Here is a 72,089-nt window from a genome sequence, read left to right as displayed (position 1 = left end):
TTCCATGTGGTGTTCTACCATTTCCCTATGGATGTCTCAGTTTCCTCATCTGTAAAATGGATAGTATCTACCTCTCTGAGCTGTTGGGATGATTAAATGAGATAATGACTGTGAAGTATTTAGTATAGTACCTGGAAAAGGTGACCATTCGTAAAATGGTCCCTGGTGCTGCTGCTATCGTTGGTCTCTCTGGGCTGATGATGTAAGTAAAACTACATCTAGAGCCGATGGGGACCCCAAAGAATGGAGAAAATAAGACCTCCTTAGACACCTTTGCTGATTTGTCGCAGTTTCTCTACAAAAGGGTAGAAGAACTTGGGGGCTCCCTTCCATCTAGACTTGGAAGCCTCCCAGGCAGGGCTGGAGTATCTGTTGGTTCTTTCAAGGCCCTGCATTTGCAGTCTGCCATGTTAGCCTTTACTGTTTTATGTCTCGCAAATTGAAAGAAAAAATGTTGTAAGCTGGGCATTTGTTCTTTGAGCAGTTTTAGGTAGGATAGCGTTAGGGGGAAGTACACAGATATGTATTTCCAAGCAACTAACTTGCTTATGAAAAATGGCTATAAGCAAACCTGGAAATGCAGCGCATTTGCCCATTTAAAATGGGGAACTGATTTTGATTCAGCATGGCAAACACTACATTGTTGTCCAGTTATGGATAAGACTAGAAATTGTGCATCTAAAAATAGACCCAACGTTTTTTGGATGTTTACTATATATATCCTAGCTAAATATGAAAGTTTTCTTTCCCTCCAAGTCGTTAAATATGTAGAGAGGCTGAGATAGAGGAGTTTCACGTCTAATTGATGTGACAGTCTCTATCTCAAGAGGCGTTTAATGCTGATAGATCAAGAGCACATTTCTTTCAATGTTCTCAGCAGATCCAACAACTGGCTTTCTTCCTTAAAAATGCCTGACATCCAAAGCTAAAGTCCTAAAGGCCAAAGGCTGATGTGGATGCCTTGTTTCGTAACAAGGCATGAAACAGAACCCTTTTCATGGTCTTCCCTGAGTTCCCTGCCTCCGCTCAGGATAGATCTTTAGCTCTTTCCATCAGAGGTTAAAGTGGGGGGTGTTTCTCTTCTGCCAACTGTGCCTCTGGGTTTCATGCCTTTACCCTATTTCTCTTGTTACTTAGAACCCCTCCAGTCTACCCCATTCTTTGTGGCTCAGAGTCATTTGGAAGCCATGGTTCAACCTCCCTGTGTCAGGAGAGACTTGGGAGGTTATAGCCTCCTGAAGCTCCTTTCACTGGGCATCAGATCCGGTGCTTTCCTAATAAGGATGTATTCGGAGGCCATAGAGATATTTGGATGTGTGGTGGTGTTTTGGGTCATCTTCAGTGACAGAAGGTCAGGGATGCCCAGCCTCCTGGAGTACATGGACCGCCCACACAATGAAGGGCCCTCCCAATGCCAAGAGCATCCATGTTGCTTCTAGACTCTTCAAGATTCTTTCTAAGTCATTCTTCTTGCAGTCAAGGGCCTCTCGTTCCTATCTAAGACTGACCTGTAAGGCTACTGGCCCTTCTTTTTAAAAGATTCCCTTAGCCCCACTTCCACCAGCGGCCAAGGGTGAGCTCTCTGCATGGTAGCATTAACTCTGTGTGTAATCCCAGCGTCCAGTTTGGGCAAAATCCAACTATAACTCCTGACTTCTTGCTGATGACATTATTCATGGATACAGCATAAAAACGGGACTGAGGATGAATGTCTGACTATATTATCTGTGCCCGAAGTTCCTCTTGCTGGTGCTGTTCCCTCTATGGCCCCAGCCCCACTACTTGACCAGCTGCTTTTCTCTTGCTTCTCCCTGCTTGCCCTGTTGGTCTGGCACCCTTTTCTCTACCAGTGGAGACATTTTCTACCTAGACTCCAAATCTGCTATTGTGGGTTTGGGTGAGAAATGCTCCCCTAGTGTGGTTATCATTGATGGCAGGATTACAGATGGTTTTTATTTTCTCCTAGTTATATGATTCTAATTTCATTTTTTAACAGTGGGCACACTTAGTCTTATATGCTCTCCCCTTTGTCTTCTTTATTCAATTATATAAGGAAAATATGAATACCTTCCAGTTTTTGGAAAAAAATCAAACAACACAGAGGTATTTAGAGTAGAAGGCAACCATCAATTTCTCCTCTCCAGAATTTGTTATCAGTTTGATGTGTATCATTCTAGAACTTTCCTGTGCGTTTACCTATAAATATATGCATACAGCAGTTATAAACTTTAAAAAAAAAAAAGAAGGTTAACAAACGGTTATTTCTGGGCAGCCATGTGGTCCACCATCTTGATTAGTCTCCATCATAATCTGTCTACCCTGAGATTCCTTTTCATATTCCTCTTATGCCTTCTCAGGGCCCAATTGCCCTTCTGGTAACCGTAATGTTGACCAGCCTCCATCCTTCTGCAAAGCCACTGCTTCTCCCTAAATTCTTCTTAGCTTTTCACAAACTCACAATGTTGCTATATCAGCACATTTGAGTGATCTTTACTTGCTCATGTCACTATCAGATTCCTCTCTAAGGAAGGGGTCAAGAGTCAGGTGTTAAAATATTAGACAGTAACATACAGGTGGCTGCCATCTTCCTCTGAGTGTCTCAGAATTATGCATCATATATATTTAAATTTTGCATTTCATCATATATTCTCTGTAGGGTGAAACCTCAATCTTAACAAGTTTTAGGGGAGACGAAAGGCATTTTTACCACTTTTTACAATTTACAAATAATAAAACTATATGGTCAGTTTTTCATCCGCAGGGCAGACTTTGTCCCCTCAGACACATAGTTGAACATCTGATATGTGGAAAAATCCAACTGAGAAGCAACAGCTAAAAATAGAATTCAGAAAAGCAATGAGTCATGGCCTAAATGAACAAATACATTAAACAATATATTAAATAGAACAAACTCGCCAAAGGAGCATTGAGGCTGGCTTAAGGTAATCTTCCCCATCTTAGAATGAGGATGTTAGAGGGGCTCAGGGATATAGGGGATCAAGAACACTTTTTAGATAACTTTATTATTTGCATTTTTTTTCCTCTTAAAGATGTGATCTGCTCGCCTCCCCTCAAACACACACCCTTATTTTAGTCCTAAAATAAAGATTGATTCAAACTGATTTTTTTTTTATCCCTTAAATGGCTGTAAACCTATCTCAGAAGTAGATAAACAATGTGGCTCTGTAGGCTTAGCAGGACAGTAACATCTATGCTAATCCCTGATCAGCCAGGTGCTTGCCCCCTGGATGACCTTGAGGTGAGACCAGCCTCCCTGCTCTTCCTATTCTCCAGTTGCTTCTGGAGACAGTAACATTAGCATGCTCTTCTGCCCTCCTGGGCTGTGAGGTAGGCTAACAAATGAAAACATGGGAAAGCCTTTTGCAAAAAGGAAGCCCTTGGTGACACAGGCATGATTAAAAGAGACAAGTCAGCTCAGACAGGAAGCTCTAAATCCTGACTCTGGCCCCATCCCCAGTCACAACGCAATTACCCCAAGCCGGGTATCAGGCTCTATGCTTACACCTGGGGGGAAGACAAAGATGAAACAAACTGGGCAGACGGGACTAAACCATGTGATAGACAACAGTACTGGGAAATAATCAGTGTCACCACCAAGTGTCAAAGAATAGAATTTCTGTACTTGGAGTTTAAAATATGTCCTGTGCCAGATTTTCCACCTCTGTGCCTTCCCCTGTGCCTTCTCAGGACTGCAGCTCTTGTTCTTAAGGTAGCATTTGATTCTAGCCCACTTGGTATTGCTTATTTGTTTCAAATACATGTGTCTTCTCCACTGGAATGCTAACTCCTTGTGGGAGAGAGTCACACACTTCTCTTGATATCTAACAATTCGTGTATTTATAACGATCCTTCTCTCCCTCTCTTTTTTTTTTTTTTACCTCTTTGAAATGTAATGTGTATACCATACATTCTCTCATTTATAGTATACAATTCAATTTTTAGTATATATTTAGTTGGTATATTCACAGAGTTGTGAAGCTATCACCCCAACCAGTTTTGGAAACACTATACCCTTTAGCTTTTAATCCCCAGTCTTCCCAGCCCTAGCAACCACTCATCTAATTTCTGTCTCTGTGGATTTGCCGATTTTGAACATTTCATATAATTGGACCCATACAATATGTGGTCCTTTGTGTCTGACTTCTTTCATTTATAATGTTTTCAAGGTTCATCCATGTTATAGCATGTACCAATATTTCATTCTTTATTATAGCTGAATAATATTTCATTGCGTGGATATACCATATTTTATTTTTTCATTCACTAGGTGATGGACATTTGGATTATTTTCACTTTGGGGCTATTACTGATAGTGCTGCCATAAACATTAATGTGCAAGTCTTTGTGTAGATACATATATTAATTTCTCTTGGGTATATAGCTATGAGTGGAATTGCTGGTCCAATAGTAAGTCTATTGTTAGGAGGAACTGTCAGACTATTTTTCAAAGTGGCTGCGTCATTTTACACACCCATCAGCTATATACGAGTGTTCTGATTTCTCCACGTTCGTGCCAACAATTGTTATCATCTGACATTTTGATTCTAGTCATCCTAGTGGGTGTTAAGTAGTATCTTGTGGTTTTGATTTAAATATCCCTGATGGCTAAGGATGTTGAGCATCTTTTCATGTGCTTAAAGGCCATATGTACATTTTCTTTGGAGGAATGTCTTTTCAAATCCTTAGCCCATTTATCTTTGTTTTTTATCTTTTGTTGTTTATCTTTTTGTTATTGAGTTGTAAGACTTCTTTCTATATTCTATAATACAAGTCCCTTATCAAATACATGTTTTGCATATATTTTCTCCCATTCTGTGGTTTGTCTTTTCCCTTTTTGATAGTGTCCTTTGAAGCTCAAAAGTTTTTAATTTTGATGACACCCAATTTATCTATTTTGTTGTTGTTCTTGTATGTGTTTATGATGTCATAAGACTCCATTTTCAAATTCAAGGTAATAGAGATTTACCCTTATGTTGTCTCCTAAGAGTTTTATAGTTTTAGCTCTTACATTAAGATCTTTGATCTATTTTGATTTAATTTTTGTATATGGTTGTAATCTCTGAACACATGACTGCTAATTCCCCATTTATTATACAATTGAAAGAAAGTTCAAGCTGAGCTGTATCATTTATCATTCATTCAAAGAGTACTTATTGAGAGCCTACTATGTGCCAGGTACTTAGGACCCAAGAATGGGCAATACACAGTTGAACCTTGCTCTTACTCAGTCCTTAACGTAGTGGGAGAGACAGATAGTGGCAAGGAGCAAGTGTTACAAAGAGGACATACAAGGTGGTTTAAAAAAGTTCAGCCTGGGTGCTTGATCCAGTCTGGAAAGCCAGGGAAGGCAGTGATCTGAGGGAAAGAAAAAGGAGATAGGCAAGTGTGGGGTGAAGGATGGAAGGAATACTCTTGTCAGAAGAAATGGTACCGAGTGTGAGAGAGGAGCATGGGAAGAGAGAAAATTAGAGGTAGGCAGGGACAGAAAGAACAAGACCCTTTATGAAACACTTCATATATGCCAAGTGTTGTAAGCTCCTTTGTATGTTGTATTTTTTCATAGCGTTCCCATTCCAACCCTGGGAAATAAAGTCAGTATGCATTTCTTGAATGAGGAAACCAGAACTCAGAGTCGTTCGATGACTGGAAGGCCTACCCAGTTAGCAAGTGGCAGAGCTGGGACACAAACCCCGGGCTGGGTAAGTCTACATCCTGCTCTTATGGATCTGCTACCCCGCCTCTGCTCAGGACTGGAGTCATCCTGGCAAGAAACCTCTGAGGTTTAGATTCAGGAAAGAATGGCCTTCATTGATATATTTTAGTAAAGAACCCTTTAAGAACTGGTCTGGAAGAAAAAGACTAGAGCACATACATGTGACAGTGGGAAATGTGAAAGTGGGAAAATGCCAGGTTCCTTACAGTTCATTAGGAAAAGCCTAGTCACCCTTGTTGTCGGGAATTCAAGCTTAATGGTCACTCCTATGCATAGATGACACATTCTAAGACAAGGCCCTTCAGAGTCTCATGGCCTGGGTATTTCTCTTGAGGTGTTTGATGTGAGATAATTCTTTGCTTACTCCAAGGACTTAAAAAACTGGACCACGACATTGAAGCACCTCATAATGGTTCTTGCCTTGACCAGAGTGGCTGATATTCCACTGGTTAAAGAAACCAATAAATTAATTGTACTCTGCTGTTCAAAGTTACCTTAGCCTTTTAAAGGCAGGATTGCCAGTGTGGATATGTGAATCTGAACTCTGCAGGAGCCTGGAGAGACTGATACAGCAGGAAACTCTAGACTCAGATGAAATTTCCCACCTGATTACCCAGAAGCAAGCAGGCTGGTGTGGCTGTACAGCCGTAGTGGCAGCCAAATGCCCTCCTTCTCTGCAAGTTGTAGGCTTTTAGCTTTCGGATTCTGTCCAGCTGGAAGCTCAGGCAGGGATGATAAAGCAGAGCTATAGCAAAGCTTTATGAAAAGCAATCTGTTAAAAGCAGACAGGGAACGTTGTTTGTCTTAGACTACAATGCTTCTTGAAGTTTCGGTGCTTCTCTCCCCCTACCCTGAGCCAGCTTTTCTCTGCTTATCTGTGAGTTTGAAAATGAGACTAGGGATAAACTGGCCTCAGCAATGAGCTTTTGCTCTTCAAGTGTGTAACTGAGTGCAAGGACACTTGCTGCTCATGTAACTGGGCCTCGCCAACTCATTCCTTTATTCAAGCTCTTACTCTCATCTCTTATTCTATTTGCATTACAGAAGCAGTGCCACAATCTCAAAATGCCAACAAAGCCCAGGACAGTTCCATAAATGATTGAAATGGGCTGCGACTTAGGCAAAAGGGAGCAGTAGAAACTGAAAAACAAAATCTCCAGGGAAACTAGAGATTCTTTCTCTATAAGGGGCAGCAGCTACTGAGCCCCAGCTCATTGTTTGCTTGCAAAAATTGGGCCACTGTTGGCAGATCTTATCACTTTTTCAAGGAAATCAGAAATCCTCAATTTTATTGGACATTTCTGCATTATAAGGTCACATGGGGATCAGGCAGGTTGAGGGGCAGGATCCAGCTTCATACACTGCCAATTTGCAGCCTCTGTAAAATAGCACGGGCCTTAAAAACACAAGCTCAGGATTCAGTGAACTCAATTTGTATTCTGCGCTAAGTGTAGACCTTGAGTAAATTATCTAATCTTTTTTATCATTATCATCAATTAAGAGTTTATCTATTGAGATATTTGGGGAATTAAATGTGCTTCAAACAATGCCTAACCTATAGTAAACTCTCCATAAAGATTATCTCCTTTTTACGTTGATTTCCTTTGAAAAGACAATCCTCCATTCTTGAAGAGCAGGTTTGCAAAGCCTCCTCTGCTGAAAACTGCCCAGCAACAGGCCCTGTTGGGAGTGGTGGAGAGCGGAGCAGCCACTTGCTTTCCTGCAGCTCATCGGAGGCCAGAAACCCAGCCCCTCCCCCACCGGGCATGCCCAGAAACTATAGATTCTGCTTTAATTACCAGCAATTAAGCCAGCTTCAGCCTGCAGTACAGGAGGAGGCCCTGCACATTGGCCTCCTGAGGCCCTTATAGGAACACGACTCAGCCCTTCCTCCACCCCCAACTGTTTATTTAGTCACTGCCACCCACCCCATACAAACCTCTCTGCTGTCAGAAACAGCCTGAGCCAGGGAAATCAGAAGACCTGGGCAAGGATCCTCCCTGAGCTGCACTCTAAACCCCCACATCCAAACGGGAGTTCTCCAGGGCAAACCGTAGCTTACAAGATTCTCTTTGGATTGCATAGTGAGAGCTGGAGGCCCTGTCTCTGTCAGCACATTGTCTTCATTTGGTATAATACATTTGTAAGAGACAATTATTTTCTTAAAACCAGGAAGGAACGAATGTGTTCACTCTAGTGAAAAAGAAAATTGAGAAGAAAAATAAAAGACCTAGTATGGGAGAAAGGCAGAGTAGCAATGGTAAATGTATCTTATTAGAGGAAGACCATCTTCATAAAAGTTGAGTGAGTCAGTTTGTGTGGGGAGGGATATAGAAGAAGACTGGCAACCCAGACAGTTCCTGGCCATGCCATCCTGGTCTTAGCTGACACCTGTGCAGACGTTAAATAGCATATTGGTGAAAATCTCAGGACTCAGGCTTGGAGATAAATGCTTTCTGGACTCAGAGTGCTCTTAGACATAGGCAGGTAGGGGTGCTTGAATAAAGGAGGCTGGTTTTTCCCTTCCCTTGGAGCCCTGCATTTCTGACTCAGGCTGAAACAGCTTAGAAAAGTCCTCTTTACTAGCTTTTGTTTGCGGTGTGGGTCTCAAGGCTGCTCTTCCTAGCCTCCAGGGAGACTAAGCTTGTAGCCCACACCTGCTCAGGGCTCTGGGGCCCTGAGGCCAGATGAAGTTGGTGCTCAGGGCAGCTGAGCTGCCTCCATCTGTGACCCAAGGTTACAATGAGCTTCTGGGAGGGTGAGGCGGGAACCTCCATGCTCTCCACTGCACAGATGGCTTTGTTCTATTTACAGATCAGGAGTCAGTGGCATTTTGCAATTCCCTCATTCAGTAGTTATTAGCGTCTGTCATCCCAGTTAAAAAACACAGACTTAATTAGAATTGAACAAAGTTTTAAAATGAAGATTTTGCAAAGTAGCTTCCTCGCATATGTAAATCTTAAGGTATGCCTGAGTCTACCTAGATAATTCAGGCAAGGGAAGCTCTCCTCACCTTAACCACTGTGAATATCTATCTCGGCAGGTTCTTGTCCTTTCTTTTCTTTTGTCAAAATTTACCAGATTATAGCACAAGCTCTTATTTCACTAAACATCTGCACAACTTGTCACTGGGTGCTTTCCCCCTCTGCTCTTTATCCTCTCGTGTGACCTTGCTAATTGTATTCTACCAAACAGCAGATCCACAGCTTCCTTGAGCATAAGGTCACAAAAGTAGCATGTAAGCGCACACCAAGTTCGTTCAAGTCCTACTCTTTCAGAAATCAGGAGACATCAGTTAGAAGCTTAGTAAAATTAATAGAAAGTAGGGGGCATTTGCAGAGATCTGGGAAGCTCTGGTGACACCAACCAGCAATTCCATTACTGCTATAAAGCCCATACTGGGAATGTCAAGTGTAAACTCATTGCATAGGAAAATTCCTGCACAAATCAAAACATGTTTCTGAGCAAGCTTTTTTACTGGTGTAGTAAACGGGGGTCACATGATGAGAGAAAATTTAACCAGTAGAATGCTCCATCAAAAATGTTAAGAGCAATCCCATAGGAATACCCCACTCTCATTTTATCCTATCCCAGGTTACAATGGGTCTTGGATCTCTGCTACTTAGGACAGATGGGCTTGCTTTCTGTTTCCTCACTTGCAGAATTAAGGGGTTGGACTAGATACTCCCTGAAATCCTTTCTGGCTGTAATATCCTGAAGCCTGATGCATCTTTTCTTTACTTATTCTCTAACCTCCCCACATCACCCCATCTCTACTTCATGTGATTGCACAAGCTCTGTAGCATCACCTCCAAGGAGGATGAGTCATTCAGTTGAGAGAGCCTTATCCCTTGACCATCGGTATTTCAGCACCACGGAGAGTGATGCCTGCACTAAAATACCGCACCCCACTTTACCTTCCCTTTGAGGTGATATGACTGTTTCACAGTATGCACACACATACAGTGATATTAGGTCCTGCTCAAGTATATATATATTATATATATGTCGTATATACATATTATATATATTATATAATATAATTATATATTGCATATATGCAATTATAAATATTATATAATATATAACGTATGTTAGATAATGTATAATGTTTTACGTACACTTATATAACTTATATATATTATATTCAAGAAAAACCCCTCACAGAAATGAAGCCACTTAAATAGATACATCCAACTCTATTTGCTCCCTTAGCCTTATCTCAGTTATTGCGTTTAGGCAGAAACATTTTTTTTGTGTAGCCAAGCCCCTATGCCACTATAGACTATTAGAAGCCTGTAGGTGTTTCCTCCCAATGTAGGAAACTCTTCTTCAGTATCAGTGATGGGTGATTATCAGGCTTCTTCCTGATTATCTCCAGGCACAGAAGGCTTGGTACTTCATTGGGGATTATAAAAACTCTATTAGAGAGGTCTTTTGGGGGGGGGGTGCCTGCATGGCTCAGTTGGTTAAGCATCTGGCTCTTGGTTTTGGTTTGGGTCATGATCTCAGTTTGTGAGTTCAAGCCCCTCATCAGGCTCCATGCTGACAGTGAAGAGCTTGCTTAGGATTCTCTCTCTCTCTCCCTCTCTTTCTGCCCACCTTAACCCTCTTGCAGCCTGTTCTTCATGAAACACCCCTTTAAAAGGAGAAATCCCTTAAACGTCTAAGTCGTACTCATGTCCCTTCACTGCTTTATACCCTCAACTGGTTTGCCATTTTTCTCAAAGTAAAAGTTATATTCCTTTTAATCATCTAAAGGGTCTTTGATGATTTGCCTCTTACCACATCATCCATCTCTGACTTAATCTCCTACCACTCTCTCTTTCACTCATTCTGCTCTACCCACTTTAGCCTTTTTTTTTCCTGTCCCTTGAACCCCAAGCATGCTCCTGCATCAGGTGCCTTGCATTTGCTGTTTTCTGTCACTAAGGAATGCTCTTCTTTGCCCCAAATGCCACTTTAATATTAAGGTCTTTCCTAATCATCCTATTTAAGGCCCCACATACTCCCTGTCCCTATTTTACTCTTAGGCAGTGACTGGAAAAGGCTGGTAAATGTTCAACAACCTATGGGTCGGTGGGGGGGGGGGAGTCCTGATTTATAGCCTTGGCTGATTTCTATGATACAAATATAAATTTATTTCTAAAAGATAACTTATTTATTACCCTTCCACTGTGGCAAACTTGAAGCTACCAGTGTAAAGTCACCAAAGGCGAAGTTCAGAAAGGCTAGCAACTGACTGTCTTCATCTGTTACAAGCCAGTTCACAATACTTCAGGTAAAGGAGGGTGCAGCACACTCCTAGGGCTAAGTGCGATGGTGGCCATAGGTTGATTCAGGAGAACTCCAGACGAAAGAAAAACTCATGGGGAAGGAATTTTGCTAGAGTAATAGGGAACATTGACCTTCACTTCTGTGTTTCACACTGCTTTTGGAACACCTAAACCTGGGTATTCTAACCAATCCTTGAATGCCATATCTTAAAAACCAAACCCTTGCCTACCCTCCCAAATCAATATTTGTTGGTTTTTTCTGCTTCTGTTCAGAGTACCACAATTCTCCCCATCTTTGACTTCTTGGTTTTTTTTGTTTTTCTACACATGCATTCCCAGTGGTGCTGACCCTCCAGGATGATAGGATTATTATGTCCTGAGATAATTTACTTATATAGTCCATGAGGATATAGGAATGCTCGTAGTTAGCTGCCTTTATCAGGAACTGTCCATTGCTCTTTTCTTTGGCCTGCCTGGGAGCAGACTCTGGAAGCCACTGAGTCCATGTCATCCCTAACAAGTGCAGTTGGACGGCTCTGCCTTTGCAGGACCATCTAACAGGGTCACCAAGACCCCACTACAGTTGTTCCCATGAAGCCAACTCATTGATTCCCTAGATATTCATAGCCTGTAGGTTAAGAGTTATGGACCAAATCATCTCTAAAGTCTTCTCCCAGTTCTAATACAGTGTGATTTAGTTTAATTCTTTTATGTTCCCCCAAGTTTAGTCATCCTCTGGTTATCTTTCAGGGAGACGAACAAACTGACTGAGAGAGACAGAGATACAGAGACGTGCTGAGAGAGAGAGAGAGAGAGAGAGAGAGAGAGAAAGAGAAAGGAGAAATTCTTCTGACTTAATTGGTCCCCTCTAGCCAAATAATGGCTCATAATTATCAAATTAATAAAGTGTTTTTTGTTATTCATAATGTGCTCACAAACAAATGGATATGAGCTTATAAATTATGTTTCATTGAAGGGTATGACTAATAAGTTAATATACAAGAGCTGAAAAGAAATTTTAATATTGAAACTTTTTTCTATAATTCAGAATGTTTACTTGCTTTAATCTAATACAAATAAAAAACAGCCCCAAATAAGATGTTCAGTTTCATTTTTAAAAAGAGAAATGAGGTATTGCAGGTTTTTTTGTGTTGCTGTTGCTGTTGAGAGAGAGAGAGAGTTGGAGGGAGGGGCAGAGAGAGAGAGAGAGAGAGAGAGAGAGAGAGAGAATGAGAATCTTAAGCAGGCTTCACTCTCAGTGCAGAGCCTGACACGGGGCTCGATCTGATGACCCTGGGGTCATGACTTGAGCAGAAGTCAAGAGTCAGATGCTCAACTGAGCCACCCAAGTGCTCCTGTTACAGTTATTTTTAAGCACTGGTTTTGGACTTACTTTTCACATTGCAGTTTTGAAGATATAAATATATTACAAAACTCAGTAATTTTGTTGAGATTTTTTTTTTTAACTTCTATAAACTAGCTCCTTTACAACCTTCATGTAGACTTCCCCATTATCCTCTGCTACAGAAAGACAATTCGGGATTTTTTTTTCTCAAAAAAAATTTTTTTAATGTTTATTTTTGAGAGACAGAGACAGAGAGAGAGACAGAGTATGAGCAGGGGAGAGGCAGAAAGAGAAGGAAACACGGAATCTGAAGCAGGCTCCAGGCTCTGAGCTGTCAGCACAGAGCCTGATGCGGGCTGGAACTCATGAACCATGAGATCAGGACCTGAGCCCAAGTCTGACACTTAACCGACTGAGCCACCCAGGCAACCCCAGGATTTATTAAAAAAAAAAAAAAAAGAAGAAGAAGAAGAAGAGGAAGAATCATTCAAACAGTCACAGACCCAGTGACAAGCAGCTACTGGTCATTTACTTCTCAGTTATGGGAAACTGCAAGGCAAAAATACCTGATGCTCTCTGCTCCCTATTGTCACCCAGCTGACTTCCATAGGTTAGTGGGAAACATTGCCACTGACACTGACACACCGGCTTGTTTTAGGGGGCAGATTGAACACACCTGCTATGTGCCAGGCACTTGAAAAGCAATTGGAATATGGAAGTGAATATGAGAAATGCAAACATAGGCCCTGATCTCATGGAGTTCCCATGTGATAAAAGAGTGCATAAGTGTGGGTGAGACAAGATCAGATACAGAAACTCTGAGTCTAGTGAAAAGCACTCTTTTACCTCTCCCTTGTGGACAGCTCCCAGCCCCTCCATATGTGGGGCACTTGTGGAGAATTGAGACAGTGTGCTACATTCCACAGTAGGGAGTTTCCAGCAACAACATATGTGATCCTCTCCTTTTTTTCCTTTTCAATATCCCAATGGCTAAAAATCTTGTCAACTCCCAATATAATATTATGTCTTTACCTTACAAAAAAGTTGTAGGAGACCCAAGTATTTTATGATTGGCCAATGGGAAAAGAAAAAAGCTCTCACTCCTGGCTTGTGTAGAGAATAGAAATATATTTGGTTTTTCTTCTCACCCTGATCAAGATAGTCTCTGTGTATGATCTTTGTTTTTGGAGCAGTAACAATGCTCAGTTGATTGGACAAAGGAATACTACAAACATCAGTTTGAGTCTGCCAAAGAATGGATGCCAAGATGGGACTAGATGTGCAAAAGATTTCCTGGACTCGGGAGAACAGGAAAGGCAAGGAGAGCTTTAAGACTGCAATAGAGATCTAATACCTGTAAGAGGAGGGTGAGCAAAGGAAGATTGGGTTAGAAGAGTCTCAGATTACAGTAATGTTTCAAGCCTATGGAGAACCTTGGCACAGAGTTACCCTGCGACAAGTCCTATCTGTCAGAGTGTTCCTGCCTTAGTACCCTCGCCATGGTGGCTGGGAGCAGGTAGGGGTAAGCACAGCCTTGGCATGAGTGTAGAAGTGGGTCTGGAGGGGCAGCAGCTGGGTCAGTCTCCCATAGGAGGAGATCTGGGTGGTACATTTGCATGGCTGCAGAGTATACCACTGTGGACATTGAGGAAGTCTTTCCTGCACCAAGCCTCCATTTCTATTGCTGCAGCCTCTGTCCTAGGCATAGCCTTAGTTGTTTCTGGGAAGCAGTCTCCTTTGGACATTTCAGCAGTAATCCTGGGTCACATGTGATGCCTCTCAGAAGCACAGATTCCCCTCTCTTCTCCACACTCATATTAGACTTCTGCAATTTTTTTTTTATTTTTTTGTTTATAACCATGTTTCCTGATACTCTGAGTGGAATGGAAATGCCAATTGCAATGCATTGCTACCCTGGTGTTGTCTGATCACTAATGTAAAGTTAGTTCTGTGATGAAGTCCTTCGGGTAAAGAGGGTGTCTAGATGACTGAATAAGCCACACACAGAACAACATTCAGTCAAGTGGCATTTGTTCACAGAATCTACCCTCTCCTTGCTTCATGTTTGGTAAAGGATTTATTTTGAAAACACTTTCCCCAGAGGAACAAGTACAACTTTTATCTGATACCACCTCAGCCAGATCAGAGATACTAGAGCCTGGAATTAAAAAAGCTAAAACAACCCATTGTTCTTAGATGAGCTTATATAGATGGACTGCTCAGCCCCGGTTAGTTCCAACGTAACTTTATTTGTACTTGGTTTTAGCTTTGCTTAGATTGCCTTGTAGAGAGAAAGGTGTCCTGCATTAGTCCTGGCTGTGGTCAAACATGCTACAAATGTCTGGATCTTCTTTGAAGCATGATAATAGCGAGTTAGAGTCAGGCTGTAGAAGTCAGAGTTGGGCTCCACACTGTAATGGTAGCTTTCACATCGATCATGGGCAGTTTTCTAGAAAACAATTATGAAAGGATAGTCATGGGAGCATATAAACAATTAGCGATCACTCAAATATTCAGTTTATCAATCAGTAAGTTATTCAAAAATTACTTATTTTGTCTCCAGCGTTATCAAAATAAACATGGTTTCTATCTTATTGGCTCTAATAAGGGAGAGAGACAATAATACAAGCAAGTCTTCCAACCTAAGTAACCTCAATGCCTTTGCCACATCGCTAGTCCAGGCAAATATGCTATGCGTGCATTTAACTAAGTATTTAACAAAGGGCCTTAGGACTTTCTTGAAGGCAAAATGGAATGATGTGGGCTGGGTAATAGTATAGTCTCATTTTATACTTGGGTCCAAAAAATGAACTGTTCAACAACAGAAATGAGGACGTGCAAGCCAAGAGATTTCTTGGACGAGACTTGGAGGGTCTGAGAAAGAAAAGCCACCATGACTCAGCACTCATCTATGACAGTCCAAATCTGCTGTATCTGGAGTCTCTAGTACAGAGGGTTCACAGCACACTGGAGGTGCTGCAGCCAGGGACACAGTGGTCTAGGGGCATCGGCAAGGGCCTCCTACCAGTGACTCCATTAGGTGTGGTCTGATGCACAACTGTAGACTTCTTAAGTCACCATCTAAGTAGAGAGTTCTTATCAAAACACAGCACAAAGTATTTTTTTATTATAGTTTTTTGGCAGAATGCCAACAGGGAGAGGTCACAGGATATGATTAGCAACAACAAACTGGATTGGCAACAACAAACAAGATCTCATAAATAAATTATTATAATTAACAATTAAATTAGGTCCAAATGTTTTTATTTTATTCAGAACAAAAATAAGAAAAGTATTGAGCTAGGTAATATTGAGGGGTTACTTATGTGCCTGGAGCTATGCTAAGATTTAATATACCCTGGTTCCTTTAAGACTCGTCACTAGCAGTCAATGGTCTCGTGCTATTCTCCCCATTTCACAAGGAAGACAGTGAGTCTTGACCAAAGCTAACAAGCAGTAAGTCATACTTTGAATCCAGGTTTGCCTAGCTCCAGAGCTTACTCTTGATGTTACTAAAGAATACTGCCTCTTGCAAGTAACATTTTTCTTCTTATAAATGATGTGAAAACCACCCACTTTTTAGACATGGCAAGTGTGTTTTAATCGAATATTTCCATAGTATAGAAAACATTGTCATATATTTCCATCAGGTAAAACATCAAGTCTATCTTTTTTGTTTGTTTGCTTTTAGCACAATAGGAGAAATTCTGCTTTCAAAGCTACATTCCAGAGAAGAAATGACAAGCAGCACCTCCATATTTAGTGATAGTCTGATATTCTTGTTAAAAAGGAAACAGCAGGCCCAAAATGGGGTCCCTTGTAGTAAGTCCCATGTCAGAAACCAAGACTTGATATCTAAACTAACTGCAGTTTCAACCTCTTTCAGGAATATAACCATTAACCAGTCACCCTGGAATTACCTGGTCAGCCTTAGTGAAGTAATCAGTCTACCTGATACACCCTTTCTATTCCCTTTATGAGGGTAATCTTGCCTGAAACAATGCATTCACTTGTATTTAATTTATTTTTTATTTTTATTATTGAAGCATAGTTGACATACAATGTTATATTAGTTTCAGGTGTACAATGTCGTGATTTGACATTTCTATATATTACTCACTGCTCATCATAAGTGTAGTCCCCATCTGTCCACCATAGAACGCTATCACAATATTGACCATATTCCCCATGTTGTACATTTCATTTCTGTGACTTACTTACTTTACAACTGGAAGTTTATACCTCTTAATCCCCTTCACCTATTTCACCCATCCTCCTGCCCCCCATCCCTTCTGGCAATTATTTTTTATACTATGAATCTGTTTCTGTTTTTTTGTTTGTTTCTTTTGTTTTTTAGAGTCTACATATAAGTGAAATCATATGGTATTTGCCTTTCCCTCTCTGACTGACTTCACTTAGCATAATACCCTCTAGGTCCTTCTATGTTGTCACAAATGGCAAGATCTTATACAATCCAGGAATTGTACTGCTGTGTTTGTACCCAAAGAAAATCAAAACACTAATTTGAAAACATATATGCACCCCGATGTTTACTGCAGTATTATTTACAGTAGCCAAAATATGGAAGCAACCCAAGTGTCCATTGATAGGCGAATGGATAAAAAGGATGTGGTATATATATATATATATATAATGGACTGTTACTCAGCCATAAAAAAATAATGAAACATTGTGTTTTTTGCTAATTTCCTTTCTCCATTTTCTGACTTTAAAAACCCTTCCTTTCCTACAGCTCAGAATTTACTGATATTTGCTAGATGGGATTCTGCCCAATTCATAAATTGTTGAATAAAGCCAAATTGATCTTTAAATGTACTCAGTTGAAATTTTGCTTTTTAGCACTCAAATAAACTAACAAGTTTATTTATTTTGAGAGAGGGAGGGAAGGAGGGAGGGAGGGAGGGAGAGAGAGAGAGAGAGAGAGAGAGAGAGAGAGAGAGAGAGAATCCCAAGCAGACTCCACACTGTTCGCACAGAGCCCAATGTGGGACTTGAACCAGACACTTAACCAACTGAACCACCAGGCACTCCTGCTTTTTAACACTCTTAATGTAGTTTTCTCTAAAAACCATTAATTACCTCATATGGCATATTTCAGTCTCCTTTTTTTTTTTTTTAAGAAATCCAAGTCCACAATTATTTATCTTTCCTCCCTTTCCTTTCCTTTTTCCTTTCCTTTCTTTTCTCAGAATCTGATCCATGGTAAGTGATTTTTGTGGTATATATGTTCAGTATACAAGAGATTGTTGTGGTCCATCACTGATATTCTCTCGGTAGTCTCCATCCCTGAATCATTTTGCTTGGGGGAGACCATATGTCTAGCTTCACTCTATGGATCTTGATTCCCTTAAACCAGTTATAATAATCCTTCCCTTTTGTCAGATACCCACTTTGCCTCTCTCCCTTGCAGCTAGTGGGGGCCATGGATCCAGTCTTCATCAATGAGATGGGTGAAGTCTGTGTTAAGGGAGTTTTAAGAAAGATTTTATTTTCAGATAATATAACAGACACAAGAAGAAAAGCTTACTGGAGCCATGCCTTGTCTCACGTCTACTTCTTATGTGAACATATTGCCTGGAAAGGCAACCTCCATCTTGTGACCTTGAGGCAACATGCTGAAAACAACTGAGAAGAAAGCTAGAAAGGCCTGATTCCTTGAAAGCTGAACCAAGCCTGCCATTGCCTACCTCCTGACTACTCATGAGGTAAGAAAAACAATTTTTTAATTGGATAAGCCAGTGCTAACCAAATTTCCTATTTTTTGGTATTAAAAGTTTTCCTAACTACTACATATCACAAATGAACATGTTAAATTTGTAAGACCAGGTATCCCAATGACTCATGTCAATGCAATATTTGCTTGGTCAGTACTGTCAAGATTAAAAGTCACATGCTCTTGCTTTGGTGATTTCTTAATATTCTTGGATATGACCGGCCACTTACAAAAGGTTGGTAGAAATAACTCTATAATATGCTTGTTGTTTTTCATGTGTATTCAGTCTGAAATACACTGTAGAAGAAAATCTGTCGGTATTGATTTTTCCTCCAAGGATTACCCACAAACATCTGAATTTGCCCGAATTGGAAGACTGACCTAGCAAGCCCCTCTCTTTCCACTTCATTCCATCCCCGTGGCTACAGCTGGGAGCCTGGGTGAGCCTGCTGATTACTGTAGGCAGCGGTTTTCACTAAAGGAGTGTTCATTAAAGGAATCCAGACATGCTCAGAAATACAATTCCGGAAGGTTGCAGTTTAGTAGTAAACTTGAAGCAACCAAAAAGAATGCTTGTGAGTTCTCAATAATTGTTTAATTAAAGCCGCCATGATCCAGCCCCAGAGCTGTCTGGAAGAGAATGGGTGGGAGATGCAGACTGAGGATGAAGAAAGCACAAGGACACAGGCTGCCTCCTTTCTGGCCAGTGAGGAGGGCGTCTAGCCATTCCGCAGTGAAAAGGGACGTGAAGTTAACATCACAGCTGAATTACTCGTTACTTGCTATTAGACATAATTATGCTTTGTAAACTCTTAAGCAAAACTACATTCACTTCTTTTTTATAATATAGGGTTAGTAATTTCAATTAATCATCGTTTCACCTTTGTAAGCTTTTAAAAGAAAAAGACCCTTCAGGGTAGTATCTGGAATGGGAGGACCCAAATGATGATTTTAGCCAAACTTCTCATCCCTAGAGGGAGCCTCATTAGGTGAACAGAAATCCCCTTTTATTTCCCCCACCCCACTTAATGGCCTAATGTTTATAAAGCACTTCATAGAGTCTACTGATAGTAAACACCACAGATAATAGCTCTTCTCTCCCAGCCCTTACAAAGTTGTTTCTCAGCACTGCGTATATTTTCCATGAACAATGGTCACTGTCACTAATGAGAAGGGTGATATTCACACCATGTACGTCTTTGTTAGCTCATACCTTAAAATGGGCAGCATACTGTAAGAGAGACAAAAACAAAATTTGTCCAGCTGAGAATGAAAATTCACATCTTCTGAGGAATGGCTGATGTGCTGGGGATGTTTAGTGTGGACTACTGGAATCTTAGGAAAAATGTGTTTGAAGGTGTAACCCTATAAAAGGCTGTCATGTTGCAGAGGGCTTTTACTTCTTCTGTCTGGGCCCCAAAGGATGGAAATAGGATCAATGAGTGGAAGGAGTACATAAATTATTTTTTAGTCTTCCTCCTTCAGTAATGTGGTTCTCAGGATTCCTGGGCTAACTTGAGGGAGTACTGACATTGTTGGCTTGAAAATTTAGGAGACATGGAAACCAGCCCATATCTTTGTTCTGACCCAAATCAGACCACAAAGATTTCACCAAGATTTTGTGAGCTACACAACTGAAATTTGTTCACAGTCCTGCCCCCTTCCACACTGTGATCTGTAACAGAAGATTCAGGAGATGTCTAATCCTAGTTTGTCCAGCTCTGCCTCAGCTCTTGACAGCCACGGATTGATAACAGTATCATGAGGCTCAGTGCTATGCTGTGAAGAAGCAAAAAAACCAAATATTAGATATGCTTGGTCTGGTTCCTAGGAGAAGGGGTCTGCTGGAGATAATAATGTTGTTTTAAAGCAATTTATTGGGGGGAAATTAAAAGAAATAAGAAAGCCATGCAAATAGGAGGCTATTCATAGCAATTCAAAACCACTTGCCTTGAAGAAATGATCTCAGCTGAGGGAATGTGAAAATTCTCCTCCATTCTGAGTTATTCTCCATCTTTTCCATTAATACCAGGCCTGCATGATAACAATGTTATTTTCTGACGCTCTGCATACTTCCTCTCCTACTAGAAGGCACTCTTGTTTCTGCTTCACTGCTAGGTGTTCTTCATCCTTGAAACCTAGAAATCCCCAACACCCGTCATCCTACCAGGGCCCCTCTGGGCTGAGAGGAACAGTATTAAGCTTGCAATGAGAGAAGAAGAGGTAGTGCTCTTGTGAGGACAGCGTAGTGATGGAGAAGGTGATTCCTCTTCCTGATGTCTGGCCCACCTGAGACGCTAGGAGGCCGGCTTTTCTTCTATGTTACCAGTATCTGAGCTCAGCTCTGGTTTCCTGAAAAGATAAACAGTGAAACCTCTCCCTTAAGGGAAAGTCAGGGAATTATTTAACGTCATAATGAACCTAAGCTCATACCTAGAATCCTTGAACACTTAAGAAGAACAAGAATAAGAAGGGAGACTATAGTCAGTAATTTTTAAAATAGCTTTATTGAGGCATAAGTTTCATTCCATAAAATCACACAAATTAAATCTTCAATGATTTTCAGTAAGGTTGCAGAGTTTGCACCCATCACCATAGTCGAATTTCATGTCATTTCCTTCACGCTCAAAAGAAATCTTGTGTCCATTTTACTTTCACTCCCCATTCTCACCCCAGCCCTAGGCAACTTCCAATCTCCTTTCTGTCTCTGTGAGTTTGCCTCTTCTTGACATATAAATGCAGTCATACAGTCTGTGTTCTTTTGCTCTGACTTCTTTCATAAAATTTTTGAAGTTCACCCATGTTGTATCATGTGCCAGTACTTCATTCCTTTTTATTGCCAAATAATATTCCATTGTGTGGGTACACCACATTTGTTTGTCTGTTCATTGGTTGATGGACATTTAGTCTGTTTCTACTTTTTTGCCTGTTGTGAATAATAGTGCTATGAACATTCATGTAGAACAATCTTTTTAAGGGTTTGTCTCAAATCTCATCCTATCTCTTCTCTCCAACAGACTAAAAAAGTGTCAGGAAGGTCCAGAGTCTTCCATCTGAGAGCCACTATTTGAACCTATTTTCCTTCATGTCTGCCCCCGTCCGTTCTTTGGCAACAGCATCCAGTACCACACTACTTGCTATTCTCCAGAAGTCTTTGCAGAATCCACCAACATACCTATTTAAAAATATCATATTTCAGGCCACATCTCAACTCTCAGAATGTTCTAATCAACTTCCTTTCATTCTGTCCTACAATCTCCAACCAACCCCCTTGACCCCAGTCTCATGAGGCATAGTATAAAGGTCAATTTTCAGGACATGGAGACATAATATTTTTAGATGCAAAAAATCAGATTCCAGATAGGGACAGCCAGTACATAAAACCAGCCACATCTCTAACAGACCTTGAGCTAACTAAATACCTTGGATTATCCCAACACTGATGGTTGGGAGTAGAAGATTCAATTCTACTTTAGAAGGGAAAGAAAAATCATTCATTTAAGCTTGAAATAGGTTTAAAACTGAGCAATGTTTCTATTAAAATGGTGTAAAAATTCCCCTTGTATTCAGATCTCAGAATATACAGCATATAATCACTCCTTGTATTTCCTACAAAGTAAGATTTCCATTTATTCTAATGAAGACCTAGTTCATGATGTCCAATAGGTAAACTTCATGTCCTTGATGCTTCAGGAAATTGGACTCTAATAGCTAAAGGAAAGACTGATTTTTTTTTTTTATCTCTAGCCTTGGCAGGTACATGTATGCATACACAAAAAGCATTAAAGTTCCTCAGAATGAGCATAAATACTGACCTTTTTTCTTAAGATCCTTAAAGTTCTCTAAACGAAACAATCCCTTCACCTATAGCCTCAAAGATCATTCTTCCGGGTTCCTATCTACGTGTAAAAGGAAGAGGTTATACACATTAATAGGGCTCGAAAAGTTGAGGAAAAGCCTGCACACAAGCCCCAAGCCTGATCTCGTCCCAGGTCCAGTAGTCAGTGGGTATATTCTAGGAGGCGAATTTCCTAGCTTTCTACAGATTTCCATCTCCAGTAGTCAGTGGGAATATTCTTGGAGGTGAGTTTCCCAGCAATTCTCCAGAGCCTAGTCCCTCCCATCAAGAAGGGTGTGGTGTGAGGTGGCGTGGCTCAGCCAGCTAAATGTCCAACTCTTGATTTTAGCTCAGGTCATGATCTCAAGTTTGTGTGATCCAGCCCAGGGTTGGGCTCTGAGTCGAGTGTGGAGCCTGCTTGGGATTCTATCTCTCTGCCCCTTTCCCCACTCATGCCCATGTACTCTCTCTTCTCTCGAAATAGATAAGTAAACTTAAAAAAAGGAAAAAAAAAGGTTGTGGTGCCCCCAAAGCCCTTATTTCCTCAGTTAGCTCATTCAAGGAATGAGGTTGGTTATTAGCAGTTTCTCTTTTCCAGTGTCTCTGGAAGTAGAGACTTTTGTGAGTATTGCTAAGGGAGAGAATAAACTCTAATTTTTCTACCTAATCTTGCTCCCTGTTTGTGGAAAAAAATTTTTTAGCCCTCCACCCATAAGCAAAAGATAGTTTACACGAGGGATTTGGCCTTCCCCTATTGCAGCCTGGAGGATGATTTTGAAGGAAATAAGGATATGCCACCAACAAATATGCCACTTTGACATAAGGGTTATTTCTAGTGGAAAGCAATTAAGAATCAACAGGTGCAGGAAGAGTCTCTACCTTCTTCTTTTCTGCCTGAAAGCAGGGCATAAATTTCCCTTTGTGTAGGTGTTGCCTCATCCACTCCCACTGCCATACCAAGAAGAAGAGAGCACTCATCACTGGAGACAAAGAGTCAACACCAAAACAAGTTTGCATTAACAGATGTTACTAAAATAGCCCTTATCTTCCATTAATCCCCCCAAATCTTTCCTACTCACTTCCTCACAAACTGCTGTCCCTTGAAGCCTGAATCCCCTTTCTTTTGTTAAAATGGACAAGTCTGGCCACTTCTCTGTGACCTCCCCATGCACATAAAAGACTATGAAAACTGTATGCCTTTTTTTGTTGTTAACCTGCCTTTTTGTTAGTTTAATTCACAGACCTCTAAACACTGAACCTAAGAGGGTACAGAAAAAGTTTTTTGTCCAGAAAATCTCCAGTCTGGATTCTGAGCATTCGCTGGAGGCCAAGTGTAGCACCTGTACAAGGACATGTACAGTCTGTGTGTCTCTTAAAAGCCCTCCCCCAGTGACTTTTTAATGATATGATCCATATAGTGATTTGAATCTCTCCCCACAGCTTCATCCCTGTATGAACGAGTGCATTAAAAGTGACTTTTGAATGTCACATGTATGTGCAGATTTTTCTGCCTCAGTCTGAGTTGACTCTCATCATTCAGTCCAAAATTCAGAGATCTCAGAATGTGCCATACTTTTTTTGGTAGTTGCGGTTCATTAGAGGTCTTAGAAAGTAATTTAAAGGAATACCGAAACTATTAATCCTTGTGCCACAGGAGTCAGAAAATCCCCATCTAAAAATCTTTATAAATTATTAAGTTATAATATTTTCTTAAGTCTTTCATAGTTTTTCCTTCATCCCATTGTAGAATAAAAGCAATTAGTATGAACAATACAAAAACAAAAAATTATCATTACACCAAACTGTAGCCAATTATAATTGCTCAATACCTTCTTGCCATGAGAAATTAAAGTCAGATAACAAGGGAGGCTAGAGTATTTGACAATTTTTTGCTTGGCTGAACTATTCAACCTCTTGAAAAGATTATTTGGCTTCTTTATGCTTTAAGTAACATCATTCCTCAACAGTTTTGGGTCCAGAAAATTATGAACCGTATTCAACCAGAGCTGCCCTTTTAGTAGAATGGGGTCTTTGAGAGCTAGTCAATATCCCATCAGTAGTGTATTGTTAATTGAAGGAATGAATAAGCCTCAAGAAACCTCTCCTTGAGGTGTTTGTGAAGGTAGTGTGTGCATATACTGTGGCCCAGCACAAGCGACTGTGCAGCTGGCTAATATCTGAAGTTTTCTGAAACCCCACCCTCCCATGAACCTCCAGTTAGCTTCAGGTGGCAAAAGAAAGATATGAACAATCATCTTTCCATTCACTGACCAAGTTCTTTAGAGAATTTACAGTGTTTTTCCTCAGTATCATTGATTGCGCAGTTCTGGTCCCTTAGGAAATCTCACAATCTATCAAGGCCTCTTGGCAACTTCTTGTAAATAAACTGTAATCCCCACAAAAAAATATTGATGGAACGATTTCATTCCAGACCTTCTGATCAGGTTCTGATATAAACTTTGTGTTTTATTCAAGCTTGCTTTTTATTGCCCAATGAATAGAATGTGCTTTGGGAAGACACAGATTGTTATACTTTGATTTGATTTCAAGAATTCTGAGGCATTTTCAGTTCTGGCCCAGAGAGTTTTACTATTCTCTGAGTCATGCTTCAGAAAAGGAGGTCTGTAAATTTATTTTGTAAAGCATTTTTAAAGCTTTCAGGCTATTGTCCATGAAAAGCTGAAATTCAGAATAATGCAAACTTACCTTTTATCTCATTCCATCGACCAAAGGCCTGTTTGAAGATTACTATCTGATTCACTGAGGTAAAAACACATTAATTGTCCCCCAAATAAGATTGGAACCAGCCCTGTGAATCTGGCAGCCACTTTTGGGAAGAGAGTATAAAGAACCTCTGCTTTTTGTCTTTCTCAGTCATCACATGCTACATTTTTAGGCAAAGGAGAAGGGTTGCCTGGAAAGTGTGACTCTCTCCCCTGAAGGTCTGAGGGGAGCCGAGGGTCTCCCTTTTTCCTTCAGCCTTTACTTCTCTGGGTCTTTGGACATCCCTGAGCTGGCTCTGACTTGGGCTCTGGCCTTCCCGAGCAAAAGCATTTTCAGTAAGTACTGGCTTGGATAAGAGGCCAAAGGATCTGTTTATTTTGCCTAAAGGGAGTCGGGAGTGGGAACAGTAGCATCCTAATACATTTTTTTCTTTTTCAATTTTTTTTTAATTCTAATTAGTTAACATACAGAGTAATATTGGTTTCAGGAGTATAATTTAGTGACTCATCACTTCCATATAACACCCAGTGCTCGTCCCAAGTGTCCTCCTTAATGCTCATCACCCATTTAGCCCATCCCCCCACCCACCTCCCCTCCAGCAACTCTGAGTGTGTTCTCTATAGTTGAGTCTCTTATGGCTTCTCCTCTCCTCTCCTCTCCTCTTCTCTTCTCTTCTCTTCTCTTCTCTTCTCTTCTCTTCTCTTCTCTTCTCTTCCCTTCCCTTCCCTTCCCTTCCCTTCCCTTCCCTTCCCTTCCCTTCCCTTCTCTTCTCTTCTCTTCTCTTCTCTTCTCTTCTCTTCTCTTCTCTTCTCTTCTCTTCTCTTCTCTTTTCTCTTAATACATTTTTTAAGACAAGCATTGGGTTTTTTTTTTTTTTTGTTTTCCCAGGAGGTCTGACCAAGAGGGCAGGTTAATCTTAAAACAGTACCGATTCAGCTGAGGTTTTAGAAAGAAGTTTTGTTATGTGAGATATTGACCTGCCTACCGCAGGAAGTGGAGTTTTCCTAGGATGAATAGACAGTTCAATGTTGTCTGGACATGAGAAGATGAACTGTATCACCATTCAAGTTTGGCTGTTGAGCTCTGTAATTTCTTCCTGGACATGGTTGCTATTTTTGGAAGAGCAGGATGATTTGATTTCAAAGAAGTATAGGAAAACCGCATGTGGGTGAACCTCTGGTGCAGGAATTCTCAAGTGAGATCCCTGGCCTCTAACTGATGGGCATCAGAGGCCTATGAACTCCAAATCGTGTGTTCATGGATATTAGGGAGAGAACGTTCATAGCTGCCATCAATTTCTCAAGGGAGTCTACAATTAAAAGACAGAAATAAAAAACCAGTAAAGAATCATTGCTTCAGAGGAAGAATTTGTTTAATGAGAACGATTAATCCTGGATATTCTTTCTCACACCTTTGCAATTTGGTGAGATAAGGAAGATTGCTGGGGAGGGTGGAACAGAGCCCTCTTCATTGACACAGGGCTGAGCTACAGGGAAGGAAGTACAGGATGCCCCCACCTTGAGTCATTCATTCATTTGTTCATCAAATACTTACGGAACACCTGTGTACCAGGCAGTATTCTGGGCATTCCAGATACAACAGTAAGCAAAACAGATGAAGATTCCTGCCTGTATGCAGTGTATATGGGGGTGCAGTGGCAGATAATAAATGATAAACACACTTGTATATTGTATAGTGGAACAGGGTAAACGAGACTCACCATGTGGAGCAAGACTGAGGAAGGGAGGCAGTTTGCAATATTACATAGGGCACATCTCAAAGAGAAGGTGTTATTTCATCAAAAACTTGGAGGTGAAGGAGAGAGCCTTGCCGATGTCTTGTACCTGGGGGAGAAACTTTCCAGCAGAAAGAACAAGCAGTATGCTCTGAAGATGGGAGGGTAAGGGGCCCTTTGATGGACAGCAAATAGGCCTGTGGGGATGGAACAGAGAAAACAGAGAGTAAATAGAAGAAGCAGTAACTGGGGGAGGGAGAGGCAGACCATGTAGGGTCTGGTGATTCATTGTAAGAACTTTGGCTTCTACTCTAAGTGAAATGAACAGGCTATGAAGAGTTTGAGGAGAGCAGTTACATAATCTGACTTAATGCTTTAATAGGATTAATCTGGCTCCCATTTCGGGGATATACTATAGGGGGCAAGGATGGAAACAGGGAGAGCAGTAAAAAGTGATCCAGGAGAGACAGTGGTGGCTTGGATGGTAGCAGTGGAAGTGCTAAGAAGAAATAGGTCTCTGTTATATTTTGAAGGAAGAGCCAATAGAATTTCCTCATGGATTGGGTATGGGCCTGTATCAACACATCTTTATTTTTCTTCTTCCACACCTGCTTCTCACTGGTGCTGAGAAGATATGATCTCAGCCTACTCTCTGTCCCCTGCATCACTGCTGTTCAGTGCCATAGCCACCAGCCACCTGTGGTTACTGAACACTTAATATGACTAGTCTGAATTGGAATGTGCCTTAAATGTAAAATATACCAATATTTTGAAGATGTAGTACCAAAAAAAGTAAAGTATTACCTGAATAATTATTTTAAACATTGATTACATGTTGAAATGATATTTTAGATATAATGGGTTAAATAAAATATATTAAAATGATTTTTTTTTACTTAACATGGCCAATGTGAAATTTTGAATTACATATGTAGCTTCACATCAGATTTTATATTTCAATTAGACAGCACTGTTCTAGAAAATATTCAAGAGACCAATGATTACATTTGAATCAAAAGTTCCCTCTGGGCTCATTCTTCTGAGAATGGAAAACCAATTTGAAATACCTAACAGTTAAAAAGGGCCACAAATTTCCAAAGTATTTGTTGTGTAGAGCCCCACGTACTGCTTTCTTTGACAAAAATGAGCCATTTCCTCATGCAGACACCCTGAGGTTGGCCCATCCGTACTCAGCAGCCAGTAACCAGACCCTCACTTGCAGTTGCCTTGAGAGGACGCTGCTCCAGACAAGCCCCAGACTCCCCCCCACCACCTGCAGAAGCACATAATTAAGCTCCACAGTGCTGATCCCTTAGGTCCAATAAGATGACCTCCAAGGTGAAATATCACTTCATATTGACCCGATGACTTCCTTTGAGTAACCCCTGATGGCCAGGTGGCATCTGGGCATCTCTTGACAGTGGGTGCATGCTGGAGCTGCATGTTTCTGAATACGTTTTATTGTGTAGAGAGACCTTGCATATATAGTCTTCTCTGTTTTATATGGAGTGTAATGCTGAATACTGTGATTAGTAAGTATGGTTTTAGACCCTTTGAGTCAGGATCTCTGAGGAGGATTCACAACTCTGTCAAGCTTCACAGGTGATTTTTATGCTCCTGAAGTTAGAGAACTGCCATAGAGAAATGGCAGAATGAAGGTTACCATTCACTTCTTTCAGTTAAGAGTCATGGTTGGCAGCTCTATTTTGGGAGACTTAGTCTAATGTGTAGATTATTATACGTGTGTGTGTGTGTGTGTGTGTGTGTGTGTGTGTGTGTGTGTGTGTGTATGTGAAAGAGGAAGTGAAGGAGAGAGTGAGAGAGATCTAACAATAGAAGATCAATATGAGTGACCATAACAACAAAAACCTCAACCTATTTTCATTGTCTGGCAGGAAAATTCCACCCTGAGTCACACGCACTCACTTCTGGGCAGCTCCCACCTCACAGGCTTGGGCTCTTCAGGCTTCACCTCCTCCTCCTGACTGCCTATCTAGAGCTGCTGAAGTGGGCAGGGGAATGATCTATTTTGCCATTTACTTGGGGGTAAAGGTCATGTCTCCTACACACCTACCCCCACCCCCCAAGTCCTGCCAGTTTCTAATTCTTTGTCTCTATAACCCAAAAAATCTTTGGGGGTAGCAGATGATCCATTCTCTGAGTGTGGGCACAGGGAATTTAATCCCAAACCCATTATCTTTCTGCTCAGCGGCCAGAGCCATGGACCCCAGCCAGTACAACACAACGAAACGTTAAAGCATGTGTTTCCTCTTGCCCATGCCCAAATAATCCCATTGCCCCACCATCTCCCTGCTCTCTTTCCTTCAGCTCATACAGTCTTTGGGGGAGACAAGATTTTATCTTTCTGTGGTGAAACCAACCCATAGAGACATGTTCCCAGATTGGTTTGTTTACCTGGATTGCATTGTTCAAGAAACAATGTAATACACAGGCAGCCATGAATATCTTCCTAACCCACAGTGGGCCTGAATTGGGGTACTGTTTGAAGTGCACTGTTGCAGTTCTGTCCACTGAGAAAGATGTTTTTGTATGGTTTGAGTGTGACTTGAGAACAGGATCACATGTCCCTGAGCTCTGGGAGAGGAAAGGATGCTCCCACTGGTGGTGGGGTTTGTTGGGGTGGGTGAGGACCAGGAGGCAGGTGAAGGGGGTCTGGGAAGGTAGTCTGGCTCAGGTGGGGGGGCAGGGAGCTGAGACAGTTGCTCCTGAGCTCCAGTGACTGCATAATTCCCTGTGCTACATCAGAGGAGCTTGCAGCTGAAAGGTATTGTCAAGGAGGGACAAAGGGCAGGCGGAGAGGGCTTTTCCGGGATCCTGAAGTCATTCACAAAATGAGGGTTTGTAGATGGGACATGGCTCACATTTTATTGCCCATTGTAGCCTTTCTATAAACTATCCCAGACTGGTACATAAAACATTTCACATTTTGTGAGATTATCCTGCTTTTTAATATTTCTGACAGGTGTCCTGCGGGTCCTTCTGGACTGGCAATCTGTCCCTTTCTTCTGTTATGCAAATGTGCTCACCCTATTTTCGTTGTCAGGGAGAGGATCAGAGATGAAAGATGTCCCTCCTAACCAAGCTCTTCTGTCACTGGTGTATTAAAAATACTGTGAAGCATCCAAAAGGGGCAGACAGGCTTTAGAACTTGCTCCTGATTACAAATTCTGCCATTTCTTTCATGCTTGTACTTGCAGTGTGCTATTTGCATTGCTTTTCTTACAGAGTCCCCTCCTGCCTCTGTTGCTGCGGCTTAGATAATATTCATTTGTGTTTCTGAGCTCTGTGACTTTTAATATTTGACCTTTGCTGAGACAAAAAGCATTTGAGAAAGCTGGACTGTCACAGGAAAGGATGGATGTCTTGGGGACTGGCGTCAGTATAGAGTGGTTTCTTGCCTGCAGCATCTGTATTGGGTAATCATTTAACAACACCAGATTTAAATTGCCTAAGATTAGGTTATTTTCAGAGCCAAATCATGTATATTTTTTAGCCTTTATAGGGTAAAGTAGGATTTTTAAGACTTGCGGAAGAGCAAGAAGTTTACAAGGAGAGAAGTATGTGGTTGGCAGATCACCAGAGCATGGAGTTAATTATGTCCCTTGTACAAACCTGTCAATATTTTTCTTCTCACATTAAAACTGCACTCTCTCTTCTGCAGTTGTATTGATGATATTAACCCATTGTGACCCTGGAGAGAAGGAGGCAGGCTTTATTTGGGGAGAGTAATATAAATGCAAAACAAACAGGGCCAGAATGATAAGCTGGGTCTCAGACACAAATCACTTTGAAAAATCTGTCTGAATGGGAAGTTGATGAGAAGGGAAGAAACTTCTGACGCGTCACTGTCTTCTGTCCTTGAATTATGGTTTATACAATCTCAGGGCTGAAGGGAAACCTTAATAGCAGCCAGCACAATTCCCTCTGCCCCAGTCTTCCCTCCCTTACACCCTCAAGAAGCCTCTTTTTGACTCTGCTTAGCTGCACCCAGGTCCAAGAAGCTCTGTGTTGTGAGAGCTAGCCTTCGTATTGAAAGGAAATCTGTCTTCCTGTAGCTTCTACCCTTTGGGATTGGTTTCTCAGGGCTTTGAGAAGATTGGGAATTACTCATTTCTGGCAGCCTATGACAACCAGACATCAAGTCAGGCCAGAAATGGATGGCCTTTTTACTTATCACGCTCCCAGGAGGACATGCCAATTCCTTGGCCCTAAGCCCCCAACACAGTGGTGTCCACAATGGGAAGGCTGATCTACTGCCAACATTAGCACTGTCTACACGCTCATGCTTTCCAGTGTGAACCCTTCACCAGTGGCATCCGTATCCTCTGGAACTTATTAGAAATGAGGAAACTGGAGTCCCTGCCCCAGACCTACTGAAACAGAATCAGCATTTTAACAAGATCCATTGAGCAGATTTGTCTGCACATTCATAGGCACATCCTCGTTTTCCCATGTGGCTTATGAAGAGCACTGGCTGACTCTGACCCCTGTGCCTGACTTGGGGCTCCAGAATGTTGGTGCATGGCATCACTGGGAACCAGTGACCCCGTCCAGGAAATCTGGACTTCCACAGAGGAGGTAGTATTTTCAAGGAGGGTACCTTGAAGGATAACAAAGATATCCTTTGTGTGCTTTGAGGATGTCCCCTTGAGGAGGCAGCCTTGGGGAAGAGCCCTGAAATGTGCCCCCAGGACTGGGAGACACAAGCTTCAGGAAGCATTCCACCCTTCCTCTGGTCCAGGCCCTCAGGCCTTGCTGGGACGAGATCCTGCTCAATGACTAAGAGAACTGTTAGATTCTGGAGGCTTTGTAAATTTCCCAAGCTTGTTGTTACTCTTCTTAGTCTCTTTATTCCTATAAATTGTTTTTAAAACGCTTAATAATAGCAAACCACTTTAGGGGCTGACTTTCCAAAGACATCAGGTAGCCAGGGAAGTGGTGAGTCCATCTATCACTCACAGCCAAGCTTGCAAAGAGAGGAGCCTCCAGAGCAGAAAAGATGGCGTTAGTGTAGTGGAAAGGAAAAGTGGAGTCAGGAGCTGAAGGAAGGGAAGCACAGATGCCTGGAGATGGCCACCTGCCAACCATCACTTCAGGGTTCAAGTGGTAGGAGGACCATGTGGTTGATATCTCAGTTCCCATCCCAGGAGACTGATGAGTTACAGTTAATCATGCACCACCCGTACTGGAAGTCAGTGCAATATAGTTGTGGAGGGCATGCCGCTTACCAGCCATGTAACCTGGAAAACCACTTAAACCTCTCGTTTTCTCATCTGTAAAGCATAGATTGTAATAGCATTTACTTCACAGAAACATTGTGAGGAATAATGAGAACCTCTCCGTGGTGGGCATGGTGTCCTCTTCCCAGCATCCAACTCACCCTAGCTCCTTAAGGCTCTAAACGGTTTATAGAACCCATCTTCTCCACAGTGACTCGCTAGGAATGGCAGGCCTGAGCCAACTTGGGTCTCTCCTGGTGGATGCAAATGTGGAAGCACGCAGACCCGACTCTTTGGCATTCTTCTCATGGCACCTGCAAACAGTAGGACAGAAAGACCGGAGACTTGTTGGGACTTGGCTGATATTGTTGAGCCTCTGCACAAACCAGTCCTGAAGGCTGTTGATTTTTTTTCCTTCTCTGAAGACATATAGTATATCTAATACATTTTCTTGTAGTTTAACTCCATTGGAATAGAGTTTTATGATACAAAAAGCTAGAAGCATCTATACTGATACAAACATGTATATAAAGTGCTTAGCATAATACCTGACACATAATAAGCTCTTCAAAATTGTTAGCTCTTGTTGTTATTATTATTATTATTATTATTATTATTATTACAGACAGTGTGTAGAACACAGAGAGGAAACAGTATCAATTCAAGAGGAGTACAAAGAATGAGACATCTCTATATAGGAGGTTTAAACACAACATATAGTAATCCACTATAGTGAGGCAACAGGGAAGGTTTTTCTCCCACTTCTGCTTTCACCCTCTCCCCTCCCCACCTCACTTTTCTCTTACAGGAAAATAACCAAGAATACTAGCTGATTGAAAGCATTTAGTGAACTGTCATCGGCAGTAATGCCCAAGCCAAGCCCTAGCCTCAGTATAGCTTCAGGCCCTCCCCTTTTCCTTGATCTTTATATTCACACAATAGAAAGAAAGAATAATAGCATGACACCCAGAAGACAGGGATTTGGACCAAATGGTATCTTTTTGTTTGTTTCTCTTCATTTTGAGAAGCTTTAAAAATACAGAAAAAGACAAAGAACAATATAACAAACATTCATGTTTGTTTACTTCATTTAATAAAAATGACAGAAAATGAAGATTCTTTGACCATTCCCATCTTTCAGCTAATGAATATAAATATGAATGGGTTTGACTGATATTTTGTAGCATTTTCTTATTCATGAATCCATGAACAGAATGTATTATTTTATCCGTGTCTTAAAAATGTACTTGGTAGGTTATAATATAGTTCTAAATTTTGCTCTTTTCATTGAATGTTATAGTTTTAGATTTATCTTTGATGAACATGTCAATCTAGTTTGTTTGCATTCTGAGTTTCAACATATACGTATAAGAGATTTTATTTATACATTACTTTGTTAGTGGACACTTAGTTCTTTTCAATTTTTTGCCATTGTAAGTATGATAGCAAAGAACACCCTTGTATGTGACCCACAGTTTTAGATCTCTTTCACACTGAAATCTATAGCTTGAAGCCTAATGCATAAAACATGTAACTCATCAACACATATTTATTATGCCTAGTTGGTATTAGAGTAAAAGAATTAGGTCAGAGAATCTTAATTAGCTCCTGACTCACATAGGGACATGGTCTGTAGCTTAAGGTATTGTCAATACAGGGAGGAGTAAATATATATACAGTACCCAGGAAAATATAGCTAATAATGCAAGGCAGGAAATCCTAAGTATCAAATTTGAACTGCAGTCAGTGCTGTTAAAATTTAGAAGATAGGAATTAGAAGTAAGGTGATCATGTTATCAGCATGTTATCCTGGACCTTGAAGGATGAGTAGAATTTCAACTGACAGAAATGGGGAGGATATTCAAGGCAGGATCAAGGATATGAACAAAGGAAAGAAGTGGGAAGCCCTATAAAGTCTGGGCTCCAGATGAAGGACAGTTCACTGTCACCATCCCAGAAAGAGTTACAAATCCACTTGGTCAGATTCAGAACAATGACTGGGCCATGTGTTGGTGGTGGACAAGAAATTTCAAATGTTAAAAAGTTGATGCAAGGGGCGCCTGGCTGGCTTAGTAGGAAGAGCATACAACTCTTGATCTCCAAGTTGTGAGCCCCACGTTGGGTGTAGAGATTACCTAAATAAATTAATTTTTAAAAAATGTTGATGCAGTAAGTTGAGCACGGCACTCTCTTCTACCTTGCCTCTCTATGTGGCTGCATGGGACATCTAGAAATCGCTTTCACTTGAGAAGAGCCATCTTGCTTGCTTTCATGTGTCTTTGGTTGTGTGTATTTGGGTTCTCTGCCTCATTCACATTAGGTTAGTGGCTGGTGCTAAGCTTTAAGTTTGGGCTTAGAGGAGAGAGAGGCCTCTGATAGGCTTTGGGCCTTAGCTCCAATTCTAGCCCTGTTTACCAGTCAGTGCTATAAATTGGGTATTCGAGTTGACAGAGAGATTTTGTGAAAAGGATGAAAGAAATGGATTTGAAAGGGTAGATTTTGAGTCAGATTGTGATGGACACTGAATGACAGTTTGTGCAATTTTGACTGATTCTGAAGGACAATTAGGTGCCCCTGAAGATTTCTGAGCAAGAGATTATGGGATCAAGGAATGATCTAGGGAGACTAGTCCGAATTAGAGGGGAGTGAGTTAAATGGCCATTGGAAGAAATTCAAATGTGTGATGATCAGAAATTCTATTTCTGAAAGTGGCACTGGAACCAGAAAAAAAAAAAAAAGGAATGGCTATAATAATTTTCAAGGTTTATTGAACAATTGGATGTAGCAGTTCATGGAAAGAAATATGATTGGGATGTTTTTAGTCTAGGTAACAGATAATTAGCAAAAATTGTCGAGAAGGGGATTTGAGATTGATTGTTATACATTTGAACCACACACATTTCAATCAGGTGATAACATCTCTTAGGCTTAAGAGATGTGAACCTGGGGCTCAGAAGAAAGATGAAGAGGTGTGGGGTAATAACAAATGGAGAAATATCTGCAATGTTGCATAGTCTTTTTACATATTTCACATAAGAATGACTATACTTACAATTGTTGACTATATGTCAGTCACCATTCTAACCCTTTATATATACTGATTCATTTAATCCTAACAAAAACCCTATGAGGCATGTACTGGGAAATCTCATGTATAGCAGAGGAAACCATCAATAAAACTAAAAGACAACCTAGCAAATGCAAAAAGATATTTGCAAATGATATACTTGATAAGGGGTTTATATCTGAAATATATATTGGGGTGCCTGGGTGGCTCAGTCAGTTGAGCATCTGGCTTCGGCTCAGGTCATGATCTCATGGTTTGTGAGTTTGACCCTGCATCGGGCTCTGTGCTGACAGCTCAGAGCCTGGAGCCTGCTTCAGATTCTGTGTCTCCGTCTCTCTCTGCCCCTCCCCCACTCGTGCTCTGTCTTTCTCTCTCTCAAAAATAAATAAACATTGGGGCGCCTGGGTGGCGCAGTCGGTTAAGCGTCCGACTTCAGCCAGGTCACGATCTCGCGGTCCGGGAGTTCGAGCCCCGCGTCAGGCTCTGGGCTGATGGCTCGGAGCCTGGAGCCTGTTTCCGGTTCTGTGTCTCTCTCTCTCTGCCCCTCCCCCGTTCATGCTCTGTCTCTCTCTGTCCCAAAAATAAATAAAAACGTTGAAAAAAATTAAAAAAAAAATAATAAAATAAATAAATAAACATTAAAAAAATGAAATATATAAAGAACTTATACCACTCAACCCAAAAAACACAAACAATCCAGTTAAAAAATGGGCAGAGGACTTGAATAGACATTTTTCCAAAGAAAATGTGCAGATGTCCAACAGACACATAAAAAGATGCTCAACATCACCAAACATCAATGAAATGAAAGTCAAAACCACAATGAGATACTATCTTACATTTGTCAGAATGGCTCAAATTAAAAAGACAAATAACAAGTGTCAGGATGTAGAGAAAAGGGAACTTTAATGTGCTGTTGGTGGAGTGTAAATTGGTGCAGCCACTGAGGAAAACAGTATGGAGGTTTCTCAAAAAGCTTAAAATAGAAACACCATATAATCTGATAATTCTACTACTGGATATTTGCCCAAAGAAAACAAAAACACTAATTTGAAAAGATTTATGCACCCCTATGTTTACTGCAGCATTATTTACAGTAGCTAAGATACGGAAGTAACCTAAGTGTCGACTGATAGATAAATAGGTTAAAAAGATGCAATATAGGGGTGCCAGGGTGGCTCAGTCAGTTAAGCGTCTGACTATTGGTTTCGGCTCAGGTCGTGATCTCACCAGTTTGTGAGTTTGAGCCCCACATCGGGCTCTGTGCTGACAGTGTAGAGCCGCTTCAGATTCTCTCTTTCCCTCTCTCTCTTGGTCTCTCTCAATAAATAAATAAACTTAAAAAAGAAGATGCAGTATAAATAATGGAATGTTATGCAATCATAAAAAAGGATGAGATCATGCCATTTGCAACAGTGTGGATGGGCCTAGAGGAAATTATGCTAAGTGAAATAAGTCAGACTGAGAAGGACAAATACCATATGAACTTCGTTCATATGTGAAATCTAAAAACCCAAATGAATGAACAAAAAACAGAATCAGACTTGTAATTGTAGAGAACTGATGGTTGCCAGAGCAAAGTGGGGGTTGGTGAAATGGGTAATGAGAGTGGGAGATACAGGCTTCCAGTTACAGAATGAGTAAGTCATGGGAATAAAAGGCACAGCATAGGCAATATCGTCAATGGTATTGAAATAGCATTCTATGGTGACAAATGGTAGCTCCACTCGGGTGAGCACAGCATAATGTATAGAGAACTTGAATCTCTATGTTGTACACCTGAAACTAATGTCCCATTGTGTCAACTATACTCAAAAATAAAAGAAATAAATTAAAAGTAAAAAAGCCATCTTTCTCCCTCTAGGCATGTTGTGGGTGAGATGGTAACTTAGATTATAGCCCATCCACTTGTTTTTTTCTGCCAAGGTATGTTTACATACTTATCAGACTGTGAGGTCTTGTAGGACTGGATACTTCCTAGTACCTTTAAGAGTTTAATATAATGTCTTATTGAATAAATGAATAAATAAATAACTGGCCACTTAAACATATGCTATGGGATATCCCAAACCTCGACCATGTGTCAGGGAAAGCTTCTTACAGTTGATGGTATCCAACCTGAGTTAAAGAATGAACTGAAGGGGCGCCTGGGTGGCTCAGTCGGTTAAGCAGCCGACTTTGGCTCAGGTCATGATCTTGTGGTCCGTGAGTTTGAGCCCCCGTGTCGGGCTCTGTGCTGACAGCTCAGAGCCTGGAGCCTGTTTCAGATTCTGTGTCGCCCTCTCTCTGACCCTCCCCTGTTCATGCTCTGTCTCTCCCTGTCTCAAAAATAAATAAAATGTTAAAAAAATTTTTTAAAAAAAGAATGAACTGAAGCTAGCTGAAAAGAGCCAGGGGAGAGGGTTTCTGGACAGAGAGACCAGCTTAAGCAAGAGAGAGTACGGCATATTCAGGGAGCCACCAGCTGTCAGTGTGGCGGTGGAGGGAGCACAAGATGGAGGGAGGCCAGATGAGAAAATGCAGAGGCACAATGGGGTCACACTGCAAAAGCTGTATATATTATGAGAAGGAATTTGGACTTTGTCCAGATTTATAAAAATTGAGGAATAGCATACATATGGTAAAACGGTAAAATGCACAAATCTTAAGTTAGGGTGACCAACCATCCTGGTTTCCTCCAAAAAAGGACTTGTAGTTTCAAAACCAGAACATTTCCAGGTAATCTGGGGCAAGTTGGTCTTCCTTGTCTAAAGTGTACTGCTCAGTTTTACATAGGGTACACACCGTGTCCCCACCTTCCATATCAAACCCCAGAAGTCTTCTTCATGACTCTTGTCAGTCAATACTCCTTTCCTGAAATAACCGCTATTCCAAAATCTCTCACCATAGATGAGTTTTGTCTCTTTTTTAGTTTTATATAAATTTACACAGTATGTGTTTTCTTTTGAGTTTATAACTTTTTTCGTTTAACTTTATGGTCTGTGAGATTCATCCTTTCTGTTACAGTTTGTTCCTTTTCATTGCTCTGCAATATTGTTAGAACATGTCTCTATTTGCTTATCCGTTCACTTGTTGATAGACATTTAAATTAAGTCCAGATTTTGCAATTATGCATAAAGCTGTTATGAATATTCTTATAGACATCTTTGGTAGGCATATGCATTCATTCCTGTTGGGTAAATACCCAGGAGTGGAATTGCAGGGTGATAGGGTATGTAATAAGTTTGGCTTTCGTGGCAACTGCCAAGCTCTTTCCCAAAGCAGTTGTACCATTTTACACTTTTAGCAACAATTAGGAAAATTCTTCTTTCTCCACATTCTCATCAATACCTAGTATCATTTGTATTTTTAATTTCAGCCATCCCACTGGGTGTGAAGTCATATCTCATGGTTTTGATGTGCATTTTCCTAATGACTAACGATGTTAATCTTTTTTATTGGCTCTTCATATATCATTTGCCCATTTAGAAAATTAAATTGTTTGCTTTTTATTGTTACTAGGGAGTTATTTATATATTCAGGACATAAGTCCTTTGTGAGATATATGTAATGCAAATATTTTCTTCTAGTCTGTGACTTGCTTTCTCACTTTCTCAATAGAGTCTTTTGAAGAGCAAAAGGCAGAATTTTAATTTTGATGTAAAATTTTTCATTTTTTTTCCCGTGGTGAATGTATTTTGTGCTTTATTTAAGAAACTATTGCTTAACCCATAAAAATATTCACTTTCTTATAGAAGTTTTTTTTCCTCTTTTGCACTTAGATTTATGATCTATTGCACACAAATTTTTGCTATGATATATAATAGTTGAGATTCATTTTTTTCCCATATGGATATCATGTTGTTTCATATAATTTTTTGGAATTCCCCAGAGAATTATCTTGGAGCTTTTATCCAAAATCAATTGACCATAATTGTGTAGGTCTATTTATGGATTCTAATATGTTCCATTTATCTATTTGTCTATGCTTATGCCAATACCATACGGAATTTTATAATCTCAAAATCAGGTAAAACAGGTCTTCCAGATTTGTTCATTTTGTTTGCAAATTTATTTTGACTATTTTATATTCTGTGCATGTCTATGTAAATTTTAGAATTTTGGCAATTCCTATTTTTAAAAAATCTTGCTGAAGATTTTGACTGGGATTGTATTTGATCTATAGGTCAATTTGAGGAAAACTGACATCTTAACAATATTGAGTCTTGCAACCCACGAACTTGGTATATCTATCCATTTATTGAGGACTTTAAAATTTCTCTCAATAGTGTTATGTACATTTTAGAATAGAGTCCTTGTGCATCTTAGATTTATTACTAGACATTTTTTATACTACGGTAAAGTGGCATTTAATTTTTTAAAAATATATAATTGTGCTAGCATATACAAATCATTTCTATATATTGACCTTGTGTATAGTGATATTGTTAAATTATTTATTAATTTTAATAGTTTTTCACCGATTCTTTTCAATTATTTATGTATGCGACCAGGTAGTCTATAAATAATACTTGTTTTATTTCTTCCTTTCCGGTAATTATACCTCTTTTTTGCTAAGCTTATTGTACTGAATTGGGCCTCCAGTACAATACTGAATAATAGTGGTGAAAATGGGCATCATTGTCTTGTTGCTGAACTTTGGGGGAAGCATGTAATAAATATCTTGCCATTAAATATAATGTGTGCTATAGAACATTTATTCTTACTTTGCTGAGAATTTCACTTTTATCAACATGTTGAATTTTGTCAAATTGTTTTTCTTACATATGAGGTCATTATATGATTTTTCTCCTCTATTAATATAGTGAATTGGTCTGTGATTTTCCTTTCTTGAAATGTCATTCTCAGATGTTAGTATCACCTCATGAAAGTAATGCTGGTTGTGTAAAATGAGCTGAGAACTATTCATTCTTTTTCTTTTTCTTTCTAGACAACTTTTTTGTAAGATTAGTATTATTTATTTCATGAGTATTGGCAAGAAACCATTAGTGAAGCCACTTAATCCTAGAATTTTCTGGGTAGGAATGTTTTAAGTTGGAAATCCAAACTATTTAATAGTTATGGGAAGATTTTACTTAGTGTTAATTTTAGGAAATTATACTTTTTAAGAGTTTATTTCATCTAGGTTGTTAAATTTATTGCCATACAGATGTATACTTAAAACCAAATATGTCCATACTTACAGAAATGCTGTTTCCAAAAGACAAACTTTATATATAAGGATTGAAAAGGGGAAAAAACTTTATTTCCTCTACACACTAAACCCTTCTGGCTACCTAGCGCACAAAATTTTTTTTCCCACACTGACCAATTCTCCAAAACCATCTGGGTGTCTTAGAAGACAACTAAATTCTGACATTCTGTACCTAACTGTATCACATCCCACAAGTTAAGGGCTCAGTCCCACAAGACTTGACCCCACTTCAGATGCCAGTAGCTAGTAGTGGGTTCCCAGATTACCCCACTTCTGTCCAACTTAGCTACAAATCAAGAGTTCCCACAAAGCCATCCTCAGGTTTAATAATTTGCTGTAATTGCGCACAGAACCCAAGCAACACTCCTGTACATTTACTTCATTACATTGTATAAAATATATGATAGAAGAAATAGATGAACAGTCAGATGAAGAGGTACATAGGATAAGTTTAAGAGCTTCTGTCCCTGTGGAATTGGGATGCACTACCCTCCCAGCATATGGATGTATTTATCAACTCCAGAAGCTCTCTGAACCTGATACTTCAGGGATTTTTTTTTGGAGGCATCATGACATCATCATGAGCAATTCTTAACTCAAGCCCCTCTCTCCTCCCTGGAAGACAGAGGATGAAGCTGAAAGTTCCAAGCTTCTAATCATGGCTTGATCTTTCTGGTGACTATTTCCCATCCAGGAGCCCACCAAGAGTCACCGTATTAGAACAAAAGGCATTTCTATGACTCAGGAAATTCCAAGCAATTTAGGAGCTCTGTGTTAGAAACTGGGGTAAAAAGACTGATATTATAACAGAAGATACTCCTAGTGCCCCTAATCCTCAGGAGATTACAAGAGTTTTTGGTGTGGGTATACTAATTGCATATAAAAAAAAACTTTAGTCAAGAAGCATTACTAGATATATAGTGCTGAAAAGACTAATAAAATTAATAAGTCTAGCTAAACTTCAGTAAAAAAGAGACAACATAAATTTTCATTATGTGAAATGGGTCGATTTAACAGGAAGATTCTAAATTGTAATATGTAAAGCAAAAGTTGACAAACTAAAAGAAATAGACAAATGCATTATCATAAATGAAGATTTTAAAATAATTCAGTGACTTATAGTAGATCAAAAAAGCCTGAAGGAAACAATATGATTAGACAACTTGACCAAAATGAACATTGTAACAACCAACTTCAGAACATATTCTTCTCAAGTGCATACAGAACATATACTGAATACCACATGTTGAGCTACTAAGTAAAGAGACATCCTTATAGATCCTATAGACATTAAAACAAAGTAAGAGTACCTTATGAATAATGTTAAGCCAACAAATATGACATTTTAGAGGTCTGATTTTCAAATATGGAGTAATGTGGTCACACTTTGATTTCAGAAAGATTACTCTGGCCACATTTTGGAGAATGGGCTAGATAGAGGATGTTAGGAGCCTATTAGAACAATCTAGGCAAAGATTATGATAATCTAGATTAAGAACTGGTGATAGGGAGACAGAAGAAGGGATCAAATGAAAGAGCAAGTAAGCAAAGCTGAAGGTCAGTGATTATGTGACATTGCAAATGCTTATTCAAAAAATATTTATTGAGCCCCTACTATATGCCAGGCAATACTTGGAATAGTCAGTAAGACAGGTATAGTTCCTGCCTTAATGATGAAGTTTACCTATGGTTGGCATCAGAGTCAGAAGTTGTATCTAGGAATCTGAACTTCCATTCCAAGAATAGTGTGCTTTCCATCAGATACAACGGCCCAGATTTCCCCTCTGTTAAAATAGTTGCTTTGTCTGTTGCATCTAATACCAGCATAACTATTCTTGTATCTGCCTCTTTGAGATACCACAATAGCCAGATTCTTCCAGGCAGCACTTACTGATTAAAAATTTTATAAGATTAAGCTGAACCATCATAAGTTTCCTTGGTTTGGTTCAAAGTTACATACACTAGGAGAAAGCTATTCATTTTTTTTATTCTTAGAGAGAGAGAGAGAGAGAGAGAGAGAGAGAGAGAACGAGTGAGAGAGGGGCAGAGTGAAAGAGGGACACAGAATCAGAAGCAGGCTCCAGGCTCCGAGCTATCAGCACAGAGTCCAATGCGGGGCTCGAACTCACAAGCCGTGACATCATGACCTGAGCTGAAGTGGGACACTTTACCAACTGAGTCACCCAGTCGCCCTGGAGATGGCTATTCTTAAAACCAGTATGCTTGTTTAAAAAACAGAGCTGCATTCTTTGTCATAGGGGTATTTGTAATCTGCTGGGCATTAGCTCCTTTGTGGGATATGGCAGGGCAAGGTTTGGTGAAAATAGGTTCTTCAAGCCACTTTAGTCACCTCTGTCAAAAGCAAAGGATGTGGGAAGCCTGGCAACCTAGATTTATCTGGTTTCCTTTTAGTTCCTCCTCTGAAATATAGAACTGAAAAATGTTGGAGCTGGAAGGAATTGCAGAAACCATTTAATCCAACTCGCATATTTTAGAGAGGAACAGTCAAGGCTCAGAGAAGTACAGTGACTTGCAAAGTCACCCAGCTACTTTTACATAGACCCAGGACTGGGATCCAGGTCTTTCCAGTGTGCTTTCCTTAACACCAGCACATCTGCCCCATAGCATGAGAGCCAGGGTTCTATTCTTAACCTGCTTTATATTTTAGAAAAATAAAACCTTAACTTCTTTTTTAGAAATATTTATTTTGAGAGAGAGAGAGAGAGAGAGAAAGAGAGGGTGAACGGGAGTGGGGTACACAGAGAGAGAAAGAGAGAATTCCAAGCAGGCTCCACACTGTCAGCACAGAGCCTGATGTGGGGCTTGATCCCACAGCTGTAACATCATGACCCAAGCCAAAATCAAGAGTCGGATGCTCAAACAACTGAGCCACCCAGGCACCCTGGAAAAAGAAAACTTTAGTTCTTGCTCCAAAGGACCATTTCTTTTTCAAATCCCCTCCTCTATTTATATCCTGTGTTGGCTCTTCATCAGTCTCTGACTGAAGGGAGACCAGAACCTGTGCTATAATGAAGCAGAGCAGCAGATACTATTTGGGGTGATTGCAAAGACTAATTCTTCTTCTCACATGCTTTCAAGTACCTGGAATTTTTAAAACATGGTGCACATGCCCCTGGGAAGGAAAATGTGATGGCTTCAGTTGACACTGAATAGCAAATAATTGGCATTGGATCCCTTCCCAGAAGCATTTTTTTTTGACAGAACAGAATATGGTGCAAAGGGGCACTAAGATCCTTAGGAAGGATAGAGAGAAGTTGGCTGTACTAGAAGAAAGGAATAGAGGGTGTGTGTGTGTGTGTGTGTGTGTGTGTGCATGTGCATGAACGCACATAGGTATTGTGGGGCTTCCAAAGACAAACTTCGTCCACACTGACAACTCTACATCACAGCTTGGTCCTACCTTGATCCTGTCGGTCAGACTGACAGGCTTGCATCCTACTCCTGGGCCTACATATCTGTAACATTTCCATCCCAGGCACTAATGAATGTGGGGGAGGGGTATGTCTTCAAGACAATGAGCACCCAAACAGATGTGCACCAGAGATGAATCCCATATTAACACAAACAAAGCCCTATGATTGGTTCTTTGTTATAGGAGTTGCTATGAAAATGCTTTGTGTAAAGGTTTTTAGAGCAGTGAAACTACCCTATACGATATAATGGTGGATAAATGTCATTACATATTTGTGAAAACCCATAAAATGTACACCACCAAGAGTGAAACTTAATGTAAACTATGGACTTTCGGTGACTATGATGTGTTGGTATAGGTTCAGTATTTCTCAAAAATGGACCATGCAGGGAGGGAGAGGGGGGTGGAGGCTGTGTGTGTGTGTGTGTGTGTCAGAGAGAGAGAGAGAAATTTCTGTACTTTCCGCTCAATTTTGAGGTAGACCCCAAACTGGTCTTAAAAAATAGTCTGGTAAAAAATGGCTAGAGGGGCGCCTGGGTGGCGCAGTCGGTTAGGCGTCCGACTTCAGCCAGGTCACGATCTCACCGTCCGTGGGTTCGAGCCCCGCGTCGGGCTCTGGGCTGATGGCTCAGAGCCTGGAGCCTGTTTCCGATTCTGTGTCTCCCTCTCTCTCTGCCCCTCCCCCGTTCATGCTCTGTCTCTCTCTGTCCCAAAAATAAAAATAAAAACGTTGAAAAAAAAAATGGCTAGAACTGATACATGAATTCAGCCAAGTCGCAGGATATAAAATCATTGTACAGAAATCGGTTGTGTTTCTATACACCAATACTGAAGCAGCAGAAAGAGAAATCAAGGAATTGATATCATTTACAATTGCACAAGAACCATAAAATACCTAGAAATAAATCTAACCAGAGAGGTAAAAGACCTGTATGCTGAAAACTATAGAAAACTTACGAAAGAAATTGAAGAAGACACAAAGAAATGGAAAAACATTCCATGCTCATGGATTGGAAGAATAAATATTGTTAAAATGTCGATACTACCCAAAGCAAATCTACACATTCAATGCAATCCCAATCAAAATCGCACCAGCATTCTTCTCAGAGCTAGAATAAACAATCCTAAAATTTGTGTGGAACCACAATAGACCCCAAATAGCCAAAGTAATGTTGAAAAAGAAAACCAAAGCTGGAGTCATCACAATCCTGGATGTTAGCCTCTACAAGAAAGCTGTAATCACCAAGACAGTATGGTATTGGCACAAAAACAGACATGTAGACCAATGGAATAGAGAACCCAAAATTGGACCTACAAACGTATGGCCAACTAATCTTTGAAAAAGCAGGAAAGAGTATCCAATGGAAGAAAGAGTCTCTTTAGCAAATGGTGCTGGGAAAACTGGACAGCGACATGCAGAAGAATGAACCTGGACCACTTTCCTACACTATACACTAAAATAAACTCAAAATGGATGAAAGACCTAAATGTGAGACAGAAAACCATCAAAACCCTAGAGGAGAAAACAGGCAACAACCTCTTTGACCTCAGCTGCAGCAACTTCTTACTCAACACATATCTGAAGGCAAGGGAAATAAAAGCAAAAATGAACTATTGGGACCTCATCTAGATAAAAAGCTTCTGCACAGCAAAGGAGACAATCAAAAAAACTAAAAGGCAACTGATGGAATGGGAGAAGATATTTGCAAATGGCATATTGGATAAAAGGTTAGTATCCAAAATCTGTAAAGAACTTACCAAGCTCAACACCTGAAAAGACAAATGATACAGTGAAGAAATGGGCAGAAGACGTGAATAGACACTTTTCCAAAGAAGACATCCAGGTGGCCAAAAGACACATGAAAAGATGCTTAATATTGTTCATCCTCAGGGAGATACAAATCAAAATCACACTGAGATACCACCTCACACCAGTCAGAGTGGCTAAAATTAACTAAGGAAACAACAGATGTTGGCGAGGATGTGGAGAAATGGGAATCCTCTTGCACTGTTGGTGGGAATACAAACTGGTGCAGCCACTCTGGAAAACAGTGTGGAGGTTCCTCAAAAAATTAAAAATAGAATTACCATATGACCCAGCAATAGCACTACTAGGAACTTATCCAAAGGATACAGGAGTGCTGATGCCTAGGGGCACTTGTACCCCAATGTTTATAGCAGCACTTTCAAACTTGTACCCCAATGTTTATAGCAGCACTTTCAACAATAGCCAAATTATGGAAAGATCCTAAATATCCATCAAATGATGAATGGACACAGAAGATGTGGTTTATATATACAATGGAATACTACTTGGCACTGAGAAAGAATGAAATCTCGCCATCTGCAACAAGGTGGATGGAACTAGAGGGGATTATGATAATTGAAATAAGTCAGTCAGGGGCGCCTGGGTGGCTCAGTCTGTTAAGCGTCCGACTTCAGCTCAGGTCACGATCTCGTGGTCGGTGAGTTTGAGCCCTGCGTCGGGCTCTGGGCTGATGGCTCAGAGCCTGGAGCCTGCTTCCGATTCTGTGTCTCCCTCTCTCTCTGACACCCCCCCCCCCCCCCCCTTCATGCTCTGTCTCTCTCTGTCTCAAAAATAAATAAACTTTAAAAAAAAAAAGAAATGTCAGTCAGAGAAAGACAGATATCATGTTTTCACTCATATGTGGAATTTGAGAAACTTAACAGAAGACCATGGGGAAGGGAAGGAGAAAAAATAGTTTCAAACAGAGAGGGAGGCAAACCATAAGAAACTCTTAAATACAGAGAAAAAACTGAGGGCTGATGGGGGTGGTGGGAAATGGGTGATGGGCATTGAGGAGGACACTTGTTAGATGAGCACTGGGTGTTGTATATAAGCAATGAATCATGGGAATCTACTCCTGAAGCCAAGAACACACTGTATACACTGTATGTTAGCTACTTGACAATAAATTATATAAAAACAATAGTTCATTAAAAAAAATTCTCAGTTCACAGGGACTGGTGGATTGGCTAGAAATTCCTGCAGGGGGCACAAAGTAGAGGTAGCAAGGTGGAGTGTCCTGAGGCTAATATGAAAATCAGAAAATCTAGGCTCTACTCCTAAGTCTGCCACTAACTGTGGGGAGGTGACCTCCATTTCCTCAACTATAAAATGAGGAGGATAGGCTTGGGAATCCACAGCTGTATTCCAATCTTATGGTCTTCATTAAAGGTCATTTTTTTCAGATTCTATTTTCTGGACAGAAATACTGTGCTTTGGAATAAAGAGGTAACTAGGCACAAAGAAAAGATCCTGTTTTCTCAGTTGAGACCCTCAGGGCTCCCTCTTATTTTGTTGTCTGAGTCGTGATCCAGCCAAGATTTTGCCCTCATCCAAGTATGCCTCTGTGCTCTGGTCCCTACTCAGAGTATGTGTTGGGGGTCCTAAATGGGGGACAGATTCTTTCTGCACCTCCCACAAGCTGACCTCTTACCCAGAAGGATCTTTATCTTCCTTGGAAGAGCTTAACCATCAGCCCAAACCCAGGAACCTGATGGGGGCTGGGGTGTTCAGAGTCAGGCCACAAGGTCATTTTATCTCGGGCCTGTTGGGTTGTTCTTCATCCCTTCCCTTCTTACTAGGCCTACCTGGGGCACCATCCCTGGGTCAGCATGAATTTCAGAGATGTGTTTGTCCTTTTGCAGTTCCTAGTAGACAGTGATTGCACCCGAAGCACTGTTATTTTTAACATCAGCCGGTGGTTCCCAAGTCTCTCAGCTTGTACCCTGGGACTCATATGTACACTCAGTGTCTTCAAGACATTAGTAAGCAGCAGCCCTGATGCCTGATGGGTTGGGACTTTAGAACCACAGCTCTCATACTCCCTTTAAATTCACATGAACGTTTGTGCATCTCATCTACCATACCTGTTTGGTAGAGGTGAGAGTTAAAGAATCCAGGCAGCTTCTAAGCCTTTAAGCAAAAGCATTTGATGAAATCAAGCAAGCTCTCAAGGTTTCCCTCCTGCTTATCTAGCAAAACACTAAACCCCAGACCTCTGTTCTGGACTGCAGGCAGATGTGGATGTCTCTATCTTGACTAGCTGCCTGCTGACTTGCGGCAGGGACAAGCCCATACATTTAGTACCTCTGGTAATTGAAGGAGTAATTTATTTCTCTTGGTCTCTTTCTATTCAAGCCACTGCCTACAGTTTTCTTTCCCTTTAAAGTGTTTTCATATTTCTTTTCCTCTTCAGAATTCAGCTACCTTTGCTCTGATCCTTTTTGTGTTTCACAAAGCACATACCTTATGGGCTGGTCCTGGGATATATATGAATGATAGATTCAAGTAATAGAAGTCAGACCAGAGTATTGGAAGCACCCCCTCCCACCACATATGTACAATGCTTCCATCTCCCTGGGTTAGCCCTGGCAGTAGCCTTGGCAAGGTGGGCACTACTCCAATAACTGAGTCTTCCGATGCAGGGCTGCCCAGGCTCTCTCCTCTCTCCTTTGAGTGTTTTCCTGCAGAATCAGGGGGCCAGGCTGAGGACAGGCTGCACGGTTTTACCCAGAGTCTTTTCTGGAAATCTGTAGCTCGGCAGCTTGATGTTGAAAAGCATCTAATTACTTGTAAATGCAATTGCATCCAAAGTTGTGCATATACAAACAAGAGCAGTTGCATGGTAAGGAGAGATTCCCCTTCCAGGGAGATGGCTAGGCCCTCCCACTCTGGTACCTGCTCTCTGCTGGGCAGTAGCTGATGCATGGGCCCTAATAAACGTGGCAGGCCCTTGGTGGTACAGCCCTAAGCACTAGATGAATCCATACAGAAAGAGCCGAGGTTTCTCTTTGGTCACTTTCTCCTCCACTCTGTTCTATGTCATGGGAAAGACAAGGCCTGTGGCAAAAAGTACAGGAGATGAATATCCATTAGAAACGAGCCTATTGGTATGTGTGTTATGTGTGCCTGTGATACGGATGTGTACATGTGCCTGTAGGGGGGATACTTAACATTCATAGTTTTTATTTTAGGGCAGTGGAATGTAGCAAACAAATTCTTTAGGTCTGTGTCTGCTTTCTTTTTTTTTTTGGTTTGCTTGTTTTGTTTTTAAGATTGTACATATAAGTGAAATCACAATGTATTTGTCTTTCTGTGACTTATTTCACTAAGCATAATACCCTTTAGGTCCATCCATGTTGTCACAAATGGCAAGATCTCATTCTTTTTTATGACTAATATTCCAGTGTGTGTGTGTGTGTGTGTGTGTGTGTGTGTGTGTGTGTGTGTATGCACGTATCACATTTTCTTTATCCATTTGTCTGTTGATGGACACATAGGTTGCTTCCATATCTTGGCTGTTGTGAATAATGCTGTAATAAACATAGGGGTGCGTATATCTTTTCAAATTAGTGTTTTTGTTTTCTTTGGGTAAATACCCACTAGTGGAATTCCTGGATGGTATTTCTATTTTAAGTTTTTTGAGGAACCTCAATACTCTTTTCCACAGTGGCTGCACCAGTTTTCATTCCCACCAACAGTGCATGAATATTTTCTTTTCTTCACATCCTTTTTGACACTTGCTGTTTCTTGTATTTTTTATTTTAGCCTTTCTGACAGGTGTGAGGTAATATCCCATTTTGGTTTTGATTTACATTTCCCTGATGATTAGTGTGTCTGTTGTCCAGCTCTATGTTTTCTTTGAAGAAATGTCTATTCAGATCCTCTGCCCATTTTGTAACTGGATTGTTTGTTTTTTTGGGTTGAGTGATAGAAGTTCTTTATATATTTTGGATATAAATCCCTTATTAGATATGTCCTTTGCAAATATCTTCTCCCATTCACTAGTTTATCTTTTCATTTTATTGATGGTTTCCTTCACTGTGCAGATTTCCCAGTAGTTTATTTTCTTCTTTTGTTTCAATTGCATGAGAGGACATATCTAGAAAAATATTGCTAAGGTGTATGCCAAAGAGATTACTGTCTCACTTTTTAGAAGTTTCATGGTTTCAAATCTCACATTTGGTTCTTTCATCCATTTTAAGTTTATTTTTGTGTATGGTGTAAGAAAGTGGAGTCCAGTTTCATTCTTTGGCATGTAGCTGTCTGGTTTTCCCAACACCATTTGTTGAAGAAATTCTTTTCCCCACTGTATATTCTTGCCTCCTTTGTTGTACATTAATTGACCATATAAGCATGGGCTTATGTTTGGGCTTTCGATTCCATTGAGCCATGTGTCTGTTTTTGTGCCAGTACCAAACTGTTTTGGTTACTGTTGCTTTGTAATATATCTCAAGATCTGGGATTGTCATAGCTCTAGTTTTGTTCTTTCTCAAGATCATTTTTTGGCTATTCGGGGTCTTCTTTGGTTCCATACAAATTTTGGTATTATTTGTTCTAGTTCTGTGAAAAATACTGTTGGTATTTTGATAAGGATTACATTGAATCTGTAAACTGCTTTGGGTAGTATGGACATTTTCATAATATTAATTCTTCCAACCCACTACTATAGTGTCCCTTTCCATTTATTTGTGTCATCTTCAATTTCTTTCATCAGTGTTTTGTAGTTTTCAGAGTACAGGTTTTTCACCTCCTTGGGTAAGTTTAATTCCTAGGTATTTTATTCTTTTTGGTACAGTTATAGGAGTTTGGAACTTTAGATTCCTTCCAACTCCAGTACTGGTCAGGAGAAAAATAGGAAGCTGCTACCGAAGTTTGAGCACTAAAGTTGGAAAGCGCTCCTCCACTTGCTTTCAGTAGTACCTGAAATTTTCACTATTTCTCTCTTTTTTTTTTCTCACTATTTATCTCAAGGTTAAAGCACTTCCCTGTAAAGCCACTGTTTTCTGAACTGTTACATAGGGCAGGGGCAATATAGGGACTGGACAAAAGACAGTAGTATTCATTTTCACATTGTGGTTACTTCTCAGACCTGGATAGGACACAGAGCAAGTTCATTTTGATGCCCTGAAGAGGAAAAAAGTACAATGTGGTAGAAAGAGGCTTAACTTTAAAGTCAGGAGACCTGAGCCCATTAATAGCTTTATGATTTTGAATAAATAGCTTATCTTTATAACTTCATCTGTAAAATGAAATGCCAGCCTTTTTTTCACAGATGGGTTGTGAGAGTCAAAAGAGAGAGTGAATGTGAAAGAACTTTTAAAATTGTAAGTGCTATAAAAATATAAGTTATTATAATATTTGAATTTGCATGACATAGCTCCTTCCCTTTGCTGATTGGTCTTTCTAAGGCCTGCAGTTCAGGTTTGTGCCACTACAGGGACAGTGTTGTCTGTTAGCCTGCAAAAACCAAGTATCGTACACTTCCTTAGGCTCTTTAAGCTGTCCAATAGCGGTTACCTAGAAGTATCCATGGAAGCTAGAACCCCAGGCATGGATAATGGTCCCTTCACAATAAATGTGAACCTCATTTGCTCTACCTACCTCAGGACCTGGAACGAAGTTTGTACTTCTTTTTAGAGTGTTCCAATCACTGAAAGAGTCCAAGAATAATTGTTTTTAATAAATCAAGTCACGGACTCTGCCTGATGTCATTTTGATAAATCGAGTTTCCTCACAGCCTGAAAATGAGGTTTCTGGTTACATCTTGCTCTTGGTTTCACAAAGAAAATAATCTTGCTCACCATCTTAGGTGAGCATTGTAATATGCTATACTTTCTTTAAGCTTTACTGAGCGCATCCAAAATGGTCCAGTCTACAGTGAATAGTCCAGAAGGCAGCATCATGGGTAGTCTCATCCTCTGTCTAGTTGGCAACATTTGCATCTCATTTTAGAAGAGAAAACTCGTTAATGTGGTACAGGCAGTAAACCCTAAAACCCATCCCTCATGGAGTTTGGCTTTAACAGCAGAAAATGAAAAACAGCTTTCAAGTTAATTGACTGAATTCAGGACTCATAAAACTTGAGAGTGGCCAGAGGCACAAGGTCAGTTCCCAATACAGAGATACATGCAGAAGACATTCTAGCTTCTCCTTTCTCCAGCTGTGGTACCAGCTATGCATACTAAGACAGTTCAGTAATATTTTACTCCATCCTCCATTTTCCTTCTTTACTTCATCTCTACGCTACACTGTCTCCAAAGAGTTGGGGGCAGGGGTACCAGTTTTCCAAGTCTCATTCCTGCCTGAGTGTGAGAGACTGATGCAGTAGGCTCCTAAAGTATGAGCAACGCTTGACTTAGGTCAGAATGGCAACCAGATGTTAATCTTCTAAAAGATGTCCCATGGGCCATGAACTAAATGTAAAGCTAAGATTTGTGGGGCTGAGCTCTCTAAGCTAAGAAAGCTCTGCCATCCTCCTCGATTTCTAACACATGTCTGTAGAACAGAGACATTATTTTATATTTCAATATTATCTATGCTCTTGAGATTGTCTTTTGTATATGCAGTACTAGATAGAAAAATGTATTGCTGTGTATCTCTTCCCAACTGTATATTCAGTGACGTCATGTTGGTAGCTTGAAATTGACCATAATGGAGGTATTTATGTCACAGAAATCAGCAAATTTTACAAATTAGTGCCCTTTCTTGCTCCAGAGTGTTGGTTGGTAAACATTTTTCAGCATGCCATTACATGTGGTGCAGGGAGAAATAATCTAACCTGGAGGTAGTAGATGTGGAGAGATGATCAGGGAAGGTATAGTATATGCCACTAGCTGTTCGTCCATACTTATTCTGAGCTTTGCTCTTAAAACACACTCACTGTTTGTGGTAGCAATTTGCTCAGCTAATTAAAAATTAAAACAAACAAACAAACAAACAAACAACCCTGCATATCCCTCGCATAGCCACGTGATCCAGTTCTGCTCAGTGAGGCAGAACTAGAAATCTGCTGGGAAAGGTCTTGCTTCTTGATGTGGGCACCACCCCTTCCTCATCCATTTTGCTACTTCTTCATCCTAACTGGAATGATGATTGGAGGTAGAACAGCCGTTTTTGACCACAGAGGAACCATGGGGATGAAACGTTCCAAGACTGGCCAGGCGGAGAGACAGAGGGAGCCAGGGCATGAATGACAGCTGGCAGGCTCCACTGCTGGATTTCTTCTTAGGTGAAAAATAACCCCTATTTGGTCCAACGTCTTGGTTGGATTTCCTTACAAGTAGCCAAATGCAATCTTTTATTAAGAAAGAAGACTTTCCTTAAGAAGTGATGTTTGTGCTGATTTGACGGGAAGAGCAGGAACTGAAAGTCAGCTGAATGGAGCGTTTACTTAATGCCAAGTAAGCAGGCTCCCCTGAGTGCCTCTCTATGATTTGCACCCTCTAAGCATTTGACTTCTCCCTGCTAAAAATGCCTGGAATTGGCAGGTGAAAGGGAAGACAACGGTGAGGTTGCTAAGGCAGTTGCAGTTTTACTTTGTCCCTAAGGGTATTATTTCATGGATTCATGGCAGTGGTGATAGGCTCCCATAGAGCAGTCTGGGAGATGAATTCAGGCTGAAGTCAGCCACCCTGGCTTTGTGAGAAGCAATCTCTTTTCCTCCCTTTCCCTATCCTAGTTCACCTACAGTCTTTGAATCTATTTCCACACTCTTAGCCCCCAGGAAAACTAGCCCACCGTTTCCTGCTTGCCACAAAGCTGCCTTTCCAGGGAAGGGAGGGCCTTTTGAATTCAAGTACAGAAAATCATATTAAAAAAAAAAAAGCCTTCAACTGGTTGCTAGGGTTTTGTGTATCCTGCCTACGGAGCTTTCCTAGGAAAGAGACTCGTCTCTATAGAAACTGCCACGTCACAGGAGCTCTGTACCAGCTCCGGGACCAGCGTCTCTTCCAGAACAGGCTTCCTATCAAAACCTCTCCCACTGAGATGAGTGCCTGGGGACTAGGGAGAGACAGGACGCTGGAGTCATTGATGGCTTTAAATCAATCTCTTCATCTTTTTTTTTTTTTTCCTTTTCCCTTCCTTCATATTGCAAACAGATGGAGGAGGCATTTCCAGTCATAAAGAGCATTTCTCTCTGTATCTCCACTTTTCTTCTTACCCATGGGAAGATAAGGCTCTACCACACCCGCTTATCTAACTTGAACAGAGTGGCAGCTTAGAGGGAGTGCATTTGAACAACACTCCGGGCCCCCATCTTGTTAATGAGGACTCAAGGCTATCTCAGACCTGCATCTCAGAAAGCTCTCGACTCAACCCAAGCAAGTTCAAGCTGAGGGAGTTTGGGGTATGTGGGATACTCTTCCATATCTTAGAGAGGAATTCGAGGTCATCTAGGCAAAATTATTATCCTCCTACACTAAAATGTAAGTAGCCCTTGCCTTATAAATAGGGACATCATATAGTTTACCACACAAAATGGGACAGCTATGAGGGGACTTTTAATAATTATGCTGGGACAATAGCCACATATCAGGAGTACATGGACTTGGGCTACTCCACTTAATAATTGGAAACAGGTACTTTACAAACAATACACATGAGGAAATAGCTTCCCTGAAGACCTCGCTGCTCCCAAAAAATGGAGAAATTTGGGAAATTGGAAGCGTTTGAAGACCAGATGGGTTCAGAAGTGAGAAAAGAAATGACATTGTTGAAGGATTAGCAGGTAGATTTTCAAGAAGAAAGATTTTTGTATATAAAGTATTTTATACATGTGTATCTAAGGAGAAATACCTACCAGGAGTACATGATAGTACGTCTTCTCATGTGTCTTCTTCATTCTTTAAGCTGTTGTCTCTCCATTGTCCTTTAGAACTAGGCCATTCTTCTTACATCTGGCTCCTGCTCTGTTCACAGTGAGACTTTTATTTCCTCAAAACTTTGGTGCTAACTTGAAGAAGACAAACACAGTGACTGTCTCAGGCCTGTGTATGAGGAAGGGGCCAGAGCTGCAAGATGGAGGGAGCTGGCTTCTTCAGAATATGTTATAAAAATCTCTTAAGGCATGAGAGGGACAGAAGATGGCAGCGTAGGAGGACGCTGGGCTCACCTCCTCCTGCCAGTCACTTAGATTCCACCCACATCTGCCTAAATAACCCAGAAAACCGCCAGAAGACTAGCAGAATGGAGTCTCCAGAGCCAAGCGTAGACGAGAGGCCCAGGGAAGAGGGTGGGAAGGGCGGAGAGGCGATGTGAGCTACACGGACTGGCGGGAGGGAGCCGGGGCAGTGGAGGGGCAGCCTGCCCCGCAAGGCGGAATCCCCAAGTCTGGCTTGCAAAAGTGGAGGGTCCAGACTGCATGAGACTTAACAGCCAGCAGGACTTAACATCTGGAATGTTAATAGTCAACAGCTCTGCTGGGAGAGCGGGAGGGCGAGAGGACACCGGGAGGGAGAGGTGTTGAGCGCCGGAGTACAGAGCTCAGCTTGGCGGGGAACAAAGGCACTGACCAGCACCATCTCCCTTGCCCATCCCCCAGCCAAAATCCCAAAGGGAACCAGTTCCCGTCACCAAACTTGCTTGCATCGCACAAACACCCAATGCTGTGCTTCTGTGGATCCATCCCTCCGACGGGTCTGCCTCCCTCCTGGTGCTGCAGGGCCCCTCCCTCAGGGGACCACCAACAGCAAAGCAAAGCAAACTGAACCTGTCCCTCCCACCCCTGTGCACCACCTTGCGGATCCACCCTGGCTAATACACCAGATCCTATCAAAGCAGCACCACAAGCCTGGCAGTGTGCAAGTGGCCCAGACAGGGGCCACACCATTCCACAGTGAGTCCTGGCCCTGGGAGAGGGGAAGGTAAGGTACACACCAGTCTGTGGCCCCAGCAGTGGGCTGGGGACAGACATTGGGTCTGACTGTGGCCGCCCACCAACACAAGTTACTCCAGACAGCACAGGGGAAGAGCCCTGCAGTTCCCCGCAACTCCAGGGACTATCCAAAATGATGAAACAGAAGAATTCAAAAGAAACTCCAGGAAATAGCAACAGCTAATGAATTGATCAAAAAAGATTTAAACACTATAACGGAACAAGAATTTAGAATAATAGTCATAAAATTAATCACTGGGCTTGAAATAAGCATAGAGGACAGCAGAGAATCTATTGCTACAGAGATCAAGTGACTAAGAAATAGTCATGAGGAACTAAAAAAATGCTATAAATGAGGTGCAAAATAAAATGGAGGTGGCCATTGCATGGATTGAAGAGGTAGAGGAGAGAATAGGTGAATTAGAAGATAAAATTATGGAAAATGAGGAAGCTGAGAAAAAGATAAGAAATCCAGGAGTATGAGGGGAGAATTAGAGAACTAAGTGATGCAATCAAACAGAACAATATCCGTATCATAGGAATTCCAGAAGAAGAAGAAGAGTGAGAGAAAGGGGCGGAAGGTGTACTTGAACAAATCATAGCTGAGAACTTCCCTGATCTGGGGAAGGAAAAAGGCATTGAAATCCAAGAGGCACAGAGAACTCCCTTCAGACATAACTTGAATCGATCTTCTGCACAACATATCATAGTGAAACTGCTCCCATGGTCAGAGACTGGGCTTAGAATCTGATGGCGCAGGTTATATATAGGTCTACAGCCCCACTGCTCACTTGTTCCATCAACTTGGAAAACGTAACCTAGTGTTCTGGTTTTTTTTCCCCACCATCTGTAACGTGGACTAATAATGCTTCCGACCTTGTGAGGATCAAATTAAGTCACATATGTACTTACACTTCAACAACTGAACAGTATCTAAAAGCTGTATGTAAAACATGATTAAATAGTGAAAGGTCCTAATTTTATCTAATGGGAAACCATAACTTACTATATTTTCAGTTAACAAACATCTGACCTATTGATTTTGAAATCTGTCATGCCCTTGAGTTTGGGATTCTTTCAGACTGAAAGAACTTATGCCTATGTTGCCCACATGCTCAAAGAAAGAAAACCAGCCATGGCAAGGTTATCTTTGAGGATCAGCAAACAGAAGATGACTACAAGTGTTTAGTGTGACACGTGCTGGGAATATCAGAGGAAGAGGGCCCTCAGCTCAGTATTGTCAGTAGAAACACCTATGTGGGATGCTTTGTTATACAAGTGAGATTCACTAGCGGGAGACTAAAGCTCACACTCTTCCCACAATGACACCTCCTCTCTTCTCCCATTTATTGAATGGCTCAATACATGAGCCCCAGCATTTGGCAATGTAAACTTCTACATTCTAACAATTGCTGGACATGTGAGGCTCCTTTCATAATCTTCTGATGGAAAAAGTACCCACTTCACCAAGAGCACATCCAAATGATTAAAAATAAACTGGAAGTGTGTGAGGACTGAGGGTACCACAAAGCCCCAACAGTAAAACTTCATGGCCAGGAGACTAATTTATGGAAATGATTCCATTGGATGCCTTTCAAGTAAAAGGGAGAAGCAATGGACTTTTTTACAGATTAGCTTCATGTGTGATCAGTCTCCTTTTAAAAGGTGAAGCAGTATTTTCCTTTTCCATGCCCCTTCTGGCCTCTCCTTATAGGTTTTAGGACTATTTACAATCCATTCTATCGTAAAGGGCCCTTAAAGCTATTCTTCATGACTCTCTTCTCTTTCAGTTACTCTCCTAGCCTGCTTTTCTCTTCTTGAAGATAGAAAATCTTATTTCATTTTCTCTTAAAAAGAGTCACCTCCATAACTCTCAGTTTGTTCACATTTTTTGGAAGTCCTAACACTGTTATGTGACAAAACCTCCAAGTAAGTGCTTATATTCTTTGACCTATTAGTCCTAACCTTGAGAAATGGTTCCAAAATAACAACTCAAAAGGAGAAAAATAAAAGAAAAACTACATGTAAAAAAGACGTATCTGAGAAAATATTGGAAAATGCCCAATGGTAAGGTCGAATAAACTTGTACCAGATTTATAAGATAAAACATCACACAATTTTAAGGAGAAAAGGGAAAACTTTGTGGAAACATTTTTAAATTGCTTCTCAGTGAAAAATAAAGAATGCCAAGTAGTACACGTATTACAGTTGCATAGCAATTATGTTCATAAATGGAAATAATCAAATAATTAGGAGAGAACAGAGAGAGAGAAAGGGCACAATTCCTATGGAGCTGCTTTAATAATAGGCATGAAAAGAAAGATGTTTTCACTGGCTCCAACCATGCAGCTCATCCTTCTTTCCTAACCTCCCAGGCCATTCCAGAATCATGTCAGAAAAAAGGAGGGTTTTGCATCAAATAACATGAGAATTTTTGTTTGCTAAAGACTAAATGTGAGCTTTTGACAGCTTCCCAGTGGCCCTTCCAACCACCCCAGCTGCCACTAGAATAGGATCCTTTCTTGGCTTCCTATAAATATTGCACAGTTGGTATTAAATAAAGGTATTTTTTAAGTTTATTTATTTTGATAGCACACAAGTGCATGCAAGCAAAGAAGGGGCAGAGAGAGAGGGACAGAGAGAGAACCCCAAGTAAGCTTCATGCTGTCAGTGCAGAACCTGACACAGGATTTGACCCCCCACCAGATCTATGACCTGCCTGAGCTGAAATCGAGTCGGTTGCTAAATAAAGTATCCCGAGGCACCCCTAAATAAAGGTAGTTTTAACTTTTTTGAGAGAGAGAGAGTATGGGAGGATAAGAGAGAGAGGGAAAGAGAGAATCACAGGAGGCTCTACTCAGTGCAGAGCCCAACGCGGGGCTCGATCTCATGAACTATGACATCATGACGTGAGCCAAAATCAAGAGTCCAAAGCTCAATTGACTAAGCCACCCAGGTGCACCAGGTATTTTTATAATAAAAAAAAAGGGGTGACTTCATTTCCCTAAAGCAGGACCCATTCTGGGGCTTGAGAGTGGGGGTTGGGATGGGGAGTACAGCATGCCCCTTGTTAATGTATGTAAAACTTTTTACTGAAAAGATTTCCTTTTACTAATATGTCATTAACACTGTTCCCAAATCTTGATAAAAACAGGGACTTGAATCACACCATAAATCAAAATCATGGACAGACTATACTAATTTGGTGGAGCTCAAACATAAATAATTTATTTGTTGAGCCATAAAGCTAACTTTTAAAAAATAAACTATTTTAAATTGGAATAAAACCTACTTAACAGTAAAATAGGACAACAGCATTAAAATAATCTATGAAATGCACAAATGCATTATTCTTTAAATCATTCACTTTAAATAATTTTTTCCCCTAAATTCACATCCATTTTTTCATAGGTGGGGTGCTGGTATGTTGTACTTACTGCCTAGCACTAAGTATTTGTCTAAATATGTTAATTAACTCCTTAATTATGCCAGTAACCCTACGATGTAGGTCGGATATTATCCACCTGCTACAAATATGAAAATCAAGGGTCAAAGGGGTCACACTGCTAGTAAGTGAAGGAGCCTGGAGTCAAACCTGAGCTTTCTGACCCTCCGGTGTGTGCTCTAACAACCACATAGAGAAGTCACCTTTGTCAAATCAGTGTTCTTAACTTTGACCTTATAGTGCCCAGGCACAAGTCTCCAGGGAAGGGTTCCAGGAAAGGAAGGTGGCATTGTCAGGCAGGAAACAGGCAAGGTGAGGAGCCAGAAGAACCAATGCTTGGCCAACCCAGGCAAGACACTGAAGCCTATTTGGGACTCAGTTTTCTTGTTCTTAAGCAAAATGTTTGCCTACTGGGGTTCACACACTTGTTACAAAGACAAATTTTGTCAAAGAGCTAACTAAATTATAAACGCAGCATACATCGAGTATTATTTCTTCCCAATGTTAACATTTCCAAAGACCTGAATTGCAATGGAAAGTTTGCTAAAATTTATTGCAATCCTTGCAACCCTCTCTAGTTTATTTTTAAATTTTTATTTTGTTTATTAATTATATTAACATACAGTGGTATATTAGTTTCAGGTGTACAATATAATGATCCAACAATTCTATACTTTCCTCAGTGCTCATCATGATAAGTGTATTCTTAACCGCCCCCCCCTTCACCTATTTTACCCATCCTCCCACCCAATTCTGCTCTGGTAACCATCAGTTCTCTGTATTTACGAGTTTGGTTTTTGTCTGTCTTTTTTTCCCTCTTTGTCATTTTTTTGTTTGTTTCTTAAATTACACTTATGAGCAAAGTCATATGGTAATTATCTTTGTCTGTCTGGCTTATTTCACTTGGCATTATATCTTCTAGTTCCATCCATGTTGTTGCAAATGGCAAGATCTCATTCTTCCTTATGGCTGAGTAATATTGCATTACACACACACACACACACACATATGTGTGTGTGTGTGTATATATATATATATATATATGCACTTTTTCCATTCGTCTGTCAGTGGACACTTAGATTGCTTCCATATTTTGGATATTGTAAATAATGCTGCAATAAACATAGGGGTACATATATTTTTTTGAATTAGCATTTTCATTGTCTTTAGATAGATACCAAGTAGTGGAATTACTGGATTATATGGTATTTCTGTTTTTATTTCTTTGAGAAATCTTCATATTGTTTTCCACAGTGGCTGCACCAATTTACATTCCCACAAACAGTGCATAGGGGTTCCATTTTCTCCAAATCCTCACTAACGCTTGTTATTTCTTATCTTTTTGATTCTAGCCATTCTGACAGGTGTAAGGTGATATCTCATTGTGGTTTTGATTTGTGTTTCCGTGATGATGAGTGATGTTAAACATGTTTTCATGTGTTTCTTGGACATCTGCATGTCTTCTTGGAAAAAAATCTCTTCAGTTCCTCTGCCCATTTAAAAAAAATGTTTATTTATTTTGAGAGAGAGAGAGAGCAGGAGGAGGGGCAGAGAGAGAACCCCAAGTAGGTTTCACACTGTCAGTGCAGAGCCCAAAGCAGGGCTTGAACTCAAGAACCATGAAATGCTGACCTGAGCTGAAATTGAGTCTGACACTTGAATGACTGAGCAGCCCAAGCACCCCTCCTCTGCCCATTTTTTAATTGGATTGTTTTTTTGGTGTTGAGTTGTACAAGTTCTTGATATATTTTGGGTATGAACCCCCTTTTGGGTGTATCATTTGCAAATATCCTCTCCCATTCAGTCGGTTGCCTTCTTGATGATTTGGTTTCAAGTTGTATGCAAGGAACCATTTGCCCCCAGTTCTTTTGTCTGATTCTGTTTTTCTCATTCATCAGCCTGCAAAAGGATAAACATAGGAGAGTTGAGGAGTCTCAATTCTTTTTTTACTTGGTGTTTTCCCCTGTTAATCTCCCTGTTTTAAAATCGCTTTCTGTAATCTATGGACTGAGAAATGAAACCAAGCTTGTTGGAATTATGCCTAAAACAAGAGAATAAGAATTTCTCTGTACTTGAAAAAAAATTTTTTTAATGTTTATTCACTTTTGAGAGACAGAGTGTGAGTGGGGGAGGGCAGAGAGGGGGGGACAGAATCCAAAGCAGGCTCCAGGCTCTGAGCTGTCAGCACAGAGCCCGATACGGGGCTCAAGCCCATGAACCCTAAGATCACAACCTGAGCTGAAGTCGGACACTCAACCGACTAAGCCACCCAGGCGCCCCTCTCTACTCTTTTTGTAATCAGCAAATATTTTACAATTTTATAAGTGGAAAGAGATAAAAAAAAAATACATCTAAATATTTAAGGTGGTCGCTTCTGAGGGATAGGATTGAGGTCAAATTCTTTTACCTTATTTAAAAACTTTCCCCTGTCTATTATGAGATTTATTTTATGACAAAATTATACCGATATATAAGAAAGAAGTCTAAAAAATTCTCTAGGCACAAAACCTTTCTTCCCATAATGAGGAACTAAGCTTATATGTATGTTTATATATATACTATATATATGTGTATATATGCTATATATATACACATATATATATACACATAGTATATGCTATATATACACATACATACAATATATAACATAATATACATGGGGAGCCAAACATTGGCTGAACTTCTTACTAAGGTGTAAATGGTTGAGACATGACTTAGGAACAACTTCAAGTAAAGAAGGGAAGAATGGAAACAGAACTCTGAGTGCCCATGTCTATATTTGTTGGCAGTAGGGGAGGAATTTGAAGTGAAAAGGTAGATAAGAAACAAGTTTCAAAGTCAGGAGGAAAATGCGGATCCCAAGATAAAGTGTTTGCTGCTACACACGACCAGCAGACCCAATGGCAGCTGTTCATCAGGCAGGGCCTTGTGTTCTATGTGCCCCTGGAGAGTATCAGCCATGTTCCCAAGTAGGGGCCACTTGGCAATAGGGGCTAGAGGCCCCAGACTCGCTGGGATGCTGCCCCTTACCTTCCAGGACAAGGACAGGTCGGCTCATGTCTGAGCTCCTCTTGCCGCGCAGCCTGCCGAGGACCGTGGCATCTCACCAGGATCTGCTTCTCTGGAATTCTTTGGCATAAGCGTCTGTTCTATCCTGATCACTATAAACAGAAGCACTTGACTTTTAATTAATGGAAGCGGATGCATTTCTTTAATACACACAGAAGTAAAGATTGATTTATTCTTTTGCACACACGTAGGGACAACTTAATTTCATGGAGCTGAAGGCGGAGGGGAGAGGGTCTTAGCAAGACCCATCTGGCCCAGCTCCTATTTAGCATGGATCACTTCCCACTCATGACAGAGATGCTAATTGTGAGCACTACTTCCAAACACCATAGGATGTGGTGTAATTACACTGTTCATAAAAGAATTCCAAACAGGGTTCTGTTTTGAATCTGATGAAACATGATGAGAAATCCCCGTGGCAGATGACAACATTCTTCTTTCAATTAATGGGATACTTGCTCAGAGTCATCCCCAAGACCATTAGGCACTGATTAAAGAGAATTATGGCCTCTGGAAGGACCAAACACGAATATTTTTCAACTAGAAAGTGTGGTAAAACTGTCTCCTTTGAGGACATCTGGGAGGACATTTATTTAAATGTGAGTATACAGAGGAATTTACTAGAACATTTTCCACCCAGATCTGAAAGTCAAATTGCCCAAATGCAAATCTCATTCACCCATTTCTTAGAAGGGTTTCATTCATGCCTTTCCTCCTCCAGTCACTCATTCATAAAAATGACCCAACAGATACTATAGAACATTATCATGAGTAAGGTGTAGGGCTTGGCTATGTCACACTGCAATGATGAATTAGAGGGACAGTTTTCCATAAGAGGACTCTGTATATTTGAAAGAAAAACATGTGAAATTAGAAATTGTTAATTCAAGCTCAAACTTCCCCCCTTGCTAGGAATGTGACTTTGAGCAAATCCTTTCTCTCTGAGTTTCAAAGTCCTTAAAATGTGGAGAAGAATGCCTGTCTTTCAAACCTCATAGAACTGCTCTGAGTAAAATGGTGTACACAAAATTTTACCATAAATTTCTACATAAATGCTAGAGGCTATTGATATTAAGACACTATGTAGGAGGGGAGATTTAAAGCACAGAGAAATACCTACAGCACAAGGCAAAAAGCCAATGCTATTTTAATAGAGGTACAAATTTATTTATTGGTTCAAAATGTCTACTGAGCCCTAATATGCTCCAAATGATGTGCTCAAATGAAGTGCAGAGGAGTTTAGAAAAGGAAGAATTCATCTTGTTTTCTAATGTTCCCCACCAAGATTATTCACAAGATCTTAAAGTATCCCTACAATTATTAGTGTTGCTCTCATTCTTTCCAGCTGTTAGAAAATTCATTGTGCAAAGTCTGATATTGTTCATTACAAGGGTCTGCCATTTCTCTGAAAACCATCTTACCCCAGCCTCTCCCTGCCCTTCCCCCATGTCTTTCTTGCCTGAAGAGAGGAAGGTGAGAGGATGGAGTAGCTTTGGACATGCATCGACCCACCTGGGTTCTGCCTTGTCCCGGTTGGTTGACCCCAGGAAAGTTACCAGGCATCTCTGGGTCTTAGGGATCTCCCCTGTCCAGTGGGAGAAATTATACTGACTTTGTAGGATCTTTGTGGGGTGAGAGCATTGTGTGGAAAGCTCATGGCTTGTTGAACACATTCAGCAACTGTAACTATTAGTATTGTAATGAAGGCCATTTTAATCCAGCCTCATTTCCTCCATTCATGTAATGAGTCACATTTGATAGAAGATTTGCTTCAACCAAGTCATAGATATTTTCTTCTTTCATTTATTGATTTGGGAGAAGAACTATGAATGTAGTTTGGGCAGTCTTCCAGCCAGTTATTAAAAAGATACAGACACAAGAAGATGGCCTGTTGTAGGGAGAGCACTTGGTGCTTCTTTTACAAGCAAAGAGTAGAGTCCTCTTTTCTTTCTGACCTATTTTTAGCATCAGTTTGTTTCTCAACCATTTCCCATATGGCTTGGTTTATGTTTCTTCTACCAAAGGCAGGGGATGTCACTTTTTTCGTTTGGCCTCTCTAGTTTCAGTAATTAAATTTATAATTACAGTTGACATTTGAACACTTGCAGGATTTGGGGCACCCCCACCCCCACCAGTTGAAACTTTTGCCTCCTCAAAACTTAACAGCCTACTATTGATGAAAGCCTCACTGATAATATAAACAATTGTTTAACACATATTTTGTATGTTATATGTATTATATACTGTATTCTTACAATCAAGGAAGCTAGAGACAAGAAAATCATGAGGAAGAGAAAATACATTTACAGTATTGTATTTTTAAAAATCCACATATATGTGAATTCATGCAATTCAAATTCATGTTGTTCAAGAGTCATCTGTATATCTTACTTTCAAGCATATACTAAGACAGAAGTGGCAAATCATCCAATTGCTTTAAAAAAAAAAAAAAAGGTGCTACCAGAGACTCTCCTTCACCTGGTAGGTGCACAGTTGAAAATAAGATGATGGATAAGGAGGTGCTCTGCAGTCCATCAAGACAAGCTATAAAGCGCAAAGTGCTAATGCTTTTTCACGACTTCCTCTGAAAGTCAAGAGGAGTGCTGCCCTTAGTGGTCCCAGAGAGACTGGGGAGAAATAAGATTTGGGCCAGTCCTCTTCCAATCAACATTCAGGACCATAAGTTCAGTTATTGTGCTTTGCCACTCAGAAGGCAAAACTTCTAAGTTGGGCAGAGAACAAGTATTTGATCTGACAAATATAAGAGCTTCCACACAAGTTAATAGAACTTGGAATTATGGAGACACTTGAAAATAGCTTTGGGCTAAAGATTTTCTCCAAGACATTTATTCTTGTTTCCTTGCAATTTTGAAAATGTCCAGAAAGTGTAAAGTGTATATCTGAAAATCCTGCCCAATAATCACTTCTCCATCCAGCAGTATATGTGTTGTTGTTTGTTTTGTTTTGTTTTGTTTTGTGGAGGAATTTTATTTGCCTTTTTCTATGGCCTCCTGTGCCATTTTGGGTCCTCTAAGAAGTAGATCCCAACCAGAATAAAAAATGCAGAAGGGAAATGTTTATAAAAGGGGCAGGGAAGAGGGAGCAGGAGTGAGCAGAGAGAGCCTTCAGATCCCTGTGCAGGGCTAATAGCTGTTCAAGGAGAGGGAAGAGGGGAGAACTGAATAGGAGAAGGTTTCAATGTTGGTGAAACTCTGATAACTTCTCAGCCAGACCAAGAGGGACCCCTGTGCAAACACTGCCCATTACAGGAGTCCCACCTGGAGCAGGTATGGCCCAGCTCTCAGCTCCTTCCCGTGCTTGGTCACTGGCTAGCAGGAGCCCATGGAAAGCAAGGCCACAAAATGAATGCTGCATTAGAAACAAGGTGATAGCTTGAAGCTGCCCAGGAACCAGGAACTACTCTGCTCATTGCTGCTTCTCTTGAAAGGAGATCTGAGTGGAGTACTTCCATGGCTGCCATTTCCACAGAAATGCTAGAATTCTTTCCTTCTGATACACCAGAACCATTCAGGTATATTATGAGAGCAAATGGGAAAGTTAACACAGCCCTGGAGCAACAAGAGATAAATAATGTTGTCTGTTCATGTAAAAATAAACTGTTTCTGATATTCTGATTTTTTTTTTATTGGAGTAGAAATAATGAAGAAGCCAAGTCAACAGCCTTAAACCATCTGCCTCTGAGACCTTATGAATCAGCTGTAGCAAAGATACCATGTCTGAAACAGCACTGTAATCAGACCTACTATTTGAGGTTGTGGTAGTCTCCAGTCATCCATCCACTGCCTTCTAAAAAAAGACTTTGAATGGGATACTGTTTTTATTTACTTCAGAGGCTTCCAGTTGACCTTTCCCCACTATTCTCACTCTTACTTACCCACAGTCCAGGAGGTCAGTACTCCAATTGCCAAGTATGGTTCCGTGGACCCTTGAGCCTACTGTAAACCAGACTAGCCAGGTCTCCATTCATTATGGGACTGTGAAAATATTTGGGGTCTTTGGGTGTCAGTGTCAACTCAGACTCTGTGTCTAATACTTCTTGAAGTGTCTGAGTATACATTTTCCCACAGCGCAGTCACCCAAGTACATAGCCATAGGTGTTTTTGAGGCAGGACTGAAGAAGTCATTGTAGTTTATACTTGCCATCATGTTGCAGGGCCCTTCTCCTGGAGATCTGGCCACCTCTTCAGTCATTGGATTTCAAATCAGAAAACTGTCTCAGGGCTACTGAGTAAATGATCATGACCTTCTATTGAGGTAACTGCCTTTAGTCTCCCTCTCCTCTATTCTTTTCCTCTTCTGATTGTACTAAGCAGTACATTTGGCTTCTTGTCTATTTGGTCACGTTCCCCTGACCATCTCCACAATTCTCTGTGGTCAAGGGCCCTTGGCTGCCTCTCTGACATTGCCAGGCATTATGGTAATTGCAGCCCCCTAGCTCTAGTGGTCCAGTGCTGCCACCTGGCCTCTATTACTTCCAGGCTCCACTTCCCATTGCTGTCAGTAAGCCCAGCTTTGTCCTGCCACTACTGAACTTCATAGCATATTCCTGATGGTCCTGATGAAGACTGTGTCCTCTGAACTCTCCAATGCAATACAGTCCCTCTGGTGGGTCTTCTGATCTCACATAAACTACTGATTCTAGTATTCTTTCCTTCTGAATTTTAAAACTTCTTCTTTTACCATCTGCCAGGACGTAAGTAAAATTTGGAGGGGTATCCTCCCAGATGCCCCCCATCCAAAGTTTCATAGTCCAAAGTTTTCCCAGCTAGGGCCCAGACCTTAGCATAATGGCCTTGTCTTGGTTGAGCATTTAATTATCTCTGGAGCTCTAAGAAACTGTTAGATCCAGACTCTTCATCTATGATCTTTATTCCATTGTAGGAGATGAGAGACTGTGTAAGTTTCCAGAGAGGCTGTACAGTCCTCACACTTAGTCCTGAATTGTTTGTTAATGGCCCTAAGTTTCTGTTTATCCCTCTCCAGTGTGTCAGTACAATTTAGTAACAACTGGCCTTGGAGTTGTTTGCCTCATGTATTTCAAATGCCTGAATCACTTCATTGGCAAAGACATTCTCCTCCATGGGGACATTTTTCTAGGTCACTGACCATGAAACCTTCAGCATTTGAGGCATACCACTTTATTCCGGGAACTATCCTTATACCACATTTCATTTGGGCTAGGATTCTTTTTGCTAGCCATGAGGTGAGTGAGCTAGTCTCCAAAACCCCATTCTATGTACCAACTGTAAAAGCGTGAGTGCTCCAAGTAGGGACACCAAAATAGAATTAGATGTGTTAGAGATTCATTGGGGGAATGTTTGTGAAGAAGGAGCAGAAGTAGGTGGGGATTGTCTTCAGAATGTAATGTTTAAAAGAAGAGAGTTAAGAAGGGATAGGAAGGAGAACCCAGACTGCAGAGCAGATCTGAGAAGACCTAGGCAGATGAGGAGCCCCAGAGGAAATATTTCCTATCATAGGAGTTTTATGTCTGATAGGAATGTTATGGCTTTAGTGTCTCTACTATGGTCATTCCTGGCTGGAGGCAAACCAGAGAGAGCATGGCCTCAATGTGAAGTCTGCAGGAGATCTGAATTTGTAGCATCTTGAAGATACCTGCCAGCTACCCTCTTTGCAGCAGGTTCTCTCGAAAGGGTATCTCAGCAGCATACCTCAGTGGTTGACACATCTCCCCACACAGAGATAGAAAGCCAGGTATATGGATGTAAAGCCAATGGCTAACCTCCAGTGGGATGGAAACCTAGAGAACTAAATTAATTCTCTTTTGGTTATGTGGAAGAATTCAAGCCATGGATGAGGCCTTCTTTGGGCCATTTTGGGGGAGTATTATTCTACGGTGTCTCCTGATTTCTTTGACTCTGTCAGAATTCTCACCCTTATATTTGCTGGGCTTTTGTATGTAGAATAAGATCTTCCTGTCTGCTATCTAATTAGCTGTGGCTCAGACATCTACAGGAATGCTAGGGTCAAACCAGGTGGTCTTAGAGGCTCAAGAAGGTATTTTTCCTCTGAGTTCAAAGGGAAAATTTAAGCACAGAAAAAGATTAGCTTACTGTGATCAAATGTGACCAAAATATCTCTTTCTAAACACCTGATCTTAGACTTCGCTTAATTTTTATGCTGAATGCAGAGTATATCCTCTCTGATAGTCCATCTTCAAAGACTTGAGGTCTAATTTGTTTAAGGAAGCAAACAAACGAAGGCTTAGAAATTGAAAGCAAGTAAATCAAGTAAATTCTCCCTAAGTTGAGGCTGATGAGAGAGGCTGCCTGAGCAATTAGCTCTAAGCACTGCTGTATGGAACGATGGGTTTTTCGGGAAGCCGGTTTAGAGGGAGTTATAAATAAAACCTTCCAAAGACTAGAGCGTAAGAAAAACCACAGTCCTTAGTGAGGAGGCAGGCAAATGAGGAGCATAAAGCTCATAGCCAGACAGGGCATTTTGGGGATGTATGTGGGCTTCAGAGGCAGCCTGGGTTCTCCTTCCAGCTCATGGGAAGACTGCAAGCAAGTTGTCTGATACCTGGTGAGCCTCCATTTCCTTATGTCTAAAATGAAGAGAAATGTCTCTTGTTTAGTGTGGAGATAAAGGAATTAAGAAACACAACACAGAACAGCACAGTAAGAATGAGTTCTGGGGTCAGAAGTCCCAACTCTCCATCCCTCATTCAACCTTGATGAAGCTAATGAACCTCTCTGTGTCCTAGCTGCCTCTCCTTAAAATGGAAGCCATGATACCAAGTCATGGAGTTGTTGTGACTGTTCAGTCAAAAATGCGTATGAAGTATTTAGCACAGTGCTGCATAACACATGCCATTGGTCTCCCACCCATCTTACTGTTCAGGGATCGCCAGCTCCACTTCCAATTGCCGATATCTGCATTTCTTTTCTGAGGGCCTGTTCTTGCTGCCCAACCAGCTCTGCTGTCCAAGAGGTGGGCTCAATATGCCAGAGAATGAGTGTCCCTCCAAGAAACAGCCCTCAACCGATGTATAATGATAGTTACATAAATGACCCAGTAACCTTCCCTCTGAGGTAGGATAACTCAGGTATTGTCTCATGTTCTTCCAGTGGGAAGTGGCCCCCAAATGCACCTTTTATTGGCTGACTTTTCCTCCCTGTCTCACTTTCCTGCTCCTCTACCAATTTTTCATCTATCTTCCAAATGAATTGGGAGAGGCTTAATTTGTACTTGAATTATTATTTTTTTAATTTTTCTTAATGTTTATCTTTGAGAGAGAAGGAGACAGGGCATGAGCAGGGGTGAGGCAGAGAGAGAGGGAGACACAGAATCCGAAGCAGGCTCCAGGCTTTGAGCTGTCAGCACAGAGCCTGATGCAGGGCTCGAACGCAAGAACCATGAGATCATGACCTGAGCTGAATTCAGCTGCCCAACCAACTGAGCGACCCAGGCACCCCACTCTTGAATTCTTTTTACAGAGTCTACTTCTAGGGGAACCTAAGATAGCCCTCCCCAACACAATCAATAAAGCTAGCTGTGATTATTATAAGAAATGTGCTTTATAAAATAGAAGTCATTATGTAAATATTAGTAGTAATAAAACTTTGTCAAATTCTTAATAGAAAAAGAAGGCATCCAACATCACACATTGTTGACATCTAGAAAGAACCCTGAAAATCACCTTGGTCATTCCTACTAGCAACTTCCCACCCTCACCCATTTTAGCACCCTCCACAATATATTCATACTGCATCTTGGCACTCTGCCTTCTAATAGTATATTATCAAGTAGCTTTCTGGGGTGAACTAAAACAAAGACATGTCTCCACAATGACTTCTTACCTTCTCAGGTCACCTTGTTACTTTCTCAGCCAAAGCTGTGTTGGAGTTGGCTATGCCAAAGGGAAAACAGGGAGGTGAAACAAAGAGCCTAACCAGTCCACAAAAGGCTGACGGCCCCTAGGGTGGCTGGAGTTGCCAGTATGCAGCTTGGCCTTAAACTTCTGTCTTAGCCGTCTGTACTCCTTCAAGTCTGCCCAAAGCACTTGGTAAAGCACACCCTTAATAGGTCAGCATAGGGCCCACCTTCTGCCCACGGAAAAGATCACATATTCTGCAGCAGCCTCACTGCTGCCTCCCCTGCACCCTAGGCCCAAACCAAGGCTGTTCCCGTGAATCCAACCCAAGGCATGTAATTGAATGAATGCTGCTTTACACAGAAATGAAATATGGCCCAGAAGGGTCTTCAGTTCAGTTAGTACATCTTGTCCTATGGGAAATGCCGAATGCCGACATACCACTTCCCAACAGGTGGGCTGTCCTGTCTCTCACCAAGCCATTGGCCACCAGTGTAGTAAGGTGGCTAATGGGGAGGGGCGAGGAGGTGTGATACCCTGAGCCTCTTTCTACGGGCAGGGGTAAACCTGTAATTGCATGCTTCAGTTTAGCACATCAGAAGTTTGTTTACGTAATCTAGAATTAACCTTCACAAGGGCAGAGGTGTTTCTGTCAGTTTGTGTACAGTTCTATCACTAGCACCTAGAACACCTGCCTGATATATAGCAGATACTCAATGGTTTCTTGTTTCTTTTTAAGCTATAATTTACATATAAAGAAATGCACAGATCTTAAGTGTTTGGTGAGTTTTGCAAATGTACATACCCAATTAATCCAAACCCGAAAACAAAGCACACAAGATCTAGAATATTACTATCACTTCAAAATGTTCCCTAAAGCCCCCAAGTCTTTGCCACAGACAACTGTTGTCTGGATTTCTATCACCAATGATTATGTTAGACTTTTAAAAATGGAATTATAATATGTTTTGTACTCTTTGATGTCAGACTTCTTTTGTTCCACTTAATATTTTTGAGATTCATCCAGTTGCTTGCAGGTTTCAGTAATTGATTTCTTTTTATTGCTGAGCAGATTACACTTATGAACGTGCTTGTCTGTTCTCCTGTGGTAGATGTTGGAGTTTCCAGATTTTGGCAATCATGACTCACGCAGCTATGAATATTCTTATAGAGGCGTTTTTGTGGACATATGTTTTCATTTCTCTGGATAAATACCTAGGAATGGATTTCTGGGTCATGGGATAGATACATGTTTAACTTGGTGAGAAAGAGCCAAACATTTATCTGAAAAGATTGTGTCAGCAAATATACATTCTTGCTAATATTTGGTGTTCTTTTCTATTTTAGCCACCTTACAAAGTGAAAGAGAATCTCACTGTGGTTTTAATTTGCATTTCTCTTATGGCTAGTGATATTAAGCATATTTTCATGTGCATGCAGATCATTTGCATATCTTCTTTTGTGAAGTGTCTGTATAACTCCTTGTTTAATTTTTATATGGGCTTGTGGTTTTTTTTTTTTTTATTATTGATACTAAGGATTTCTTTAAATACTCTGGTTACAAATCGTTTGTCAGAAAAGAAGTAAGTCTGCCTCAGACCAGAAGAAAGCTGAGCAGTTTCTGCTTTGGAGAAGTCTAATTTTGCAAATTCTTTTTCTTGTGGTTACTGCTTACTATCTGCTGCTTAAAAAACAAAATGAAACAAAACAAAAAAACGACAGCAAGAAACTTTGCCTATCCTAAGTTCACAAAGATATTCTTCTAACTTTCCTTAAAGAGGCTTAGGAAACCTCAGGTCTATGATTCATCTCAAGGTTAAGTCTAGTATATGGTATAGGTAGTACTTGGGGTTCATTGATTTGCTGAATAGTTAATCCAGCATCATTTGTAGAAAAGGCTTTCCTTTCCCTGTTGATTTGCTATGGTGCCTTTATAGAAAACCAAGTGACTCTATATGCGGAATCTTACTTCTGCGCAGTTGATCTATTTGTCTATCCTTATGTCACTACCAACTGTCCTAATTACTTTGGTTTTAAATTTACTCTTGAAAGTAGGGAATTTAAGTTCTCCAACTTTGTATTTTTTTCAAGGTTTTTTTTTTAAGTTTTATTTATTTTTTCAGAGACAGAGTGCAAGTGGGGGAGGGGCAGAGAGAGAGGGAGAGCAAGGATCTAAAGCAGGCTCTGTGCTGACAGCAGAAAGGCCCAGACGGGGCACTGATTTATGAACAATGAGATGATGACCTGAGCCCAAGTCAGATGTTTAATGGACTCAGCCACCCAGGTGCCCCTCAAGATTGTTTTCACTATTGTAGTTCCTTTTTATTTTTATCTAAATTTTAGTATCAGCTTGACAGTTTCTACCAAAACAAAAAAACAAAGAACAAAAGCAAACAAAAAAAGACTTGCTGGGATTTTAATTGGGATTACACAGAATTAGAAGCAGGCTCCAGACTCTGAGCTGTCAGCACAGAGCCTGACGATAGGGCTCAAACTCACAAACTGCAAGATCATGACCTGAGCCAAAGTTGGTCTCTTAACCAACTGAGCCACCCAGGCACCCCTCTTCCCACTACATTTTAAAAATATTTATTCCAGTATAATTAACATACGGTACTATATTAGTTTCAGGTATACAATATAGTGACTCAACAATTCTATACATTACTCAGTGCTCATCAGGATAAGTGCACTCTTAATCCCCTTCACCTATTTC

This window comes from Lynx canadensis, chromosome A1 (assembly GCF_007474595.2).
Source record: "Lynx canadensis isolate LIC74 chromosome A1, mLynCan4.pri.v2, whole genome shotgun sequence".
NCBI lineage: Eukaryota > Metazoa > Chordata > Mammalia > Carnivora > Felidae > Lynx > Lynx canadensis.
Note: the sequence above shows the minus strand (reverse complement) of the source record.